This window comes from Sardina pilchardus, chromosome 6 (assembly GCF_963854185.1).
Source record: "Sardina pilchardus chromosome 6, fSarPil1.1, whole genome shotgun sequence".
Taxonomy (NCBI): domain Eukaryota; kingdom Metazoa; phylum Chordata; class Actinopteri; order Clupeiformes; family Clupeidae; genus Sardina; species Sardina pilchardus.
Genome location: NC_084999.1, coordinates 16102687 through 16174775, shown reverse-complemented (window position 1 = coordinate 16174775; position 72089 = coordinate 16102687). Strand labels below are relative to the sequence as shown.

At 39.4% G+C, this 72089-nt stretch overlaps 4 protein-coding genes across 4 annotated transcripts in view; 2 read left to right on the top strand and 2 right to left on the bottom strand.

Moving 5' to 3' along the window:
* Positions 1-587, top strand: part of LOC134082737 (IgGFc-binding protein-like) — a 10945-nt gene extending 10358 nt beyond the window's left edge. Inside the window, exon 13 of the mRNA XM_062538676.1 lies at positions 1-587. This exon is cut by the window's left edge and continues 1209 nt beyond it. The gene's annotated coding sequence lies outside the window, so the exon portion shown is untranslated.
* Positions 588-3569: 2982 nt separating this feature from the next.
* Positions 3570-20341, bottom strand: LOC134082738 (IgGFc-binding protein-like). Its single transcript, XM_062538677.1, has 14 exons — positions 20331-20341; positions 20099-20149; positions 17948-19087; positions 17360-17697; positions 16342-16912; positions 15081-15679; positions 11628-12198; positions 8323-8924; positions 7525-8077; positions 6915-7111; positions 6536-6677; positions 6058-6377; positions 5364-5937; positions 3570-3877 (listed from the first exon to the last, which is right to left on the bottom strand). Coding segments are annotated over exons 2-14 (5658 nt in total). The 5' UTR covers positions 20148-20149; positions 20331-20341; the 3' UTR covers positions 3570-3875.
* A 6519-nt stretch (positions 20342-26860) lies between these two features.
* LOC134082735 (IgGFc-binding protein-like) lies at positions 26861-66262 on the bottom strand. Its single transcript, XM_062538675.1, has 14 exons — positions 66251-66262; positions 66033-66080; positions 63546-64718; positions 62993-63330; positions 61982-62552; positions 61178-61776; positions 34085-34655; positions 32438-33039; positions 31641-32193; positions 31044-31240; positions 30658-30799; positions 30180-30499; positions 29244-29817; positions 26861-27162 (listed from the first exon to the last, which is right to left on the bottom strand). Coding segments are annotated over exons 2-14 (5688 nt in total). The 5' UTR covers positions 66079-66080; positions 66251-66262; the 3' UTR covers positions 26861-27160.
* A 3799-nt stretch (positions 66263-70061) lies between these two features.
* rbm42 (RNA binding motif protein 42) overlaps positions 70062-72089 on the top strand; it is a 12805-nt gene continuing 10777 nt past the window's right edge. The window contains exons 1-3 of the mRNA XM_062538674.1: positions 70062-70213; positions 70439-70511; positions 70984-71119. Coding sequence (XP_062394658.1) covers positions 70456-70511; positions 70984-71119 — 192 coding nt within the window. The 5' untranslated portion in view covers positions 70062-70213; positions 70439-70455. The remainder of the gene's footprint in view (positions 70214-70438; positions 70512-70983; positions 71120-72089) is intronic.

The following is a 72089-nucleotide window of genomic DNA, read 5'->3' as shown; positions in this document are numbered from 1 at the left end:
CCCTTGCAGTGTTTAACAATTAAGTTTCACAAAATATGTCAGATATGATCTCAACAAACACACAATTTATAATTGAAAACAGTAATCAATTACATTTCCAATGTAATATTCCCTGAACTGAATGTATGTGAGATTCAACACATTCGTCCTGTTATGTGACTGTGAATTTGTTTTGAATTGCCATGAATTGAATTCCACTTCCTGTCATTCCAATTCCAATTCAAATTCAACTTCCTGTGGGGTGGGGCCAATTCAATTCAAATTCCAACTCATGAATTGAATGGAGGCAAATTCTAAAATTCGGAATTGTGCACAAGCCTGATCCAGACTATATAAGAGTTTACAAATATATCATTCTAAGTAAAAAAGCCATATAATTAAGGCTATGCATATACATATATATACATATACCTTTTGGATTAACCTCTTGAATTTCCCCTTGGGGATCAATAAAGTTTCCATCTATCTATCTATCTCTATATCTATTTGTAACGCTGTGTAAATCACATGCATTGTGATGTGTAATCACATGTACTGCTTATCTACTGTACTATATGTGCAATAAACATAGCTCTTCATGCATAACACTTCTGTTTTAATCTTTCAGTCTTCTAATTTTAATATTTGGTTCAAAGCTGTATGCAAGAACACCTTAAGACGTTCTATGCATGTTTGTAAATGAATAGAACACAAAATATGGTCGCTAGCTGAACAGCCACCATGATTATTGTCTACGAGCAGCATCTGCAGTGTGGTGAATTGTCACAGATATTCATCAGCAGAGGGGAAGGAATAAATGTGCAATCTACAGTACTCTGCATCAGCCTTTTCCTTAACACCAAAACAAAAATTATGAATTCATTTATTTTAAAGTCATTAATATAAACAAATATAAATAGCTCACTGCAGCTAAAATGGATTAGGCTTGGGTTTTAATTATTTGAATATACTTTTATCTGAGATAGCATGGAATACAAGGAAAACAATTGAACAAGACTATAACGGGAATATCAAAGCAATATCTAAATTCTGTGGATATTCATATTATTTTAAATGATAATAAAAAAAAAAACAGATTAGGGATTTGACATCCTCAAATTTTGTGAGCAGGGCTGTCCCATAATCAAATCAACTCGACATGTTGCCAGACTCAAATTTTGAAAATAATTAGAGTTTGAGTATGTAGTTGTGACCATAAAGTTCAATATTGGTCTCATCACTCCAAATTACTTCGTTCCAGAAGCTGTAAATTTATCTAGATCAGTGTTTACCTGGTATGACTTTGAGACCCTCAATTTTCCATGGTCATTAAGTCACACCCATATTTTGGCGTTTGAGCCAAAGTCCTCAACTTCGTGTCACCTTTCAAAGTGCTTGACAGGTTTATCTTTGACAGTAGCCAGAGAGCTGATGATCCACTGACACGTATGAGGCAGGCACTGATAACTGAGTGAGTTTCTGATGTAGGAGTTGATGCACTGCACATCACAAAATAAATGTCATAATTGGTTCCTTGGAATCATTTTACCCCTCATTTTTGTGGTGTTGCGCCACCTAAATATCATTGGTATGTAGTGGAAAAATAAGAGATGGGTAAACTATAAATCTGTGATCAAGGTGAGGTGGATTGCGTCATCCACTATCAGATTTTTTAAAAAGGCATTACAACATGTTTGAATATGGTGGAGTAATTGTCCAATGTTTATTACAATACCAATGAATGGTTCCTAGAGTGTTGATGAGTGTAAAGAGTGATATTGATTAATGTTGTTGAATGTTAAAAGTTGCAATTGGTGAACAAACACTAATAAGAGGTGTATAAACTCTGTTTCCGAAATTTCAGAGGTGGATAAACTGCATTTACTTTAGTTTAGCCTCCACTACATCTCTGATCACCAGTGTAAATCGTCACATTCAACAGGAAGTTACCAGAAGCTACCATACAAGTTATACCAATGTATAAAACTGGCAAAAACAAATACAACAGAGACGTGCATTTGACGCATGCACCATATGAGCATTGTTGGATTCCAAAATGTGATGGGTCCTGAACCACAGGTGCTTCCACTATAGCCTATAAAGAAAAATAAATCTAACCAAGTGTTATTAATCTTATATTAAGATCAAAAAAACTATTTGGTATTGTTTTTAGTAGAGACTTACCTGCAGTAGCACTCTCTTGAAAGATCATTTTGACTTAATTTGAAAAGTCTAAGGAATCTTATCAAGACAAATTTGCTCAACGCACAGGCAGCCAAATGGGATGAGACATTTTAAAATAAGTCAAACTCTCAGTCAAATGATGAGAAAGCGCTAGGTACATTTCTTTGTACTGAAAACAAATAATACCAACTAGAATGTTTGATGTTCATGTAAGATCATTAACACTTGGTAGATTTTACTAGATGACCAGTTTTTGCAGTGTGGGCCTGCCATTGCCGCTTGTGGCCACAGTATATTTTTTGTATATTGTTTTGCCTTTGTTTACTTTCTGTGTCCTGCAATATGCCAAACAGCATCTAGACCGGTGTGGGTCAGCCTAGGAGTGGCTTGTGGAACTGTTCTCAGTGGGTCACAGAGCTGTGTGGTTAAAATAAAAAAAAAAGAATCATCCATTTAAAATCAGAATCTAATGCCAGACCTTTATGTGACAGGTCATGTTAGACATAATTTTATCGGTAAATATGGCAAGATGACCCTGCATATTTGAAACATGCATTCACTTACAGTATATTGAGGACAAAAGAGGACAGAAACCCAGGTGTGTGGTGTGCAGTGAATTGTTGGCACATAAGAGCATGAAACCATCAAAACTAAAATGCCACATGGAAGCGAAGCACCCTACTGTCAAAGACAAACCTGTCAAGTACTTTGAAAGGTGACACAGGAGTTGAGGATTTAGCAAGCCTGACACTAGCATGTCCCAAACACAGACAGTTTCTGTGTGTTACCACATATCCCACCAGACTAGTTAACATTGATCCAGAAAACCTTGCACCTTCTGGAACAAGGTCATTTGGAGTGATGAGACCAAGATTTAACTTTATGGTCACAACTACGCACACTTACCCTGACGTAATCAGACTTGAATTATTTTCAAAAATTGAGTGGCAACATGCCATTTGGATTTGATTATGTGACTTATTTCAACCCTGCTATAGCCCTGCTGACAAAATTTGAGGATGGTAAATTCCTTTATCTGCTCTTTTTTTTTCATTTAAAATAATGTGAATATCCACAGTATTGAGATATGCTCTGATAATCCATAGTTATAATCTTGTTAAATTGTTCAATTCTTGTACTCAAAGAATTGAAACCTAAGCCTGATGCTTTTTCTGTGAAGGAAAGGGCTGATGCAGAGTAGATTTATAGATTCCTTCCCCTCTGCTTATGAATATCTGTGAGATTTCACCACTGAACACAACAGATATAGACAATAATCATGGTGGCTATTCAGTTAGCGACAATATTTTATGTTCTATTCATTTACAAACATATAGAACGTCTTAAGATGTTCTTGCATACAGCTCTGAGTAAAATATTAAAAGTAGAAGACCAAAAGATTAAAACAGAAGTGCATGACTGTTTATTGCATATAGATAGATAAGCAGTAGGCTACATGTGATTACAAATCGCAATGCATGTGATTTACACAGCATCACAAATAGATATATGATATACTGTAGATGCATAGCCTTAGTTATATGGCTTTTTACTCAAAATTTACTTATATATTCTGGATGAAAAAGGAGGACATTAAAATGGCTGAATGATATTTGGCCGATGCTGCATTTAGGTTTCTGAGTAGAGATGGGTCCGCTGGATTTTTGTTAGTAGCCTATCTTCTTCAGCAACTCATCCCCTTCTCGTCAGACTTCTGTGGAAGCAAAACAACAATTGAACAATATTAAGTAATTTTGTCTATGTAGATGTTTAACATAGCCCCTTAAAGTAGATCATAAGAATCATTCATTATTTATACTCATAACAGCAACCACATCCACTGAGCCTTTCCTTAAGGGAATAGATCAGAATTTTGGACATAGGACCTCATTTCTAACTCGAGTGTTCTGTGGAGTGCCATAGGTCATTGTTTTTAGTGGCAGGCTTAAAGAGGAACTATGCAGGTCTGGCGATTTCTTCGCTGTTTTCTTGTTTTATGCTTGCAGGTTTCTCTGCAGAGCTTCCCTTACAGCTTTAGCATGTATATTTTACAACACTGCTCAATCGGTCAGTGAGTGTCTTTTCATGATCATGATCGCGAGGCTGCGAAACCTTCTGTTTTTCAGTGCCACTGATCCAGTGGCATAAACTTGCAAGCGTGTTTTTTTCCGCTAACAGGCGCTAGGGTGAAGCGAGACAGCCATCATTCAACCTGAAACAAGTCAAATAACCAGTCCAATGACTCCGAAGCTGATCAGTTAAGGCAAATTAAGCTAAAAACCATGCATAATTCACTTTTAATAAACCATTGACTTGCGCTAGCCTAGCACCGGCAAACTCTGCAACTAAGTTGGAAATGAGGTGCTACGTCCAACATTTCAAACTATTCCTTTAAGGGTGCTATGTGGACTTTTTGTTTTTTGTTCAAATGTGCAAAATGACCTACATGTAAACCGTCTGTTGGCTCTCTTTCTTGTAATACCACATGGTACCATGTGGCCGTTGTATTACAATGCAAGTCAATGTAAGAATGTCACTTGAACAACTAATACACACTAAATTGACTGTGGGAGACTATAGTATAATCATTTATATCACCATTGATATACTTATTAATACCAACCATCATGACTTACAGTAATACTAACACACTCTATTTCTCTTCCCTTTCCCCTATACCTCACCTGTGAGGTAAACCATACCAGCCATCAACCATCTCTGTGCCTGTCCCTCATCACACCTGAAGTTACATCCCTCTGACTGCCCTACCATCGCCATTGCCTTCGCCATCCCTATGACTGCCCTACCATCGCCTGCTGTGGTTCCCTGCCCGAATCTTTGGCCCACGCATCCCAGCGACCCATCACTTTCCGAAATAACTAATGGATTACTAATGGACAATTTATTCCGTACACTGGACTATTTGAACTTTCATTGTCATTGTAACTTTCAAACTACAAATGACTGTACTGTAACTGACCCAAGGCAGATGGGTTGGGCCCTTGAGTCGTGGATCTGTCTGAGGTTTCTTCCTATATGTATCTCCAATTCTAGGGAGTTTTTCCTTGCCCCTGTTACTCATGGGCTCTCTTTGAATGTCTAACACTCTGTAAAGCGCCATGAGACATGTGTAATGTATTGGCGCTCTATAAGCGAAATTAAATTGAAATTGAAATTGAAATTGAAATAATACCACTTACAACAGTTGAGTGTCTGCAGCCACTGTTTAGAAACGTCAGCACCTTTCAGCTGGCAGATTTTGACATAATTGGTCATGACCTTGCACAGCATCTCCTTGTCTCCTTCATGGATGCACATGTTGTAAAGGCAGTCTGCCAACAGCTTCCCTGGCAGAACCTTGGCATGACATGCAGCAAAAGCACCATTCTTCACTCCGATCTCGCCACAGTATTCCTTTTGTCCATAAAGCGACTTGGCGTCCGCCGTACAGACAGGGCACTGGCCTGGGCAGGAATGCAGGCAGGTGCTGTTGGCTTCAGGAAGGCTCCAGGCTTCTGCCCACTTCTTAAGGCTGGTGATGGTGGAGCCATTAGGTATGGAGAAATCATCAGCCTGGTCTCCGTTGTAGGTTCCACACATGCCCTCCAGGTTCTTATAATAGCTGCTAGGCACAGTGACGTAGAGATCCTCCCCCCAGTCAAAGGTGATCTCCACTCCGAAGTCGGTCTTAAGGACACCCCTGTAGGATTCCTGAGTAATTCTGATCTTCCCAGACTTGAGAGTAACGGGGAGATTAGAAGGGGATCCATCAACCTGAAAAACACGTGATGACCAGCGTCAATTCAGATTCCGTCATTCATATTTTCTCTTTTGCATACTGAACAATTTTAATATTGGCCACAGTTTTAGTCAATGCATAAAGATGTTACAGACCAGCACTTTGTCGGGGTCACCATAGACAACAACGATCTGGACACCTTCCATGTTGACTGTTACAGTTTTTAAGTAGGACCCGTGCTTACTCTCCAACTCGGTTTTGGTGACAATGCTGAAAGGAGTCAGTGTGCTATCTTGACCTGTCGTCTGAACCAGTGTGTATGTGCATGAGCCCTGGTAAGAGAAAAGTTTGCCATCGAAGCTTTGGTAGTGCGGGTCCCCGATGATCTGGCAGGTGGATCTGGACTTTGCCACACACTGGACATTGGTGCCGTTCTTGACACACATTTCTTTTTCACGGCAAGCCTCACATGGATCTGTCCCAGAGATGTTATTTTCAGTTAGCATCAACATTTAATTACAATTAATTTCATTTGATTTGTTGTAATATAATTTCTTTCTGAAATGTTAAATACACAGATATATATACAGTATAATATATGTTTGTTGTATATACTTTCACCAGGGAACTCACCTTCTTGATAGCAGTCTCTTAGTCCTTCCCTGATGTCACAGACTTGTTTCACTATGCAACCTTTTGTTTTCTCACATGAAAACACACCATCTACACACTTGCATTTCTGTAGGCAGTCTTCACTCACCACGGTCTCCCCTGACTGCAAGAAAACACACATCCACATACTGAGACACGTACACAACACTACACTACTATGACATGATTTGTAAAATCCAGCTTTGTCATGAGAAGTAGTAACTAAGGCCTGCTCAGCTACTGTGCTCTATGATCTGTGATCAGAAGCTGTCTTATTTCATTAGTCTTTTAACAATCTTGAAATTGGTAAACAAAATATGTCAAAAGAAAGAAAAGCACACACACACACACACACACACACCTTGTAAGTGCGTCCATCAACCACACAGCCACATTTTCCCAGTGGCTTACATTCTCCACCATCAAAGGCAAAACCATCCTCACACTCGCATCCCTCCTGGCAATGTGAGCACTTCTGAGGCATAGTGAGACTGGCACAGGTAGTGGAGCAGGTATCGGCACAGAGCTCATACTGACTGTTCTTTGGGCACGTCATCGCTATGAGAATTTCAAAAGAAAGCATAACCATTTAGCCGATGTTTTTATCCAAAATGACTAACAGAAAAAGGGAAACAATCAACAGTACAGTACGACAGGGACTTGTAAGTACAGCAATAAGTACTACTCGCATAGAACCAAGTGACAGTTCTAGAAGTGTTAAGTGCTATATTTACATGCCCAGTTGTTGGTAGTGCTTGGAGAGGAAGCACTGGGCCACGACAGAACATGGAAATACCCAGGACTACCCAGAACTCAACTCGATTTCAAAAGTATAAGAGAGAAAGGGACGTTAACTGGGACATCTAGTTCAAATGGTCTCTCTAGATCTGAAGCATTTCGGTCAGATAGAGCATATATATACAGTGGCCAACATATATAGCCTACAGTACATTTTTATCAGAAACACTCACGACAAAATGTCTCGTTTCGCCAGCCGTCAACTGAACCCCCAGATTCCTGGCAGACAGCAACGTAGTTCTGCAAGTGTTGGCAAAGGACATCTTTACTGCCGCCTTGCTCCGAAAGGTCTTTCACACATTTGTCAAAGTACTCCTGTGGTGGCACAGTTGAGTGGCACTTTGAAAATGGACTCTTTTTGTCCTTCAAGATGTCACACAAGTCTCCGCCCCCTGGTGGTGGAGTAGGGCACTGGGACCCACAGCCTGTCTGACAAGTCACATCCGTCTGATTCACGACCCAGCCCTCAGCAAACGCTTCTGCCGAGGAGGCCTGGGCACCTCCAGGTAAGGCGAAGTCATCGGCCGGGTTGCCGTTGTAGTTGCCACAGAGGCCCAGCAGCACGCCTTTGTAAGAGGATGGCATTTCCACTCTAACCATGGAGGTGGTGTCATAGGTCACCTCCAAGCCAAAGTTAGTCTGCAGAATGATGACAAATCCGTTCTGATAGACTCGCACCTTCCCGTCGTCCAATTGGAGAGGGAGATTCACTCGGATGTCATCCAGCTGTCAATGGAGAGGGAGAGAAATGGCAAAACAATGAAAGGAGGGGAAGGCAATATAACAAAACTTTGTTTGTTGTCATTTAGGACTCTGATATCAATATGGATGTGAAATGCCCACAGGGCTTTGACGATAATACACCATGGAAAAAAAAACGATAACTATAAGTAAGTTGTTTCAGGAAAGAGGAAAGGAAGGAAAAGTAGAACAGAGGACCGTTAGAAATATGCAGAAGATATTACAATTACCGTTACTTCCCAGATTCTTCCAGGAAGCATGACGATGTTGTAGTCACTGACTTCTATTTGGACACTACGGGTAACAGTTGGATCATTGGCCACAGATTCCTGATGGACTACCACACTGAAAGGAACCCTCTTACCATCCTTGTCTTTGGTGACCTCTGCCATTTTGTACACACAGTTGCCAGTAACGCTGAAGTCCTTGTTGTCAAAGGAGTGATAGTGTCCCGTTCCACATACTGAGCAGATGGCTTTGGTGGTGGGGAAGCAGTCCTTGATCCCGTCCTGGATGCGGCACTCTTCGTCAGGCCCACAGGAGAAATCAGGTTGGCACTGAACCTTTCCATCGTTTCCACACACACAACGGCCCTTGCACTGGTCATTGAGGAAGAACACCTGGCCTTGCTGGTAGTAGCGGCCTTTGTGCGCACAGCCACACTGTTCCTCTGGCACACACTGTCCGTCACTCAGCACAAAGCCGTCATCGCACTCACAACCCTCACTGCAGGGGGTGTTTTCGCAGTCTTCGGGCTCCTCAGTTCCACGACACATTACAGAACAGCTGGACGGGCAAACTTTGTAGTGGCTGTATCCTTTGCAATCCAGCGCTGCCGAAAACAAATCATACACATCTCTGTGTGAAACGAGAGTGCTGACAATGGAGAAGATGACAGCTTGGATTGTTTAACATCATGTCAAAGTGAGTTATTATAAGTAGAAGGTGAAGATCATGCAAATGTTAACATCTAAAAATTATGAAATTATGAACATGTTATTCATCTCTACAAAACACATCTGGTATGATTACCAATCCGTTAAAGTTTACAAAACAGGTTAAAGTATGTACTTATGTGCCCCAGATCAAAGGTTACAGCATTTGGAAGTTAAAGTGTAAGTTTGGCGGAAATTGAAAATAAAGCTATTTTCTGAATGAAAATACATCAACTAAGCTGTGGAGGAAGTAATTTTCGCTCATCACGCAGTACAGAGCTATCACGGGCAGGTGCGACAGCCCAAAATCGCAAACAGTGGGTTAGCATGGGGAATAGAGCCACACGCTTTCAAAATCGCATTTTTAAACCACTAACATTGCTCAAAACAGCGCCAAACCTCATCAGTAGCTTGCTCTAGGTGTCTACACATGAAACGAAGCACCAATCAGTCTGTAAACTTTGGAATAGTCAGTATACACGTAGAATCAATTCGAGACCGCAACCCCGTAAGCACAGAAATATCTCGCGAGATCTCACACGGAAGCACGGGAGCTATTCCTACAGGTAGTCAAAATCGCATTTTTAAACCACTAACATTGCTCAAAACAGCGCCAAACCTCGTCAGAAGCTTGCTCTAGGTGTCTACACATAAAACGAAGCACCAACAACTTGGCTCATGAACCCGACGTTTATAAAAGAAGACTGTTATGAACACTTCCCCCTTCCAGCTCCTCATGAAGGAAAGTCCACGACCTCTCGTGTGAGATCTCGCGAGACATTTCTGTGCTTCAGACGGGGTTGCAGTCTCAAATTGATTCTACGTGTATACTGACTATTCCAAAGTTTACAGACTGATTGGTGCTTCGTTTTATGTGTAGACACCTAGAACAAGCTACTGATGAGGTTTGGCGCTGTTTAGAGCAATGTTAGTGGTTTAAAAATGCGATTTTGAAAGCGTGTGGCTCTATTCCCCATGCTAACCCACTGTTTGCCATTTTGGGCTGTCACTCTTGCCCGTGATAGCTCTGTACTGCGTGATGAGCGAAAATTACTTCCTCCACGGCTTAGTTGATGTATTTTCATTCAGAAAACAGCTTTATTTTCAATTTCCGCCAAACTTACACTTTAATGACAAGTGGAGTGCCACGCATGAGTGAGTTAAGCTCTTGAAAAGTATATTTATCTGGAAGTAATTTTCAAAGATATGACCGACTTTTTTCTTATTCTGTTGTTGTTTTATGTTATACATACTTGATATGGAAATTAAGAAAAAATACTGTACTGTATATCTAAAGGGTTTTTAGGAAGCTTTAAAAATAGACTCCATTACCAACTCTCTTATCATGAAAATAAAAAGCAGTTGTTTTGCCCTCCCTCAATGGCATTAAGTCATTAAAGCAATAGTTCAGAATGTTGGACATAGGACCTCATTTCCAACTTAGTCGGAGTGATATAGGTCGGTGAAGACCATTTTCAATTAATTTCTGCCCTTCCTTGAGTTGCAGTGTTCATCTCGTGCTAACCTGGTGCCGAGATAACGCAACAAGTCAACGGTAACATCCAGCCTGCCACTGAAAACACTCCACAGAACACCCGAAACAAATAAATTATAACGTCAGAATACCGACGCACATGCCTGTGTTGATAGAACAATGTTAGAAATAAAACTAACCTTGCATCGCATTGCAATAGCCTACTTTGTTCCCTGTATGTCAGTGGCGGATTGATATTGAGAAACTAGTCCCTCAAAATGTAATAAATCATTGAGTTGCAAGGTTAGTTTTATTTCTAAAATTATTCTATCAACACGGACATGTATATCGATAGTCTGACGTTTTAATTGACTTGTCTCGGGTGTGCTGTGGAGTGCGTAAGACTGTTGTTGATGTCAGACTGATGTTACCGTAGAAATGCGTTAGCTCAGAACCAGTGATAGCAAAGGGGGACGCTGCAACTGAAGGAAGGGGTTAAACGCGATAAAAACGGTCTCCACCGACCTATATCACCTCGGTAAAGTTGGAAATGAAGTCCTATGTCCAAAATTCCGAACTATTCCTTTAGGCATTCATTTCCAAAGGAAAGCCCTTTGGTAGGACTATTATTTAATTTGGAAAAAGTTCATGGAACTATAGGAAATATTCTCAGGTTAAAATGTGTAACAGCAAAGTCACAGAATACTCCGCTGAGTTCTCAACAGCACCAAATTTGATGTGTATGTGTATCTCTGGTCAAATCAAATGAAACAAATATAGAAAGAAATATGAGTTAGGCTATTGTAATGATATAGCCTATTTTGATAACCTTATGTTTGATGGTGTTGACTTTTAAGGTAAAAAATAAATCATATAGATTTAATGTCACCAGACCATTTTGTGTTACCATTTGCATAATCACATATAAACTGACATTTGTTCTTACATTTTGGTTCCAAATATAGTGAGATTGTAACCGCTGTTACTACATAATCTTCCCCAGTATATAATCAGTCATGTTAGAAGCATATCATAAAGAGGAACTTGTTGTGCTCTGCAGCACCCATGGATCAAAAATATTACATTTTGCATGGCCTTAATTGCTCTCCTGAAAAATCGTACTCACGACAAAGTGACTCTGTTCTCCAAACGTCGATCCTGGCTTTTGCGTCCTGGCACACGGAGGTGTACGTGCTGAGGGCATTGCAAAGTGCAGAGGAGTGGCCCTTATACATGCACATGTCGTAAACACAGTCTTCATAGTACTGCTCTGGATTCACTTTGCTGTGACAGTCCTTGAAGGGACCAGTCTTGTCTGTGAGGATGCTGCAGTGTTTTCGGAATGGCTCATTCTGCTCTGAATTGATGTCACACTCATAGCATGTCTTTCCTTCACATGTGTCTTTGCACCGAGAATCATTCTTCACTTTCCAGCTTTTACCAAACTCTGTTGGATTTTTGGCAGGGGTTTCGTTGGGTGTGAGCATGTCATCGTTTCCATGGCCGTTGAAGTTTCCACACAGACCACCTAGCACTCCATGGTAGGTGCTTGGGACAGTAACTGACACATAGCTTCTCCAATCAAACTGCATTTCCAGGCCAAACTCAGTTTTGACCACTCCAGCCCGGCCTCTTCGGAAAATTGACAGTCGTCCATTGTCCAGTGTCAGTGGCAGGTTTATGAACACGTTGTTTAGCTTAACAGGAAGATATTAGGAAGGAATTAGGAGTAAGTAGTCATAAGAGGCTCTTTCATAGAGAATTTACAACAAACCTTTTGTATCATACATAACAACGGTGGCGCGCGCATTGCTGTCACACTAAAAAAAAATATCAAGTAATTATGTGAAAGTTTCGTGTTATAACAAGATCTTGTTCACATTTAAACAAACTAAATATCATGTTATTACACAAAATGATCACGTTATTTCATGATAATTATACTTTCACGTTATAACGTGAAAATATCATGTTATTTCAAGATATGATATTTCACTTAACTTTTTTACAAGATAGTTATCACGTTATTACTTGAAATTGTCACATTATTTTAAGATAACGAAAGTAAATGAAACCAAGCCAGGAGAGCCCATGGTTGGCATAGGCTAAATGAGAACTGCTCGTGTCTATGACCTTGCACCCTGGCTGTTGCAGTGCTGCTTGATGAGTGTTTGCTTTTGTTCATGTGTGTACAGTGCGTGTGTGTGGTCGCCAGCTTACTGAGGAGCAGAAGCAGCGAAGAGATGTATCTGTGTCTGGGCAGAGAGCCGCTGAGAAGGAGGCCGATAGAGAGGTGTGCAGAGTAGCCTGTTCACACAGCCTGATAGTTCTGCTTCATCTTCTCATCCACAAAATAAATAAAACTTAACGCAAGAGGGAGAAAGGGCCTTGGTAAATTTGCGAGTGTTTACGCAATGGTGAATGTAGGGAGCTTTGGCTCGGTAGCCTGCATGCCAGGTCATCGTAGTAATTTCCAAGGCTGTGGGGAGAGGCCGCCAGAGGTGGACACAATATTTTGTTACAAATTACAAATACTGGCTTATAAAATGTAACAAAATAAAATACAAAATACTGATGTAAAAAAAAAAGTAGTAATTAGAATTAGTAGAAAATACAAAAATACCCCCAAAATGATCATGGTATACCATTTTAAAATAAACTACAAGAAACACTATTTCTGATTGGCTGGCAGAGGGCTATACATTCTTTACTTTGGGGCTCCTATGAAGTACAGTAGATCTAGTAAAAAAAAATATTTAATCAGCATCCCATATTAATATAAATGATACAAATTATAGAGATGATTGAACTGACAACAAGCAGGCATTGCAACAGTGGAATCAACTGTGACAAAGCAAACTACCCACCATAATTTTCCGTTTTCAAAGAAAGTAGTACGACAAATTGAACAGGTTAGCCTTTTTAAATTGAACAGCATTTCCCTTTTTGTGCTACAAATGCATGCCTTTTGCCTTCATACAAGACTGGCAACATGGGGGACAAACAAATTAACATCCTGTAAGGTGTCTCAATATAGGCCTACATTAATTAACTGGGTGGTGAAAACACCACTGTTTCGCATCGGAGAGGTTTTTGCCTCAGTCTCCTCCATTATTTCTGCAGATCAGGACACCTTGGTTAATGTTATCCCTTACATAAATCCTCATGTTAAAGGTTCACTTTTGGCTCCCGGACTATGATAAGCATAGCATATTGTCATGGTTTTACAGTAGGTAGGGTAAGTAGCCTATATTTAGGCCTAATTATTTGAAAAAGGCTACTCTAAATACAATCCCTCAAAGTATTTTGTTACAAATTATATTTGATTTTTTTCAATCCAGCAAAATACATACGCCTATTATAGGCCTACGTATTTCAAATAGGCCTAACCTAATTGAAATAGGCTACTGCCCATGTCTGGAGGCCGCGGGGAACGAAAAGTGAGCTGCAGTCACAAGTGCAGGCTGCTGGAGAGCATGGCAAAGGAAATGTTTAAACAGCAATATGACAGTTTGACATCACATCACCACAGTAGGCTAATCATCAGCGCGACCCAAATCACCACACCAAAAATCTTCCCGACTCTCCCGATTGCCAATCCGCTACAGGTGCAGAATAGGCTATAATGCTCAAGTGTTCGCATCTAGGCATACTTAACAATATCATACCATGTTCAATATAATAACTGGAGAATCACCATAAACCGAGTTTAAACTAGAATTTGATTGACTCATGTACCTAAAGGAGCCATCCTATTCTTGCCTCTCTTCGTTCAGTTTCATTATCTTGAAATAACGTGATAATTTCATGTAGACTTAAAGGGGACATATTATGCAAAACTCACTTTTTGCGGGCTTTTGTGTTCATATTTAGGCCTCTACTGTTCTTATAAACACTCCAAGCGTGAAAAAAGCCCATCCATCCGTTTTCTGTAGATCAGTAGAAAGACTTTGGTGTCAAGAATAGTATGCTGCTGTAAGCCATTTGGATTGCTCCCTTATTCTGATGTAATACTAAGGGAATTTGCATAGACCAACCCTAGCACCAGGATCTAACATATGTGGTTGGATGCCGGCTCTGTTTGTAGTCATTTTCACCTGTGAAACGAGCAGCGTAATCAATACACGCAGCCGGAGGCGTGGCCAGCCCAGAAACGGCTCAATTTGGAAGAGACCAATTCTAACCTCGTTTAAAAAGAGGTATAATATGTCCCCTTTAATAACGTGATAAATATCTTATAAAAAGGTGCATATCATATAGGCCTATTGAAATAGGCTAACATGATCTCATGCCTAACGTGAAAATATCATTATCATGAAACAACTTTGTCATTTCTTGCAATAACATGATACTTATCTTGTTTAAACGTGAAAAATATAATTTTATAACAACAAACTTTCACCTATAGCCTACACTGAGCCCTTTTTGTTTGTTTTTGTGTGAAAGCAATGCACCACCGTAGGCCTACATAACTGTGTAGGCCTACAACAGAAAGCAAACAGAAACTAAATTGTGGTTTAAGTTTGAGCTTAGTGTCAGAATTATAGATAAGTTACAGCTCCACAAATGAATAACTTACCATAACTCTACCGGGATTGTCGCTGCTCAAAATAATGGTGTGTTCATACACAGTAATCAAGGCTGTCTTGGTGTATGCGACTGCCTTGTTTCGGCCTCTGTTCTCATTCTGGACCTGCACCTCAAATGGTTCCAGAGAAGGATCTGTAGTGCTGAGCACTTTGGACAAGAGGTATGTGCATGTTCCTTGGAAGTCAAATTTCTTTCCATCAAACGAGCGGTAGTGTGGGTCACCGGAGCCACGGCAGGTACCATAAGACAGCGGGTAACAGTTTCTCACACCGTTCCTTAAAGAACACACTTCAGAACTCTTGCACTTGGTAGCAATGCACTTCAGGGTTCCAGACGTGCATGTGCATTTTTTAGTGCATGTGTTATCAGTCCAAAATGTGTGCCCTGGAGGGTAATAGCGCCCTCCACTGGTACAGCCACATGAGCTCACTGGCACACACGTTTCACCGCTGAGCACAAAGCCCTTGTTGCACTGGCAGCCCTCTACGCAGGGCTCCTTACATGTGGACGGGGCGTTCCTCTCAGCACAGGAGGCTGCGCACGCTGACCCACATGCTTCATAGTGGCTATTTGCAGGACAGTCCATGGCTGGGAATGGTGAAAGAAAAGAATGTATAACAACACATCAACTGCTTTGTCAATGGGATATACAAATTCAATATGTGTTTTGATTGTATTTATAGGCTTCAGTATGTCATCAATTAGATAATAAGTTGAATACTCTTCAGCTTAAAAACTAAGAACATGGAATTATATTACCGTATATACCCGAATATAAGACGACCCTGTGTATAAGACGACCCCCCATTTTCCAGACTTATTTTTTTTCTGTTGAAAAATCTGGTTTTCAACAGAAAATGATTTGATTTGATTTGATTCTAGTGATAATTCATTGGAAGAAAACATTTGAACACCATTCATTAAATATTTGGATTAATTTATCCATGAGTGGGCATTTTTTTAGTCATTATTTCGGTGCTCGCCACCTCCGAACGTTACATTCCGTGACTCCAAATTCTTTGGCAGCTTTCAACACCATCAAGTGAATTCATAACACTGTCACTAATAATAAGCCTATTGCATTAGCACCCTCTACTGTTTCCCCCGCTTTCTCCCTTTCTCCCGTGATTTTGTCTAGACTATATGGCGAATATAAGACGACCCCCCCGTTTTTCAGCCTATTTTTAGGACAAAAACCTAGTCTTATATTCAGGTATATACGGTATTTGCTCATGGTCTCATACACTTACGACAGTTTGCAAGAGTTCTCCAGCCATCAATCTTGATGCCCGCAGCCATGCATGCATCCACATAATTTTCTATGTTGTCACAGAGGAAGCTTTTGATGCCTTTATTGATGCAGATGTCATACACACAGTTGTCAAAGTACATGCCAGGGTCAACTTCGGGTATGCATTTGGCAAATACACTGTTGGTGTCGGTGATGAGGCCACAGTACTTTACTCCACTAAATTTCTTTTTCTCTGCTGGCAAGCAACTGGGGCATTTCCCACGACAGTTGTCATGGCAGAACAGATCTCTATCCGACACTTTCCAGCTCTTTGCGAACTCGAGGGCTGAGGAGAGTCGACTTCCAGTGCGGCTGGTCCATTCATCCTTGCGGTCACCGTTGTAATTCCCACACAATCCGCCCAGTGTACGGAAGTAGCTGCTTGTTGCAGTGATGCGCAGCATCATATTCCAGTCGTATGTGACTTTCAGCCCAAACTTTGTTGTCAAAACGGCATTCCTGCCTCTCTGGACCACCTGGAGCTTTCCCCCCGCTAGACTCACAGGCAGGTAAACAATTTCACCGTCCACCTGGTGAAGAAGTGGGGTATTGGAACATCAACAAATGTAAAACCTTTTAGAGTATTCAATTTGATTCACCCTATGAGTCAGCAACATTTTAAATGCAGGCATCAGAAAAAAAATATGCAATGTAACAACATTTCCTAGCTCTATCTAAATTAGCGCTACAAAAATATCCATTAAAAATGGAATGCAGTCCTTAAATACTCTTCAGAAAGCCACCACTTATCAGCAAGCAACCAGTGGCTGAGAAAAGTGTAGGAAACTAAAATATTGGTTTGGACAAACGTTTTCATGCGATTATGCTACTTGATTATTTCCCTGAGGTACTCTTGGGAAAGCCATTAGATTGATTCAATTCATAGGAGTCTTAAATGTTAAGGGACACAGTAGATGCATTGTTCAGTCAGCCAGCCACCTGTATTTGACAACAAAAACACAACCTTCATTCCTTACCTCGACTCTGGCCCTTTTTTCACTGATGGTCACGGTGTGATTGTACACAGTGACCGTGACCTTCCTGACATACGCCACCCGTTTGTTGCCTCTGTGGTTGTTCTTGGCCAGGACTGTGAAGGGAACAAGGCCTGCCTCTTTTTTCAAAACCTCGGCCATGGTGTAGGTGCAGGTGCCTTGGAAGTCGTAGCGTTTCCCATCAAAGGTTCTGTAATGGGGATCACCAAGAGCCGAGCAGGTATCCTCTGATGTGTGAACACATTTACCTTCCCTGCACTCCTCCTTCTCCCGACATGTGATGCCATCACAAGGGTCAGGTGCTGGAGTTGGTTCAATAACTACAAATACAATTATTACATTAGGAGGATTTCAGCCAGAGTGACTGGAATATGTGGTCAAACATTTGTCAACAAATGGACATTTTTCAATCACATATTTTGTTTTGGCTGGTTGTATTCAATCAGTGTTGATTTAGTTCATACTCCAGATTCATTAACAATTTCAATCAATGTGTAATCACATTGTACTATATGAATATTATTATGCTATTATTTAACTACTTAACTGGATTGTTATATAAAAACTTACCTGAAGTGCACACCCCAGTTGTACCATAACCGTGTGTCTTTTTACCACCAAAGACATAAACGGCCATGAGGGCCTGTCCACTAAAGCTCACAGGGTTTTTTTTCTTCCCAAGATCCTTCGTGGCCCACACATACCTACTATCTGAGGGGAAAGGCTTCCAGTTGGTCACACCGCTGATCGTGTTTGAGCCCTCAGCCTCCGAGACGATGACAGCTGTATTGACATACGTTTCTTGTGGGTACACTGACCATGTATTTGACATCTCAGAGGTGGGAAGGATGTTAGTCAGAAACTCATCGTGTGGATGGTTGCTTCCAAAGTACATCACCATAACCTTTTTGTTGCTTCTTACAATAACAGGGTTACCTGGGCTCATTGAGATTTTCAGATTTTGCCCAGAATGAAGTCTCTGTTCTTTTCCAGAAATGACAACAGTTGTCTTGTCATCAGCTGCAACAACATAGGCATAGTCTTGGGCTTTGTTGCCCATAGCTGGAACCAAGTAGTGATCAGAAAGCCTTTCCACCGGGAGTAGCTGCTCATATACATGTGTACAGCTCCCATGATACAGTCTAGCACACATGTTTCCCACCAAAACAGCCAGAGGCAGTGTAGAAGTGATCCTTGTGCCAGTGTATGACTTAGTGCTCATGAACTGGTAGACTGTATTAGGTTCTAGTGTTAGGGGAACTTTTGTGTTGCCATCAGTCAGGATTTCCACCACATTCTCTTTGTCACCATTTACAAGAGCAACAAGAGCCTGAAATCTTTCGTGGAAAAGATCTGGTGTGAACACGACATACTTCCTGCCCAGGTTGGATGTTGGGAGGATGACACTACTGTCCCCAGAGGATCGTTTTCTACTTGATGACACCACAGTGATGTTGCTGTCAGACGTAACACGGACAATTTTGTCAGACAACCCTGAACCTGACAGTTCGGCTTTGGCTGGTAAATTGATAAAAGTTGTGCTCCCTTTGGGCACTGTCTTGGTCTTTGTGAAATAAGGAGACCATACATTCACTGTGGCTGTTTTTTCATGAGCAGTAATAGCAAGCTCCAGTGTTGCAGAACGTCGTGTACCATAGTTTGTCAAGAAAGTGGTAAAAAATTCTTGACCAACAGGACACCCACTCACTCCTTAAATCAGAAAATGGTGAAAACATCACATGAAACATGTTAGCCTCAAAATAAAGAGTACTTTATTGAATGCTTTTAAATAACAATAATAATGATTACTTTGGAAGTTTGTTTAAAAACATTTTGAAAAGTGTTATTTTTATGTAGGCCTATGGGACTATGATGAACTGTTGCTTCATAAATAATAAGGCCTTACAGGCACTGTTTACATACAGATATGTTAATCCAACATTTATTATTATGTCAAGATTCCTTTGTTACTGAAACATTGGTTTTAATGCTTTGCTTATGATCACATTATTCTTTGAGGTGTCTTGAGAAGACAAAAAAAGTCCAGGGTGCTCAGAAGTTCAAATATGAAGGTGCTCTTTGGGTTCGAGAATTCATATAAGAGAAAAAAGGAGGAATCCAAGGCACTCTTCTTCCAAAGTTAAAAAGCCTTTATTTTAGACTGGCTATCATAATGAAGGTTAAAAACAGGGAGAAGCTCACGTGTAGCGGCATAAGCAGCCTTCTTCAGGGTGTGCTTCACAGACAAACAATTTCCCTTTTTGTAGGCTAATTGAGTGACCAGGTGAATTACCACATGAAAATTCTTTGAGGTGTATTTTGTGGAAACTACATCTCTGGAAAAAATTAACAGACCACTGTACATTTTCCTGGTCATCCAGCAGTTGGTGAATGATATTTGAATGAGTTAATGGTCATATTCAAATTTCCAGTTGTCTCTTAATCTTGAATAATACTGTAAACTCATTCAAATGTCTCCAAACAACCTTATAGACCATTAACCATATTAAATATTAACCATGTTAGAATGGCATCAAAAAATATGCTGCGGTCTTTTAATTTTTAAATTAATTTAATTCAAGTTTTCACAGACACACGTCCAAGCTGTTCAGTAAGCATATGGCATTGATAGTATATGTGACTATTTCAGAACATCAGAAGCCAGTAAATTAATTCAATTCAAACTGCCATCAGTTAATGTTATGGTTGGTTAGTTCTTACCAGAGTAGATCACTGCAGTCAGGCAGAATAATATCATGTTGGCGTCCATGGCTGAAAGCAACACAAAATAGGCTCAATATATCTCTCAATTCTTCCTCCTTGAAACCCTTTATTTTTTTTATCATTTTAAATTTGTTTAATCTGTGACCTCTACATTCACTTGAATAGATAAGGGTCTCAATGAAAAGACATTCAAGCATATTCATAAAACTCTAAGAAATTATGCCCATACCTTCGACTCGAACCCAATGGATTTCACTAAGACTATGACTAAGTCTGCTTTTATGTAGACTTGGTCAGCTATTAAATTATGTAAACATACTGAAACAAATGTCAACATGTTAAAACAGGATCTCATGACATCTTAATTATTCGGGAGAACTCATTACTGCACAAAACTCCACCCCTGGATGATATTGTTTGCAGTGATGCTTATCTTACAGAGCACACACAGCATGGGCGTTGTCTAGACTCTAGAGTTGGAAAATGTCTCGCTTACTGTCTTGTCATTGTGACATTACAACACCAACATTACATATGTGGTGTTCTATAGCCAATTAAACAGCCTAAAGGATAGAGTGGCAATAGTGGGTTAAAGAGCACTTAAAAGATCTGAATTGGCCATCCTAGGAATTCCACTCAAATAAATATAAAGCACCATGTGGAACATGTCTTATATATTATATCATGGACAGAATGTATTTCATGTGTCAAAAAAGTAAACCTTTTATGCCTTTTGTCACCAGTGTTGGGAAGGTTACTTTAGAAATGTAATGTGTTACGTTACCCTGTTTGTAATAGTAGTGTAACTATTTGAATTATTTTATCTGAGTAACGTAGCTAATTACATTTGATTACTTTTTGATTACTTTTCCGATTTTTTAATATAGTCCCCAAATCCATGCGAAGATTTCAGCCTTGGTCTCCAGGCTGCCGAGCAGTTTGGTACAAGCGCACAAGGCAGCATGGGCATTCCCGGGCTATATTAATACATGAATTAGCATCACATTTTTATGAGGATAATATAATGATAACCACCACAAGGTCAGACTTCAAGCCAAATGTTACTGTAAAATCAATCTGAGTTCAATACCCTTTTCCGTGACATACTATAAGAAATGTTTTCTAAATTTCCAGCTATGAAATGCATTTCTATGAGACATTGCTACAGACACACACATTTACATTGCTGCATGCACAGGCAGACATGTACGCTGATGGCACCGGACGTGATAGAGCATATCAGAAGGTCCCGTATCAAACTATGGCTGTGGAGAGAAACAGTTCTTTTTCCATGCAGTATTCTTTGCAAGGTTTTGCTGACAATATTGAGATGTAATTCAAATTGTAATTTTGAAAAATTTCAAAAGTACCTGTAATTGAATTACATGTTTTTCTTCTGTAACTGTAATGTATTACTGTTATATTTATTTTGTAATTAAATTACGTAACTCAACTAGAAATGCAATTCCAAGGAATTACCAGTGCATGAAAATGCAAAAATAGATAGATAATGTAGATATGGTCACTAAGGTGTAGCTTGGGTAAACATGGTGGTTGCATAGCTTACAGAGAGTTGATAGTGTGAAGGTAGACAGTTTAAAGCTGAAACATTCCAGTTCTAACGTAACTAATGATTTCTATTCATGTTAAAATGTTGGTTAGCTAACTTAGCTAATGATTTCTAGCAGTTACGTTAAAAATGCTAATTATGCTAGCAATGCTAACTTTACTAACAATGCTAACTAGGTTGATTCGCTAACTTAACCGATGATTTCTAGCAGTAATGCTAAAAATGCTAACTATGCTAACAATGCTAAATTTGCTAACAATGCTAACCAGGTTGATTAGCTAACTTAGTTGATGATTAATTAGTTGTTGATCTAACTATGCTAACAATGCTAACTATGCTAACCATGCTAACTTGCTAGTGAGGACTTTTATTTTGAAACATTTGTTGCAAGGGTATCCATTGTGGCCACTAAGAAGTTACTGCAGTATAAGCATGTTGGTTGCTATGGAAACGGTCATAAACGCTTAAGTTTAATGGTTGCTATGTTGGTTGCTAGGTACATGGAGGTTTCATGTAGTTGACTGGAGGCATAGTTGATGATAACTGACAGTTGGAATGGTTGAACAGTTAAATAGTTGAGTAGTTTCAATGGTTAAATGATTTAATAGTGTATTATTGCGGTGAGGACTTTTATTTTGAAACAGTTGTGGACAGAGGAAACAGTTAACAGGATATGTAGTCTTCAGAGAGATTGTATGCTTATAGCCAGAGAAACTGACAGTTGATACAGGTGTAATCAATTTAACTGGCTAGTCTTAAGAGAGCCAGAGTGTATATGCTTGAAGCCTGAGACAGAGTAAATAATTTAAAAGTTGAATGAAGTCTAATTAATGTTGATAGACAGAGAGTTTAATGGATGTTGATAGACAGTTTAATGGGTGGATGAGTGAATGGTCTGAAGAAGATGAATGGATAGAAAGTTGGATGGAATGTGCCTTATATTCTTGTAGAATGGAGAGACACAGCTCTCTACTGAGAGTAGTGGATAGAGATACAGGTGTAATCAATTTAACTGGCTAGTCTTAGAGAGCCAGAGTGTGTCCTTAAAGCCTGAGACAGAGTAGATTGTTTAAAAGTTGAATGTAGATCGTATAATTGATGTTGACAGGCAGACTGTTTAGAATGGGTGGATGAGTGAATGGTTTGAAGAAGATGAATGGATAGAAAGTTGGATGGAATTAGGAAGACTTATGTTGATACAGTTGACAGGGGAACAGAAAATGTAGTCTCAAGAGAGCCAGTGTGCCTGAGAGAGAGAGAGAGCTGCTGCACCTGGACTGGCCACCTGGCGTAACATTCTAATTGCTGCGGTGATGTCATAATGAGCAATGTTAAGTCTATGGGGAAATAGCTCAATGTTAAATCTATGGGGAAATCGTTTTTTAATTCATAGTTTAAAAAGTATAAAAGTTACAAAGTTGAAAAATACAAAGCACACATGGCATAAGCGAGACCTACACAACAAAGTTTGAATGAAGTTTCTACGTTAAACGGTTCAAGCTGAATTGCGTGCGTTAGAAGAAGAATAAAAAGCCTAGGAAGAACAGTACAGTGCATTTTCATGCACTGTAATTACATACTAGAGATGTAATTCCAAGGAAATTACGAGTGCATGAAAATGCAAAAATGGTGAGGACTTTTATTTTGAAACAGTTGTGGGTAGAGGAAACAGTTGAACAGGATATGTACTCTTTAAGAGAGCCAGAAAGCCTGAGACAGAGAGTTGCTGCCAGGTGGCTTTGAACACCTGGCTTAAGATTCTAATTGCTTAACGACTTCATTGTGATGTCATAATCCAATGTTAAGTCTATGGGAGAAAAAATGTTTTTAAAAATTCATATAAAATAAACGATAAAGTTTTCAAAGATGAAATTTACATAGCTGAAGTCACCTAAGTAAGACCTACGCAGCGCAGTTTGAATGAAGTCTCTACGTCGAACGGTTGAAGCTGAATTGAACGCACAAAAAGCGTGGAAGAAGAATAATATCGATAACTAGAAATGCAATTCCAAGGAATTACCAGTGCATGAAAATGCAAAAAAATATATAGATATATAATGTAGATATGGCTACTAAGGTATAGCTAGGGTAAACATGGTGGTTGCATAGTTTAAAGAGAGTTGATAGTGTTTAGGTAGACATTTTAAAGCTTAAACATTCCTGTTCTAACTTAACTAATGATTTCTAACAGGTATTCTAAAATGTTAACTATGCTAACAATGATAACCAGGTTGATTGGTTTACTTGGCTAATGATTTCTAGCAGTAATGCTAAAAAATTTAACTATGCTAACAATGCTAACTATGCTAACAATGCTAACCACGTTGATTAGCTAACTTAGCTAATCATTTTTAGCAGTTATGCTAAAAATGCTAACAATGTTAACTATGCTAACAATGCTAACCAGGTTGATTAGCTAACTTAGCTAATCATTTTTAGCAGTTATGTTAAAAATGCTAACTATGCTAACAATGTTAACTATGCTAACCATGCTAACTAGCTAACTTGGTACTGAGGACTTTTATTTTGAAACATTTGTTGATGGGGTATCCATGGCTGCCACTATCAGGAATAAAGAAGTTACTGTAGTAAAATCATGTTGGTTGCTATGGAAACGGTCATAAACGCTTAATTTTGATGGTTGCTATGTTGGTTGCTAGGTGCATGGAGGTCTCATGTAGTTGACTGGAGGCATAGTTGATGATAACTGACAGTTGGAATGGTTGAACAGTTAAATAGTTGAGTAGTTTCAATGGTTAAATGATTTAATAGTGTATTATTGCAGTGAGGACTTTTATTTTGAAACAGTTGTGGAAAGAGGAAACAGTTAACAGGATATGTAGTCTTCACAGAGAGATTGTATGCTTAAAGCCTGAGAGAGAGAGGGCTGCTGCAGGTGGGGCTGGCCACCTGGCATAAGATTCTAATTGCTTAATGATCCGATTGTGATGTCATAGAGGCCAATGTTAAGTCTATGGGGAAATTTGTAATAGTTTTTAATTTATAGTTTAAAAAGTATAAAAGTTACAAAGTTGAAAAATACTTAGCAGCCTTCCCCTATTTAAGACCTACGTTGCGACGTTTGAATGAAGTTTCTAAGTTAAACGGTTCAAGCTGAATAGAAAAAATGAATTTGATCAGCGGAATAATAAGAAGAAGAAGAAGCCTTGGAAGAACAGTACAGTGCATTTTCATGCACTGTAATAAGAATAAACAGTATAACAGTAGAGTGCATTTTCATGCACTCTAATAATTCATTACTCCCCAACACTGTTTGTCACAAATCAGTTTGCATTGTGTCCACGAAACACTGAAGAGAGCACGTGCTTTCATGGACCAAACTGACTGGTGACCTTTTCCTTTTGTGAACATGAGGCTGAATACACTTCTCACTTTCATGGAGAAAATAAACTCTCTTTTGAACATAAGTAATTCTGTCCACATAAGCCATAAGTTGAAGCAGACCGATGTAACACTTCAGTTATGTGTCCCCTCACTGTTATACAGACACACAATGGGGCACTGTCAGTGCACTGTTTGTTGTTTGCACAAGTTTTGAATAAGATAAGTTGAGAGTTGACCTCACCCTTTCGGTGGAATATTATGGAATGAAGTAAATATTAGCATTATTTTGCATATATCACCTTTGTTGTCATTCCTGAAGCAAATTAGCTAAATAAATATTGTGTGGATGACATCCATCCATCCATAAATATTTCACTTTTTATGAGTAAGGATACAAAAATGTTATACATAGATGCTTTGTAAAATATCTAGTGAAATGACATTAATTGCTCAACTTTCCTGTGCAGAGTTATCACTAACTATTTATAAGAGAAGTGCATTGTGTGTACAGTGTTGCAAGTCCATGTAATGTATTTAGAATGTTTTATGCGCAGTGCCTGCAAAAAGTTTTCAGCCCCCTTGGATAATTGGAGTGAACGGCACCACATGTCTGGAGGTGGTCATCAGCGGGGCCCTCTCAGACCAACAATACTGCATCACTGCCAAAGAAAGCACAGAGGTACCTCTACTTCCTTTGCAAACTCAAGTGAGGCTACAACAGGAAAGCCCCCTGTAAAGAAAGACTGAGGCAAGTTGCACAGGATAGGCCAAGTTGCATACCCAGTAGGCTACAGTTTAACAGTTTGTCCAGACTGCACATTAGGCCCTCATCCAAGCAGAATTGCAACGTGATCACTTCTAGCTACGATGACTTATTGAGGTGATGTGCTGGGATGTCCTAAGCTGATGAGGTGGGATTGGTTTTCTCCAGTCTGGGTGTCAGGATTTTGCAGATTACTGATGCTTTTTCCAGTCTGAAAAATACAAAGTGCAGACACAACACACATTTAGTACATTTAGCTTTTATCCATAGTGCCTTGCAGACAATACCTTTACAATACAAAGTCCCCAGAGCAACTCGGGGTCATATGACTTGCACAAGGGCACAGCGGTAGAAGCCAGATATTGAACCTACAACTTTTCAGGCTACTGCATGCTATCAGGTCCAGGTAAAATGCCACATGGAAGGCGAAGCACCCTACTGTCAAAGACAAACCTGTGAAGTAATTTGAAAGGTGACACAGGAGTTGAGGATTTCGCAAGCCTGACATTAGCATGTCCCAAACACAGACAGTTTCTGTGTGTTACCACATATCCCACCAGACTAGTTAACATTGATCCAGACAACCTTGCACCTTCTGGAACAAGGTCATTTCATTTGGAGTGATGAGACCAAGATTTAACTTTATGGTCACAACTACGCACACTTACCCTGACGTAATCAGACTTGAATTATTTTCAAAAATTGAGTGGCAACATGCCATTTGGATTTGATTATGTGACTTATTTCAACCATGTGCTATAGCCCTGCTGACATAATTTGAGGATGGTAAATTCCTTAATCTGTTCTTTTTTCCATTTAAAATAATGTGAATATCCACAGTATTGAGATATGCTCTGATAATCCATAGTTATAATCTTGTTAAATTGTTCAATTCTTGTACGCAAAGAATTAAAGCCCAAGCCTGATGCTTTTTCTGTGAAGGAAAGGGCTGATGCAGAGTACAGTTCAGTTAGCGACAATACAGTATTTTGTGTTCTATTCATTTACAAACATATAGAACGTCTTAAGATGTTCTTGCATACAGCTTTGAACAAAATATTAAAAGTAGAAGACCAAAAGATTAAAACAGAAGGGCATGACTGTTTATTGCATATAGATAGATAAGCAGTACATGTGATTACAAATCGCAATGCATGTGATTTACACAGCATTACAAATAGATATATGATATAGATGCATAGCCTTAGTTATAGGCCTATGGCTTTTTACTCAGAATTTACTTATATATTCTGGATGAAAAAGGAGGACATTAAAATGGCTGAATGATATTTGGCCGATGCTGCATTTAGGTTTCTGTGTAGAGATGGCTCCACTGGATTTCTGTTATCTTCTTCAGTAACTCATCCCCTTCTCGTCAGACTTCTGTGGAAGCAAAACAACAATTGAACAATATTAAGTAATTTTGTCTATGTAGATGTTTAACATAGCCTCTTAAAGTAGATTATAACAATCATTCATTATTTATACTCATAAAAGCAACCACATCCACTGAGCCTTTCCTTAAGGGAATAGTTCAGAGTTTTGGACATAGGACCTCATCTCTAACTCGAGTGTTCTGTGGAGTGCCATAGGTCACTGTTTTTAGTGGCAGGCTTAAAGAGGAACTATGCAGGTCTGGCGATTTCTTCGCTGTTTTCTTGTTTTATGCTTGCAGGTTTCTCTGCAGTTTTAGCATGTATATTTTACAACACTGCTCAATCGGTCAGTGAGTGTTTTTTCCGCTAACAGGCGCTAGGGGGAAGCGAGACAGCCATCATTCAACCTGAAATTAGTCAAATAACCAGTCCAATGACTTCGAAGCTGATCAGTTCAGGCAAATTAAAGGAGAATTCCGGTGTGAAATTGACCTTAACTGTACCGAAATATGTTGCAAAGTACTCACACGTGTTGAAGACGCACCTTCGCACACCCCCCAGCATTCCGAACTCCACCATTTTCAGCCAGGCTTGAATCTATTAGATTGGGCATCACGTAGCCTATGCAGCTAAATCGCTATTTTTAAACCATTAAAACGGTTCCAAGTAACTCCACACTGCATTGGTAGACTTCTGAGGGTCCTGACATTTAAAACGAGATACTGAGAACTTTGGAAATGCACAGGAAGTTTATTTAAAAAGACTGTTTACAAGCAGTACCTTCATAGAATCTCTCCGCTGGGCGCCATCTTGTAATCAAGTCGCGATAAGCCGACTGACGAGCACGAACGAACAGGAAGGACAGGGGGGACAGGGGACACCGCAACATGTTTCGGTACAGTTAAGGTCAATTTCACACCGGAATTCTCCTTTAAGCTAAAAACCATGCATAGGCATAGTTCACTTTTAATAAACCATTGACTTGCGCTAGCCTAGCACCGGCGAACTCTGCAACTACTGTAAGTTGGAAATGAGGTGCTATGTCCAAAATTTCAAACTGTTCCTTTAAAGGTGCTATGTGGACTTTTTGTTTTTTGTTCCAATGTGCAAAATGACCTAAGGCATATTCACACCTGCCTTGTTTAGTTTGATTAAAACGAACTCAAGTTCGTTTCTTGCTTGGTTCGGACCTTTTTGACTGGTGTGAATACAATCACTCGAACTCTGGTGCGGACCAAACAAGCGGACCGAGACCCAGCTGAGGAGGTGGTCTCAGAGCGGTTCCTATCGAACCCTGGTGCGGTTCGTTTATGGTGTGAAAGCAGCCCGACCTCGATCCGACCCAGTTGCAGAAATCTACCTTTTTTGGATTTGACAAGCTTCCGTAGTTTTTGCGTATTATGGGAAATGTAGGATAGCTCCGTGACGCACAACAGCTGTAAGCAGCAGTGAGCTAACACTTTTTTGGCAACGATAATTTGATTTTGCATCTCCTACCTGTTCCATCTTCCGTAGGCCTACTGTTAGCATGTTGGACACACATGACAGCTCTTCTCAGCTGTTTTGCTGCACGTCTTCGTCGTTGCAAAATTACGTTATTGTTAAACTCATGTTGCATCAAACGGTCTTGACGCTCAAGCACTTATGCAAAGCTGAAACTGTATAAACTATATTGCTAGGATAATAACGAGTAGGCTACAGTACGCAAAGTCTCCATAGTATTTACGTGGGCCAACTTTGATTTTGGCTTCCTATTCTTCACCCCACCTACACGTTTACCAGCCAATGGTTCAACGACCTTAGCATATGTGCTTTTGTTTATAAATTCTGGTCCGGTTGCAATTAATCACAGTGTGAAAGCAAACCGCACTAAAAAAAAAAAAGAAGAAAAAAAATTGGTCCGGACCAAAGCAAGTGAAATAACGGACCTTCCTGGTGTGAATACACCCTTAAACTGTCTGTTGGCTCTCTTTCTTGTAATACCACATGGTACCATGTGGCCGTTGTGCTACAATGCAAGTCAATGGAAGAATGTCACTTGAACAACTAATACACACTAAATTGACTGTGGGAGATAATACCACTTACAACAGTTGAGTGTCTGCAGCCACTGTTTAGAAACGTCAGCACCTTTCAGCTGGCAGATTTTGACATAATTGGTCATGACCTTGCACAGCATCTCCTTGTCTCCTTCATGGATGCACATGTTGTAAAGGCAGTCTGCCAACAGCTTCCCTGGCAGAACCTTGGCATGACATGCAGCAAAAGCACCATTCTTCACTCCGATCTCGCCACAGTATTCCTTTTGTCCATAAAGCGACTTGGCGTCCGCCGTACAGACAGGGCACTGGCCTGGGCAGGAATGCAGGCAGGTGCTGTTGGCTTCAGGAAGGCTCCAGGCTTCTGCCCACTTCTTCAGGCTGGTGATGGTGGAGCCATTAGGTATGGAGAAATCATCAGCCTGGTCTCCGTTGTAGGTTCCACACATGCCCTCCAGGTTCTTATAATAGCTGCTAGGCACAGTGACGTAGAGATCCTCCCCCCAGTCAAAGGTGATCTCCACTCCGAAGTCGGTCTTAAGGACACCCTTGTAGGACTCCTGAGTAATTTTGATCCTCCCAGACTTGAGAGTAACGGGGAGGTTAGAGGGGGATCCATCAACCTGAAAAACACGTGATGAACAGCGTCAATCCTTTTTTTTTTTTTAAAGTATATTTTTTGGCCTTTTTGCCTTTTAATGTTATAGTACAGTGAAGAATAGACAGGAAACAAGTGGGAGAGAGAGATGGGGTGGGATCGGGACATGACCGCAGGCCGGATTCGAACCTGGGTCCCCGTGGGCACTCGGACCCGTACATGGTACGAGCGCTGTAGCCTGCTGCGCCACAGCACCCCCCAACAGCGTCAATCCTACATTCAGATTCTGTCATTCATATTTTCTCTTTTCCATACTGAACATTTCCACAGTTTTAGTCAATGCATAAAAAATGAATTTACATAAGATTTAAGTTAGATGTTACAGACCAGCACTTTGTCGGGGTCACCATAGACAACAACGATCTGGACACCTTCCATGTTGACTGTTACAGTTTTTAAGTAGGACCCGTGCTTACTCTCCAACTCGGTTTTGGTGACAATGCTGAAAGGAGTCAGTGTGCTATCCCGACCTGTCGTCTGAACCAGTGTGTATGTGCATGAGCCCTGGTAAGAGAAAAGTTTGCCATCGAAGCTTTGGTAGTGCGGGTCCCCGATGATCCGGCAGGTGGATCTGGACTTTGCCACACACTGGACATTGGTGCCGTTCTTGACACACATTTCTTTTTCACGGCAAGCCTCACATGGATCTGTCCCAGAGATGTTATTTTCAGTTAGCATCAACATTTAATTACAATTAATTTCATTTGATTTGTTATAATATAATTTCTTTCTGAAATGTTAAATACACAGATATATATACAGTATAATATATGTTTGTTGTTTATACTTTCACCAGGGAACTCACCTTTTTGATAGCAGTCTCTTAGTCCTTCCCTGATGTCACAGACTTGTTTCACTATGCAACCTTTTGTTTTCTCACATGAAAACACACCATCTACACACGTGCATTTCTGTAGGCAGTCTTCACTCACCACAGTCTCCCCTGACTGCAAGAAAACACACATCCACATACTGAGACATGTACACAACACTACACTACTATGACATGATTTGTAAAATCCAGCTTTGTCGTGAGAAGTAGTAACTAAGGCCTGCTCAGCTAGTGTAGTGCTCTATGATCTGTGATCAGAAGCTGTCTTATTTCATTAGTCTTTTGACAATCTTGACATTGGTAAACAAAATATGTCAAAAGACAGAAAAGCACACACACACACACACACACACACACACCTTGTATGTGCGTCCATCAACCACACAGCCACATTTTCCCAGTGGCTTACATTCTCCACCATCAAAGGCAAAACCATCCTCACACTCGCATCCCTCCTGGCAATGTGAGCACTTCTGAGGCGTAGTGAGACTGGCACAGGTAGTGGAGCAGGTATCGGCACAGAGCTCATACTGACTGTTCTTTGGGCACGTCATCGCTATGAGAATTTCAAAGAAAGCATAATCATTTAGCTGATGTTTTTATCCAAAATGACTAACAGAAAAAGGGAAGCAATCAACAGTGAAGTACGACAGATAATTTTAAGTACAGCAATAAGTACTACTCGCATAGAACCAAGTGACAGTTCTAGAAGTGTTAAGTGCTATATTTACATGCCCAGTTGTTGGTAGTGCTAGGAGAGGAAGCACTGGGCCACGACAGAACATGGAATTACCCAAGACTACCCAGAACTCAACTCGATTTCAAAAGTATAAGAGAGAAAGGGACGTTAACTGGGACATCTGGTTCAAATGGTCTCTCTAGATCTGAAGCATTTCGGTCAGATAGAGCATACAGTGGCCAACATATATACAGTACATTTTATCAGAAACACTCACGACAAAATGTCTCGTTTCGCCAGCTGTCAACTGAACCCCCAGATTGCTGGCAGACAGCAACATAGTTCTGCAAGTGTTGGCAAAGGACATCTTTACTGCCGCCTTGCTCCGAAAGGTCTTTCACACATTTGTCAAAGTACTCCTGTGGTGGCACAGTTGAGTGGCACTTTGAAAATGGACTCTTTTTGTCCTTCAAGATGTCACACAAGTCTCCGCCCCCTGGTGGTGGAGTAGGGCACTGGGACCCACAGCCTGTCTGACAGGTCACATCCGTCTGATTCACGACCCAGCCCTCAGCAAACGCTTCTGCCGAGGAGGCCTGGGCACCTCCAGGTAAGGCGAAGTCATCGGCCGGGTTGCCGTTGTAGTTGCCACAGAGGCCCAGCAGCACACCTTTGTAAGAGGATGGCATTTCCACTCTAACCATGGAGGTGGTGTCATAGGTCACCTCCAAGCCAAAGTTAGTCTGCAGAATGATGACAAATCCGTTCTGATAGACTCGCACCTTCCCGTCGTCCAATTGGAGAGGGAGATTCACGCGGATGTCATCCAGCTGTCAGTGGAGAGGGAGAGAAATGGCAAAACAATGAAAGGAGGGGAAGGCAATATAACAAAACTTTGTTTATCATTTAGGACTCTGAATTCAATACGGATGTGAAATGCCAACAGGGCTTTGACGATATTACACCATGGAAAAAAATAAAACATAACTATAAGTAAGTTGTTTCAGGAAAGAGGAAAGGAAGGAAAAGTAGAACAGAAGACCGTTAGAAATATGCAGAAGATATTACAATTACCGTTACTTCCCAGATTCTTTCAGGAAGCATGACGATGTTGTAGTCACTGACTTCTATTTGGACACTACGGGTAACAGTTGGATCATTGGCCGCAGATTCCTGATGGACTACCACACTGAAAGGAACCCTCTCACCATCCTTGTCTTTTGTGACCTCTGCCATTTTGTACACACAGTTGCCAGGAACGCTGAAGTCCTTGTTGTCAAAGGAGTGATAGTGTCCCATTCCACATACTGAGCAGGTGGCTTTGGTGGTGGGGAAGCAGTCCTTGATCCCGTCCTGGATGCGGCACACTTCGTCAGGCCCACAGGAGAAATCAGGTTGGCACTGAACCTTTCCATCGTTTCCACACACACAACGGCCCTTGCACTGGTCATTGAGGAAGAACACCTGGCCTTGCTGGTAGTAGCGGCCTTTGTACGCACAACCACACTGTTCCTCTGGCACACACTGTCCGTCACTCAGCACAAAGCCGTCATCGCACTCGCAGCCCTCACTGCAGGGGGTATTTTCGCAGCCTTCGGGCTCCTCAGTTCCACGACACATTACAGAACAGCTGGACGGGCAAACTTCGTAGTGGCTGTATCCTTTGCAATCCAGCGCTGCCGAAAACAAAACATACACATCTCTGTGTGAAACGAGAGTGCTGACAATGGAGAAGATGACAGCTTGGATTGTTTTACATCATGTTAAAGTGAGTTATTATAAGTAGAAGGTGAAGATCATGCAAATGTTAACATCTAAAAATAACACGTTATTCATCTCTACAAAACACATCTGGTATGATTACCAATCGGTTAAAGTTTGCAAAACAGGTTAAAGTATGTACTAGTGTGTGCCCCAGATCAAAGGTTACAGCATTTGGAAGATAATGACAAGTGGAGTGCCAAGCATGAGGGAGTTAAGCTCTTGAAAAGTATATTTATCTGGAAGTAATTGTCAAAGATATGACTGACTTTTTTCTTATTCTGTTGTTGTTTTATGTTATACATACTTGATATGGAAATGAAGAAAAAATACTGTATATCTAAAGGGTTTTTAGGAAGCTTTAAAAATAGACTCTATTACAACTCTCATATCATGAAAATAAAAAGCAGTTGTTTTCCCCTCCCTCAATGGCATTATTACTATTAAGCATTAATTTCCAAAAGAAAGCCCTTTGGTAGGACTATTATTGAATTTGAAAAAGTTCATGGAACTATAGGAAATATTCTCAGGTTAAAATGTGTAACAGCAAAGTCACAGAATACTCCGCTGAGTTCTGAACAGCACCAAATTTGATGTGTATGTGTATCTCTGGTCAAATCAAATGAAACAAATATAGAAAGAAATATATGAGTTATTGTAATGATATAGCCTATTTTGATAACCTTATGTTTGATGGTGTTGACTTTTTTTTGTCACCAGACCATTTTGTGTTACCATTTAAGTATGCATAATCACATATAAACTGACATTTGTTCTTACATTTTGGTTCCAAATATAGTGAGATTGTAACCGCTGTTACCACATAATCTTCCCCAGTATATAATCAGTCATGTTAGAAGCATATCATAAAGAGGAACGTGTTGTGCTCTGCAGCACCCATGGATCAAAAATATTACATTTTGCATGGGCTTAATTGCTCTCCTGAAAAATCGTACTCACGACAAAGTGACTCTGTTCTCCAAATGTCGATCCTGGCTTTTGCGTCCTGGCACACGGAGGTGTACGTGCTGAGGGCATTGCAAAGTGCAGAGGGGTGGCCCTTATACATGCACATATCGTAAACACAGTCTTCATAGTACTGCTCTGGATTCACTTTGCTGTGACAGTCCTTGAAGGGACCAGTCTTGTCTGTGAGGATGCTGCAGTGTTTTCGGAATGGCTCATTCTGCTTTGAGTTGATGTCACACTCATAACATGTCTTTCCTTCACATGTGTCTTTGCATCGAGAATCATTTTTCACTCTCCAGCTTTTACCAAACTCTGTTGGATTTTTGGCAGAGGTTTTGTTGGGTGTGAGCATGTCATCGTTTCCATGGCCGTTGAAGTTTCCACACAGACCACCTAGCACTCCATGGTAGGTGCTTGGGACAGTAACTGACACATAGCTTCTCCAATCAAACTGCATTTCCAGGCCAAACTCAGTTTTGACCACTCCAGCCCGGCCTCTTCGGAAAATTGACAGTCGTCCATTGTCCAGTGTCAGTGGCAGGTTTATGAACACGTTGTTCAGCTTTACAGGAAGATATTAGGAAGGAATTAGGAGTAAGTAGTTATAAGAGGCTCTTTCATAGAGAATTTACAACAAACCTTTTGTATCATACATAACAACGGTGGCGCATTGCTGTCACACTAAAAAAATATCAAGTAATTATGTGAAAGTTTCGTGTTATAACAAGATCTTGTTCACATTTAAACAAGATAAATATCATGTTATTACATAAAATGATCACGTTATTTCATGATAATTATACTTTCACGTTATAACGTGAAAATATCATGTTATTTCAAGATATGATAGTTCACTTAACTTTTTTACAAGATAGTTATCACGTTATTACATGAAATTGTCACATTATTTTAAGATAACGAAAGTAAATGAAACCAAGCCAGGAGAGCCCATGGTTGGCATAGGCTAAATGAGAACTGCTCGTGTCTATGACCTTGCACCCTGGCTGTTGCAGTGCTGCTTGATGAGTGTTTGTTTTTGTTCATGTGTGTACAGTGTGTGTGTGTGTGGTCGCCAGCTCACTGAGGAGCAGAAGCAGCGAAGAGATGTATCTGTGTCTTGGCAAGGAGCCGCTGAGAAGGAGGCCGATAGAGAGGTGTGCAGAGTAGCCTGTTCACACAGCCTGATAGTTCTGCTTCATCTTCTCATCCACAAAATAAATAAAACTTAACGCAAGAGGGAGAAAGGGCCTTGGTAAATTTGTGAATGTTTACGCAATGGTGAATGTAGGGAGCTTTGGCTCGGTAGCCTGCATGCCAGGTCATCGTAGTAATTTCCAGGGCTGTGGGGAGAGGCCGCCAGAGGTGGATACAAATAAATACATATTTTGTTACAAATTACAAATAGTGGCTTATAAAATGTAACAAAATAAAATACAAAATACTGATGTGAAAAATGTATCTAATTAAAATACAAGTAATTAGTAATTAGAAAATACAAAAATACCCCCACAATGATCATGGTATACCATTTTAAAATAAACTACAAGAAACACTAGTTTCTGATTGGCTGGCAGAGGGCTGTACATTCTTTACTTTGAGGCTCCTATGAAGTACAGTAGATGTAGTAAAAAATATTTAATCAGCATCCCATATCAATATAAATGATACAAACTAGAAATGCAATTCCAAGGAATTACCAGTGCATGAAAATGCAAAAATAGATAGATAATGTAGATATGGTTATTAAGGTGTAGCTAGGGTAAACATGGTGGTTGCATAGTTTACAGAGAGTTGATAGTGTGAAGGTAGACAGTTTAAAGCTGAAACATTCCAGTTCTAACTTAACTAATGATTTCTATTCATGTTAAAATGTTAACTATGGTAACAATGATAACCAGGTTGATTGGTTAACTTAGCTACTGATTTCATGCAGTAATGGTAAAATGTTAACTATGCTAACTATGCTCACAGTGTTAACCAGGTTGGTTAACTAACTTATCTAATGATTTCTAGCAGTTATGTTAAAAATGCTAACTATGCTAGCAATGCTAACTATGGTAACAATGCTAACTTAAACTAACAATGCTAACCAGGTTGATGAGCTAACTTAACTGAGGATTTCTAGCAATAATGCTAAAAATGCTAACTATGCTAACAATGCTAAAATTGCTAACAATGCTAACCAGGTTGATTAGCTAACTTAGTTAGATATTTTTTTGCAGTTATGCTAAAAATGCTAACAATGCTAACAATGCTAACTATGCTAACCATGCTAACTTGCTAGTGAGGACTTTTATTTTGAAACATTTGTTGCTAGGGTATCCATGGTGGCCACTATCAGGAAACAAGAAGTTACTGCAGTATAATCATGTTGGTTGCTATGGAAACGGTCATAAACGCTTAATTTTAATGGTTGCTATGTTGGTTGCTAGGTACATGGAGGTTACGTGTAGTTGACTGGAGGCATAGTTGATAACTGACAGTTGGAATGGTTGAACCGTTAAATAGTTGAGTAGTTACAATGGTTAAATGATTTAATAGTGTATTATAGCAGTGAGGACCTTTATTTTGAAACAGTTGTGGACAGAGGAAGTAGTGAAACAGGATCTGTAGTCTTAATGAGATTGTATGCTTAAAGCCTGAGACAGAAGGTGCCTCTCATATAGCGTTTACGCGTCCTCTCTCGCTCCTCACTGATCTACATAAAGAATGACGGAGCGGCAACAATGGGATAGTCTAGCCCTTCTTCTATCTTTCTTTATGTAGATCATTGAGGAGCGAGGAGCGAGGGAGGACATATAAACGCTGCTTGAGAGGGACCCACAGTAAATACTTTAAAAGTTGTATGTAGATAGTCTAATTAATGTTGATACACAGAATGTTTAATGGATGTTGATAGGCAGATTGTTTAATAGATATTGATTGACAGTTTAATGGTGGATGAGTGAATGGTCTGAAGAAGATGAATGGATGGAAGGTTGGATGGAATGTGCCTTATATTCTTGTTAAGAGAAACACTGATACAGCTCTCTGAGAGTAGTTGATACAGGTGTAATCAATTTAACTGGCTAGTCTTAAGAGAGCCAGAGTGTATATGCTTAAAGCCTGAGACAGAGTAAATCATTTAAAAGTTGAATGTAGATAGTCTAATTAATGTTGATAGACAGAGAGTTTAATGGATGTTGATAGGCAGATTGTTTAATTGATGTTGATAGACAGTTTAATGGGTGGATGAGTGAATGGTCTGAAGAAGATGAATGGATAGAAAGTTGGATGGAATGTGCCTTATATTCTTGTAGAGTGGAGAGACACAGCTCTCCACTGAGAGTAGTGGATACAGATACAGGTGTAATCAATTTAACTGGCTAGTCTTAAGAGAGCCAGGCCTGAGACAGAGTAGATTGTTTAAAATTTGAATGTAGATCGTCTAATTGATGTTGATAGGCAGACTGTTTAGAATGGGTGGATGAGTGAATGGTTTGAAGAAGATGAATGGATAGAAAGTTGGATGGAATTAGGAAGACTTATGTTGATACCGTTGAAACAGGGGAACAGAAAATGTAGTCTCAAGAGAGCCAGTGTAGCCTGAGAGAGAGAGAGAGAGCTGCTGCACCTGGACTGGCCACCTGGCGTAACATTCTAATTGCTGCCGTGATGTCATAATGAGCAATGTTAAGTCTATGGGGAAATGTTTAATAGTTTTTAATTTACAGTTTAAAAAGTATAAAAGTTACAAAGTTGAAAAATATATTGCACAGGTCTCCTTAGTAAGACCTACGTGGCAAAGTTTGAATCAAATTTCTACGTTAAACGGTTCAAGCTGAATTGCGAGCGTTAGAAGAAGAAGTGGAACTAGAAATGCAATTCCAAGGAATTACCAGTGCATGAAAATGCAAAAATAGATAGATAATGTAGATATGGTTACTGAGGTGTAGCTAGGGTAAACATGGTGGTTGCATAGTTTACAGAGAGTTGATAGTGTGAAGGTAGACAGTTTAAAGATGAAACATTCCAGTTCTAACTTAACTAATGATTTCTATTCATGTTAAAATGTTGATTAGCTAACTTAGCTAATGATTTCTATCAGTTAAGCTAAAAATGCTAATTATGCTAGCAATGCTAACTTTACTAACAATGCTAACCAGGTTGATTAGCTAACTTAACCGATGATTTCTAGCAGTAATGTTAAAAATGCTAACTATGCTAACAATGCTAAATTTGCTGACAATGCTAACCAGGTTGATTAGCTAACTTAGTTGATGATTTTTTGCAGTTATGCTAACTATGTTAACAATGTTAACTATGCTAACCATGCTAACTAGCTAACTTGCTAGTGAGGACTTTTATTTTGAAACATTTGTTGCTAGGGTATCTATGGTGGCCACTATCAGGAAACAAGAAGTTACTGCAGTATAATCATGTTGGTTGCTATGGAAACGGTTATAAACCCTTAATTTTAATGGTTGCTATGTTGGTTGCTAGGTACATGGAGGTTTCATGTAGTTGACTGGAGGCATAGTGGATGATAACTGACAGTTGGAATGGTTGAACAGTTCAATAGTTGAGTAGTTTCAATGGTTAAATTATTTAATAGTGTATTATTGCAGTGAGGACCTTTATTTTGAAACAGTTGTGGACAGAGGAAGTAGTGAAACAGGATCTGTAGTCTTAATGAGATTGTATGCTTAAAGCCTGAGACAGAAGGTGCCTCTCATAGCGTTTACGCGTCCTCTCTCGCTCCTCACTGATCTACATAAAGAATGATGGAGCGGCAACAATGGGATAGTCTAGCCCTTCTTCTATCTTTCTTTATGTAGATCATTGAGGATCGAGGAGCGAGGGAGGACATATAAACGCTGCTTGAGAGGGACCCACAGTAAATACTTTAAAAGTTGTATGTAGATAGTCTAATTAATGTTGATAGACAGAATGTTTAATGGATATTGATAGGCAGATTGTTTAATAGATATTGATTGACAGTTTAATGGATGGATGAGTGAATGGTCTGAAGAAGATGAGTGGATAGAAGGTTGGATGGAATGTGCCTTATATTCTTGTTAAGAGAGACACTGATACAGCTCTCTGAGAGTAGTTGACACAGGTGTAATCAATTTAACTGGCTAGTCTTAAGAGAGCCAGAGTACTCTTAAAGCCTGAGACAGAGTAAATAATTTAAAAGTTGAATGTAGATAGTCTAATTAATGTTGATAGACAGAGAGTTTAATGGATGTTGATAGACAGATTGTTTAATAGATGTTGATAGACAGTTTAATGGGTGGATGAGTGAATGGTCTGAAGAAGATGAATGGATAGAATGTTGGATGGAATGTGCCTTATATTCTTGTAGAATGGAGAGACACAGAGAATGTATCTGAGAGTAGTGGATACAGATACAGGTGTAATCAATTTAACTGGCTAGTCTTAAGAGAGCCAGCCTGAGACAGAGTAGATTGTTTAAAAGTTCAATGTAGAGCGTCTAATTGATGTTGTTGATAGGCAGACTGTTTAGAATGGGTGGATGAGTGAATGGTTTGAAGAAGATGAATGGATATAAAGTTGGATGGAATTAGGAGGACTTATTTTGATACTGTTGTGCGCAGAGGATACAGGGGAACAGAATATGTAGTCTTCAGAGAGGAGCCCTCAACTGACAGTTGGTGCCCAGGTGGCTGACCAGCTGGGGTAACATTCTAATTGCTGCCGTGATGTCATAATGAGCAATGTTAAGTCTATGGGGAAATTGTTAATAGTTTTTATTTAATAGTTCAAAAAGTATAAAAGTTACAAAGATGAAAAATACAAAGCACACATGGCATAAGCAAGACCTACGCAACAACGTTTGAATGAAGTTTCTACGTTAAACGGTTGAAGCTGAATTGCGAGCGTTAGAAGAAGAAGAATAAGAAGCCTAGGAAGAACAGTACAGTGCATTTTCATGCACTGTAATAATAACTAGAAATGCAATTCCAAGGAATTACCAGTGCATGAAATGCAAAAATAGATAGATAATGTAGATATGGTTACTAAGGTGTAGCTAGGGTAAATATGGTGGTTGCATAGTTTACAGAGAGTTGATAGTGTGAAGGTAGACAGTTTAAAGCTGAAACATTTTGATTTGCTGATTTCTATTCATGTTAAAATGTTAACTATGGTAACAATGATAACCAGGTTGATTGGTTAACTTAGCTACTGATTTCATGCAGTAATGGTAAAAATGTTAACTATGCTAACTATGCTCACAGTGTTAACCAGGTTGATTAGCTAACTTAGCTAATGATTTCTAGCAGTTATGCTAAAAATGCTAACTATGCTAGCAATGCTAACTATGGTAACAATGCTAACTTAAACTAACAATGCTAACCAGGTTGATTAGCTAACTTAACTGATGATTTCTAGCAATAATGTTAAAAATGCTAAATATGCTAACAATGTTAAAATTGCTAACAATGCTAACCAGGTTGATTAGCTAACTTAGTTAGATGTTTTTTTCAGCAGTTATGCTAAAAATGCTAACTATGCTAACAATGTTAACTATGCTAACCATGCTAACTAGCTAACTTGCTAGTGAGGACTTTTATTTTGAAACATTTGTTGCTAGGGTATCCATGGTGGCCACTATCAGGAAGCAAGAAGTTACTGCAGCATAATCATGTTGGTTGCTATGGAAACGGTCATAAATGCTTAATTTTAATGGTTGGTATGTTGGTTGCTAGGTACATGGAGGTTTCGTGTAGTTGACTGGAGGCATAGTTGATAACTGACAGTTGGAATGGTTGAACAGTTAAATAGTTGAGTAGTTACAATGGTTAAATGATTTAATAGTGTATTATTGCAGTGAGGACCTTTATTTTGAAACAGTTGTGGACAGAGGAAGTAGTGAAACAGGATCTGTAGTCTAAATGAGATTGTATGCTTAAAGGAATATTTCGGTATTTTACACTTTAAGCCCGTTTTCTGTATTGCCTAGCATGAAAACGAGTGTTTGACACCGAAATCTCGACGATTGAGCCTGTGTCTGCATTTCGGCACCTTTAGAATGTTCTCTGTATGGCCTTAACATTGCTCCCTATGTGCATAAACTATTCTGTCCTTAAAACACCCCTAAACGTTCGTTTTTTTAAATGAGCAGCTCACCGAGTGGTTACTGGTCTTCAACGATCTTCTATAGCAAGTTTGACAGCGAAATGTAGCTTCAGTCATAATTTATCAGGGATTTTCGAAATCCCGGAAGTAATTTTTCAGATAACTCACAACCGTGTTTGCCTAATATAACACAACAGAATTTGAATTTCACTGCGAAACTTGCTATAGAAGATCATTGAAGACCAGTAACCACTCGGTGAGCTGCACATTTTAAAAAACGAACGTTTAGGGGTGTTTTAAGGACAGAATAGTTTATGCACATAGGGAGCAATGTTAACGCCATACAGAGAACATTCTAAAGGTGCCGAAATGCACAAACAGGCTCAATCGTCGATATTTCGGTGTCAAACACTCGTGTTCATGCTAGGCAATACAGAAAACGGGCTTAAAGTGTAAAATACCGAAATATTCCTTTAAAGCCTGAGACAGAAGGTGCCTCTCATATAGCGTTTACGCGTCCTCTCTCGCTCCTCGATCCTCACTGATCTACATAAAGAATGATGGAGCGGCAACAATGGGATAGTCTAGCCCTTCTATCTTTCTTTATGTAGATCATTGAGGAGCGAGGGAGGACATATAAACGCTGCTTGAGAGGCACCCACAGTAAATACTTTGAAAGTTGTATGTAGATAGTCTAATTAATGTTGATAGACAGAATGTTTAATGGATGTTGATAGGCAGATTGTTTAATAGATATTGATTGACAGTTTAATGGGTGGATGAGTGAATGGTCTGAAGAAGATGAATGGATAGAAGGTTGGATGGAATGTGCCTTATATTCTTGTTAAGAGAGACACTGATACAGCTCTCTGAGAGTAGTTGATACAGGTGTAATCAATTTAACTGGCTAGTCTTAAGAGAGCCAGATTGTGCTTAAAGCCTGAGACAGAGTAAATCATTTAAAAGTTGAATGTAGATAGTCTAATTAATGTTGATAGACAGAGAGTTTAATGGATGTTGATAGGCAGATTGTTTAATAGATGTTGATAGACAGTTTAATGGGTGGATGAGTGAATGGTCTGAAGAAGATGAGTGGATAGAAAGTTGGATGGAATGTGCCTTATATTCTTGTAGACTGGAGAGACACAGCTCTCTCCTGAGAGTAGTGGATACAGATACAGGTGTAATCAATTTAACTGGCTAGTCTTAAAGGGATAATCCGGAGTGAAATGCACTTTAGATCAATTTTTCGGACTATTGGGAGTACATACGTTGAGTTGACACCAAAATCATGTCATTCGGATGTATTTTGAGAAAGTTCGCGCTCACCGTTTTTAGCCAAAACTCGTTAGCCTGGAAGTGACCGGGGCGTGTCCTTTCGCCGCTACAAAACGCTATTTTTATACCTCTTCTACTGTTCCAAACAACACTACACTTACGTGGTAGTGAGTAGAGGTTCCCTAAAGCCAAACCGAAGTATCCGCACGTCTTTATGTGGTCGGATAGAGAGTCCAGAATGAATTTAATCGAGTCCGTACCTTTCCGGAAATGTTAGTAAAGTGTTGTGAAAACGTTGCTAGCTGCAACAGCGACATTTCCGGAAAGGTATTGACTCGATTAAATTCATTCTGGACTCTCTATCCAACCACATAAAGACGTGGGGATACTTCGGTTTGGCTTTATGGACCCTCTACTCACTACCACGTAAGTGTAGTGTTGTTTGGAACAGTAGAAGAGGTATAAAAATAGCGTTTTGTAGCGGCGAAATGACATGCCCGAGTCATCTCCAGGCTAACGAGGTTTGGCTAAAAACGGTGAGCTCGAACTTTCTCAAAATACATCCGAATGACATGATTTTGGTGTCAACTCAACGTATGTACTCCCAATAGTCCGAAAAATTTATCTAAAGTGCATTTCACTCCGGATTATCCCTTTAAGAGAGCCAGTGTATGTAGCCTGAGAGAGAGAGAGAGCTGCTGCACCTGGACTGGCCACCTGGCGTAACATTCTAATTGCTGCCGTGATGTCATAATGAGCAATGTTAAGTCTATGGGGAAATGTTTAATAGTTTTTAATTTACAGTTTAAAAAGTATAAAAGTTACAAAGTTGAAAAACATATTGCACAGGTCTCCTTAGTAAGACCTACGTAGCAAAGTTTGAATCAAGTTTCTACGTTAAACGGTTCAAGCTGAATTGCGAGCGTTAGAAGAAAAAGAATAACTAGAAATGCAATTCCAAGGAATTACCAGTGCATGAAAATGCAAAAATAGATAGATAATGTAGATATGGTTACTAAGGTGTAGCTAGGGTAAACATGGTAGTTGCATAGTTTACAAAGAGTTGATAGTGTGAAGGTAGACAGTTTAAAGCTGAAACATTCCAGTTCTAATTTAACTAATGATTTCTATTCATGTTAAAATGTTAACTATGGTAACAATGATAACCAGGTTGATTGGTTAACTTAGCTACTGATTTCATGCAGTTATGGTAAAAATGTTAACTATGCTAACTATGCTCACAGTTCTAACCAGGTTGATTAGCTAACTTAGCTAATGATTTCTAGCAGTGATGCTAAAAACGCTAACTATGCTAGCAATGCTAACTATGGTAACAATGCTAACTTAAACTAACATTGCTAACCAGGTTGATTAGCTAACTTAACTGATGATTTCTAGCAATAATGCTAAAAATGCTAATTATGCTAACAATGTTAAAAATGCTAACAATGCTAACCAGGTTGATTAGCTAACTTAGTTGATGATTTTTTGCAGTTATGTTAAAAATGCTAACTATGCTAAACATGCTAACCAGGTTGATTAGCTAACTTAGCCAATCATTTCTAGCAGTTATGCTAAAAATGCTAACTATGCTAACCATGCTAACTAGCTAACTTGCTAGTGCGGACTTTTATTTTTAAACATTTGTTGCAAGGGTATTCATTGTGGCCACTATAAGGAAACAAGAAGTTACTGCAGTGTAATCATGTTGGTTGCTATGGAAACGGTCATAAACGCTTAATTTTAATGGTTGCTATGTTGGTTGCTAGGTACATGGAGGTTTCATGTAGTTGACTGGAGGCATAGTTGATGATAACTGACAGTTGGAATGGTTGAACAGTTAAATAGTTGAGTAGTTTCAATGGTTAAATGATTTAATGGTGTATTATTGCAGTGAGGACTTTTATTTTGAAACAGTTGTGGACAGAGGAAGTAGTGAAACAGGATCTGTAGTCTTAATGAGATTGCACAAAGATCCTTAAGGCGTAGCAAGATACGTCGTCGTAGTTCATGTCTATGGGCGCAAAACGGGGATCACTTCCTCTGCATAAAGAGGCGCGTCATTGCGTGTCAGACGTATTCATGGGTTTCATCAGGTCCCTTTCCACAGGTGTACAAAATCAAGCACTCGATTATCAATCGTTGATGATGTTCCAAAATAATCTTGCTGCTTTTTCAAGCCCTCTACATTTATTAGTTCTAATAAAGTAACACACACAAAGCATGTACACTTTCAAGGAATTGAATAAAAACATCAATGGAATAATGGAAATATGTCGCTGCTCTCATTAAGTTACCCCAGCGCCATCTGATCGTCGTTAGCACAAATCAGGATTTGGTTCAGCTGGCTGGCTAATGTGTTGTCAAGGTAGAGCGTATGTAGCAACCGGCCAACTTGCAGAATAAACAAGAGGGGCACACCTGATTTAAAGTCGATTTTCTCCAGACGGGAATGCTCAAAAATGCTAAAAATTTACCTGAAGTGGTCAGAAGGGGTTGAGGGTCATGAAACCGTGCCCAAAATTCACATTCCTAATTCTAGAGAATGGAGATTTTAGCATGTAGTTGAAATTCTGATCTATGTCCATAGACTTCAATGGAACAGTTGCTGCCTCTGCTCTGCATAAAGGGGGATTTTGACCCCCCCTCTTGCGATTCGGGTTCCAGGAAGTGGCTTCTCATGAAGTATCTTGCTCCGCCCCTTAATGATCTTTGGATTGCATGCTTAAAGCCTGAGACAGAAGGTGCCTCTCATATAGTGTTTACGCGTCCTCTCTCGCTCCTCGATCCTCACTGATATTTCTTTATGTAGATCATTGAGGATCGAGGAGCGAGGGAGGACATATAAACGCTGCTTGAGAGGCACCCACAGTAAATACTTTAAAAGTTGTATGTAGATAGTCTAATTCATGTTGATAGACAGACTGTTTAATGGATGTTGATAGGCAGATTGTTTAATAGATATTGATCGACAGTTTAATGGGTGGATGAGTGAATGGTCTGAAGAAGATGAATGGATAGAAGGTTGGATGGAATGTGCCTTATATTCTTGTTAAGAGAGACACTGATACAGCTCTCTGAGAGTAGTTGATACAGGTGTAATCAATTTAACTGGATGAGTGAATGGTTTGAAGAAGATGAATGGATAGAAAGTTGGATGGAATTAGGAAGACTTATGTTGATACAGTTGATACAGGGGAACAGAAAATGTAGTCTCAAGAGAGCCAGTGTAGCCTGAGAGAGAGAGAGAGAGAGCTGCTGCACCTGGACTGGCCACCTGGCGTAACATTCTAATTGCTGCCGTGATGTCATAATGAGCAATGTTAAGTCTATGGGGAAATGTTTAATAGTTTTTAATTTACAGTTTAAAAAGTATAAAAGTTACAAAGTTGAAAAATATATTGCACAGGTCTCCTTAGTAAGACCTACGTAGCAAAGTTTGAATCAAGTTTCTACGTCAAACGGTTCAAGCTGAATTGCGAGCGTTAGAAGAAGTTGGAATAATAAGAAGCCTAGGAAGAACAGTACAGTGCATTTTCATGCACTGTAATAACTAGAAATGCAATTCCAAGGAATTACCAGTGCATGAAATGCAAAAATAGATAGATAATGTAGATATGGTTACTAAGGTGTAGCTAGGGTAAATATGGTGGTTGCATAGTTTACAGAGAGTTGATAGTGTGAAGGTAGACAGTTTAAAGCTGAAACATTCCCAGTTCTAACTTAACTAATGATTACTATTCATGTTAAAATGTTAACTATGGTAACAATGATAACCAGGTTGATTGGTTAACTTAGCTACTGATTTCATGCAGTAATGGTAAAAATGTTAACTATGCTCACAGTGCTAACCAGGTTGATTAGCTAACTTAGTTAGCATTTTTAGCATAACTGCTAGAAATCATTAGCTATGGTAACAATGCTAACTTAAACTAACAATGCTAACGAGGTTGATTAGCTAACTTAACTGATGATTTCTAGCAATAATGCTAAAAATGCTAAAATTGCTAACAATGCTAACCAGGTTGATTAGCTAACTTAGTTGATGTTTTTTGCAGTTTTGCTAAAAATGCTAACTATGCTAACCATGCTAACTAGCTAACTTGCTAGTGAGGACTTTTATTTTGAAACATTTGTTGCTAGGGTATCCATGGTGGCCACTATCAGGAAACAAGAAGTGACTGCAGTATAATCATGTTGGTTGCTATGGAAACGGTCATAAATGCTTAATGGTTGATATATTGGTTGCTAGGTACATGGAGTTTTCGTGTAGTTGACTGGAGGCATAGTTGATAACTGACAGTTGGAATGGTTGAACAGTTAAATAGTTGAGTAGTTACAATGGTTAAATGATTTAATAATGTATTATTGCAGTGAGGACCTTTATTTTGAAACAGTTGTGGACAGAGGAAGTAGTGAAACAGGATCTGTAGTCTTAATGAGATTGTATGCTTAAAGCCTGAGACAGAAGGTGCCTCTCATATAGTGTTTACGCGTCCTCTCTCGCTCCTCGATCCTCACTGATCTTTCTTTATGTAGATCATTGAGGATCGAGGAGCGAGGGAGGACATATAAACGCTGCTTGAGAGGCACCCATAGTAAATACTTTAAAAGTTGTATGTAGATAGTCTAATTAATGTTGATAGACAGAATGTTTAATGGATATTGATAGGCAGATTGTTTAATAGATATTGATTGACAGTTTAATGGGTGGATGAGTGAATGGTCTGAAGAAGATGAATGGATAGAAGGTTGGATGGAATGTGCCTTATATTCTTGTTAAGAGAGACACTGATACAGCTCTCTGAGAGTAGTTGATACAGGTGTAATCAATTTAACTGGCTAGTCTTAAGAGAGCCAGAGTGTGCTTAAAGCCTGAGACAGAGTAGATTGTTTAAAAGTTGAATGTAGATCGTCTAATTAATGTTGACAGACAGAGAGTTTAATGGATGTTGATAAACAGTTTAATGGGTGGATGAGTGAATGGTCTGAAGAAGATGAATGGATAGAAAGTTGGATGGAATGTGCCTTATATTCTTGTAGAATGGAGAGACACAGCTCTCTACTGAGAGAGTAGTGGATACAGATACAGGTGTAATCAATTTAACTGGCTAGTCTTAAGAGAGCCAGGCCTGAGACAGAGTAGATTGTTTCAAAGTTGAATGTAGATTGTCTAATTGATGTTGATAGGCAGACTGTTTAGAATGGGTGGATGAGTGAATGGTTTGAAGAAGATGAATGGATAGAAAGTTGGATGGAATTAGGAAGACTTATGTTGATACCGTTGATACAGGGGAACAGAAAATGTAGTCTCAAGAGAGCCAGTTTAAAGCCTGAGAGAGAGAGAGAGCTGCTGCACCTGGACTGGCCACCTGGCGTAACATTCTAATTGCTGCCGTGATGTCATAATGAGCAATGTTAAGTCTATGGGGAAATGTTTAATAGTTTTTAATTTACAGTTTAAAAATTATAAAAGTTACAAAGTTGAAAAATATATTGCACAGGTCTCCTTAGTAAGACCTACGTAGCAAAGTTTGAATCAAGTTTCTACGTTAAACGGTTCAAGCTGAATTGCGAGCGTTAGAAGAAGAAGTGGAATAATAAGAAACCTAGGAAGAACAATATAGTGCATTTTCATGCACTATAATAATAAGAAACCTAGGAAGAACAATATAGTGCATTTTCATGCACTATAATAATATTAAGAAACCTAGGAAGAACAATATAGTGCATTTTCATGCACTATAACTAGAAATGCAATTCCAAGGAATTACCAGTGCATGAAAATGCAAAAAAAGATAGATAATGTAGATATGGTTACTAAGGTGTAGCTAGGGTAAACATGGTGGTTGCGTAGTTTACAGAGAGTTGATAGTGTGCAGGTAGACAGTTTAAAGCTGAAACATTCCAGTTCTAACTTAACTAATGATTAGTTAAAATGTTGATTAGCTAACTTAGCTAATGATTTCTAACAGTTGTGCTAAAAATGCTAATTATGCTAGCAATGCTAACTTTACTAACAATGCTAACCAGGTTGATTAGCTAACTTAACCGATGATTTCTAGCAGTAATGCTAAAAATGCTAACTATGCTAACAATGCTAGATTTGCTAACAATGCTAACCAGGTTGATTAGCTAACTTAGTTGATGATTTTTTGCAGTTATGCTAAAAATGCTAGCTATGCTAACAATGCTAACCATGCTAACTAGATAACTTGCTAGTGAGGACTTTTATTTTGAAACATTTGTTGCTAGGGTATCCATGGTGGCCACTATCAGGAAACAAGAAGTTACTGCAGTATAATCATGTTGGTTGCTATGGAAACGGTCATAAACACTTAATTTTAATGGTTGCTATGTTGGTTGCTAGGTACATGGAAGTTTCATGTAGTTGACTGGAGGCATAGTTGATGATAACTGACAGTTGGAATGGTTGAACAGTTAAATACTTGAGTAGTTTCAATGGTTAAATGATTTAATAGTGTATTATTGCAGTGAGGACTTTTATTTTGAAACAGTTGTGGACAGAGGAAACAGTTAACAGGATATGTAGTCTTCAGAGAGATTGTATGCTTAAAGCCAGAGAAACTGACAGTTGATACAGGTGTAATCAATTTAACTGGCTAGTCTTAAAGGGATAGTTCGGATTTTAAGACACGAAGTTGTATGGGTTCCCTGTCAGCAACGTAGTGCATCAGCACTGACTTACCCCCGACAGCGTCCTGTGAGCCGAGATCCAGCCGGTTTTAGATCGTTTTTGATGCTGAAGAAAGTAGTCCGGCAAGTTTCTGGGGTCACGAAAGTAAAGTGTTTTTCTTCTCAAAACCATATGCGTTCAACAGAGTGATATATTTGCACCACAAAAACGTTGTCCAGGAAAAATTCAAACCTCGTTATCACTTACTTATTTTTCGCGATTCCTATCACTGCGCGCTACTGACAGCTGGACAACGTTTTTGTGGTGCAAATATATCACTCTGTTGAACGCATATGGTTTTGAGAAGAAAAACACTTTACTTTCGTGACCCCAGAAACTTGCTGAAGAAAATAGTCCGGCATCAAAAACGATCAAAAACCGGCTGGATCTCGGCTCACAGGACGCTGTCGGGGGTAAGTCAGTGCTGATGCACTACGTTGCTGACAGGGAACCCATACAACTTCGTGTCTTAAAATCCGAACTATCCCTTTAAGAGAGCCAGAGTGTATCCTTAAAGCCTGAGACAAAGTAAATAATTTAAAAGTTGAATGTAGATAGTCTAATTAATGTTGATAGACAGAGAGTTTAATGGATGTTGATAGACAGTTTAATGGGTGGATGAGTGAATGGTCTGAAGAAGATGAATGGATAGAAAGTTGGATGGAATGTGCCTTATATTCTTGTAGAATGGAGACACAGCTCTCTACTGAGAGTAGTGGATACAGATACAGGTGTAATCAATTTAACTGGCTAGTCTGAAGAGAGCCAGCCTGAGACAGAGTAGATTGTTTAAAAGTTGAATGTAGATTGTCTAATTGATGTTGATAGGCAGACTGTTTAGAATGGGTGGATGAGTGAATGGTTTGAAGAAGATGAATGGATAGAAAGTTGGATGGAATTAGGAAGACTTATGTTGATACAGGGGAACAGAAAATGTAGTCTCAAGAGAGCCAGTGTAAAGCCTGAGAGAGAGCTGCTGCACCTGGACTGGCCACCTGGCGTAACATTCTAATTGCTGCCGTGATGTCATAATGAGCAAATGTTAAGTCTATGGGGAAATTGTTAATAGTTTTTATTTAATAGTTCAAAAAGTATAAAAGTTTCAAAGTTGAAAAATACAAAGCACCCATGTCCTAAGTAAGACCTACGTAATAAAGTTTGAATGAAGTTTCTAGGTTGAACGGTTGAAGCTGCATTAAGAGCGTTAGAAGAAGAAAAATAACTAGAAATGCAATTCCAAGGAATTACCAGTGCATGAAAATGCAAAAATAGATAGATAATGTAGATATGGCTACTAAGGTGTAGCTAGGGTAAACATGGTGGTTGCATAGTTTACAGAGAGTTGATAGTGTGAAGGTAGACAGTTTAAAGATGAAACATTCCAGTTCTAACTTAACTAATGATTTCTATTCATGTTAAAATGTTGATTAGCTAACTTAGCTAATGATTTCTAGCAGTTACGCTAAAAATGCTAATTATGCCAGCAATGCTAACTTTACTAACAATGCTAACCAGGTTGATTAGCTAACTTAACCGATGATTTCTAGCAGTAATGATAAAAATGCTAACAATGCTAAATATGCTAAAAATGCTAACCAGGTTGATTAGCTAACTTAGTTGATGATTTTTTGCAGTTATGCTAAAAATGTTAACTATGCTAACAATGCTAACTATGCTAACCATGCTAACTTGCTAGTGAGGACTTTTATTTTGAAACATTTGTTGCTGGGGTATCCATGGTGGCCACCATCAGGAAACAAGAAGTTAATGCAGTATAATCATGTTGGTTGCTATGGAAACGGTCATAAACACTTCATTTAATGGTTGCTATATTGGTTGCTAGGTACATGGAGGTTTCATGTAGTTGACTGGAGGCATAGTGGATGATAACTGACAGTTGGAATGGTTGAACAGTTCAATAGTTGAGTAGTTTCAATGGTTAAATTATTTAATAGTGTATTATTGCAGTGAGGACTTTTATTTTGAAACAGTTGTGGACAGAGGAAACAGTTAACAGGATATGTAGTCTTCTGAGAGACTGTATGCTTAAAGCCAGAGAAACTGACAGTTGGTGCCCAGGTGGCCGGCCACCTGGCGTAAGATTCTAATTGCTGCCATGATGTCATAATGAGCAATGTTAAGTCTATGGGGGAAATTGTAATAGTTTTTAACTAATAGTTTAAAAAGTATAAAAGTTACAAAGTTGAAAAATACAAAGCCCACATCGCGTAAGTAAGACCTACGCGACAAAATTTGAATGGAGTTTCTACGTTAAGCGGTTGAAGCTGAAAAGCGTGCGTTAGAAGAAGAACTAGAAATGCAATTCCAAGGAATTACCAGTGCATGAAATGCAAAAATAGATAGATAATGTAGATATGGTTACTAAGGTGTAGCTAGGGTAAATATGGTGGTTGCATAGTTTACAGAGAGTTGATAGTGTGAAGGTAGACAGTTTAAAGCCGAAACATTCCAGTTCAAACTTAACTAATGATTTCTATTCATGTTAAAATGTTAACTATGGTAACAATGATAACCAGGTTGATTGGTTAACTTAGCTACTGATTTCATGCAGTAATGGTAAAAATGTTAACTATGCTAACTATGCTCACAGTGTTAACCAGGTTGATTAGCTAACTTAGCTAATGTTTTCTAGCAGTTATGCTAAAAATGCTAACTATGCTAGCAATGCTAAAATTGCTAACCAGGTTGATTAGCTAACTTAGTTAGATGTTTTTTTGCAGTTATGCTAAAAATGCTAACAATGCTAACTATGCTAACCATGCTAACTTGCTAGTGAGGACTTTTATTTTGAAACATGTGTTGCTAGGGTATCCATGGTGGCCACTATCAGGAAACAAGAAGTTACTGCAGTATAATCATGTTGGTTGCTATGGAAACGGTCATAAACGCTTAATTTTAATGGTTGCTATGTTGGTTGCTAGGTACATGGAGGTTTCGTGTAGTTGACTGGAGGCATAGTTGATAACTGACAGTTGGAATGGTTGAACAGTTAAATAGTTGAGTAGTTACAATGGTTAAATGATTTAATAGTGTATTATAGTAGTGAGGACCTTTATTTTGAAACAGTTGTGGACAGAGGAAGTAGTGAAACAGGATCTGTAGTCTTAATGAGATTGTATGCTTAAAGCCTGAGACAGAAGGTGTGTAGCACCGCATTACGCGTCCTCTCTCGCTCCTCACTGATCTACATAAAGAATGATGGAGCGGCAACAATGGGATAGTCTAGCCCTTCTTCTATCTTTCTTTATGTAGATCATTGAGGAGCGAGGAGCGAGGGAGGACATATAAACGCTGCTTGAGAGGGACCCACAGTAAATACTTTAAAAGTTGTATGTAGATAGTCTAATTAATGTTGATAGACAGAATGTTTAATGGATGTTGATAGGCAGATTGTTTAATAGATATTGATTGACAGTTTAATGGTGGATGAGTGAATGGTCTGAAGAAGATGAATGGATAGAAGGTTGGATGGAATGTGCCTTATATTCTTGTTAAGAGAATCACTTGCTGCATTTACATGAGAGCTTTAATTCCAAATAAAACCAAGTTAAATCGGAATAAAAGTTAATTCCGCTTTAAAAGAGACCATGTAAACGCTTATTCCGCTTGAAAATGATTATTCCGAATTAAACTTAATTCCGATTTAAGTGGTTGGTTTATTCCGATGTTAAAGCGGAATTAACTCCCCTCCTTGATCATGTAAACCTTTATTCCGATTAAAAGTTAATTCCGTTTGTTTGGCGCGTGCTCGTACAAGGAGGAAGAAGAAGCGCATGCTCGTTTCATTGTTAATTCGGCTCCGTCTTCTTCCCCCCTTCTCCGACAGTCTTCTCCTCCTCAGCTAGCAAACGTGAAGCTTGACAATATTCTCAAGCTGCTGGCTAAATAGTAGGCCTATTATCAGAGTTACTGTGAAACCCGTTTTCATTATGTTATTGTCCATGCTGTAACGTTAACCCGAGATGACAAAAAAGTTGCTAGCCAGCTAAAGTTTGTTTTCTTCCGGTAGACCTTATTAGGCTACGTTCATGCGCAGCCTGTCCAATCGGAACCCTTCCCGACCCCCAGACGTTCAGCAGAATACAATAAAGCGTAATTAACGTATGTTCCATGTAAACGCCAATTCGGAATTATTATTTCCATGTAAACTCGAAGGAGAATATTTTAATTCCGATCTATTTAATTCTGAATAAACTAATTCGGAATTAAAAACATCATGTAAACGTGGTCACTGATACAGCTCTCTGAGAGTAGTTGATACAGGTGTAATCAATTTAACTGGCTAGTCTTAAGAGAGCCAGAGTGTATATGCTTAAAGCCTGAGACAGAGTAAATCATTTAAAAGTTGAATGTAGATAGTCTAATTAATGTTGATAGACAGAGAGTTTAATGGATGTTGATAGGCAGATTGTTTAATAGATGTTGATAGACAGTTTAATGGGTGGATGAGTGAATGGTCTGAAGAAGATGAATGGATAGAAAGTTGGATGTCTCTCCACTTCTTGTAGAGTGGAGAGACACAGCTCTCTCCTGAGAGTAGTGGATACAGATACAGGTGTAATCAATTTAACTGGCTAGTCTTAAGAGAGCCAGAGTGTAAGCCTAAGACAGAGTAGATTGTTTAAAAGTTGAATGTAGATAGTCTAATTGATGTTGATAGGCAGACTGTTTAGAATGGGTGGATGAGTGAATGGTTTGAAGAAGATGAATGGATAGAAAGTTGGATGGACTTAGGAAGACTTATGTTGATACAGTTGATACAGGGGAACAGAAAATGTAGTCTCAAGAGCCTGAGAGAGAGAGAGAGCTGCTGCACCTGGACTGACCACCTGGCGTAACATTCTAATTGCTGCCGTGATGTCATAATGAGCAATGTTAAGTCTATGGGGAAATTTGTAATAGTTTTTAATTTATAGTTTAAAAAGTATAAAAGTTACAAAGTTGAAAAATACATTGCACAGGTCTCCTTAGTAAGACCTACGTAGCAAAGTTTGAATCAAGTTTCTACGTTAAACGGTTCAAGCTGAATTGCGAGCGTTAGAAGAAAAAGAATAACTAGAGAATGTAATTCCAAGGAAATTACGAGTGCATGAAAATGCAAAAATGTACAGATAAATCATGTAGATATGGTTACTAAGTTGTTGCTAGGGTAGACATGGTGGTTTCATAGTTTTTGAAAGTTGATAGTGCGAAGATAGACAGTTTAAAATTGAATTAGCTAACCTGATTACCAGATTAGCTAACTATGCTAACAATGCTAACAATGCTAACAATGCTAACCATGCTAACTATGCTAACAGGTTGATTAGCTAACTTAGTTGATGATTTCTAGCAGTTATGCTAAAAATGCTAACAATGCTAACTATACCAACAATGCTAACCAGGCTGATTAGCTAACTTAACTGATGATTTCTAGCAGTTATGCTAAAAATGCTAACTATGCTAACCAGGTTGATTAGCTAACTTAGTTAATCATTTCTAGCAGTTATGCTAAAAATGCTAACTATGCTAACAATGCTAACCATGCTAACTAGCTAACTTGCTAGTAAGGACTTTTATTTTGAAACATTTGTTGCTAGGGTATCCATGATGGCCACTATCAGAAATAAAGAAGTTACTATAGTATAATCATGTTGGTTGCTATGGAAACTGTCATAAAAGTTTAATTTTGATGGTTGCTATGTTGGTTGCTAGGTATTTGGAGGTTTCATGTAGTTGACTGGAGGCATAGTTGATGATAACTGACAGTTGGAATGGTTGAACAGTTAAATAGTTGAGCATTTTCAATGGTTAAATGATTCAATAGTGTATTATTGCAGTGAGAACTTTTATTTTGAAACCGTTGTGGACAGAGGAAGTAGTGAAACAGGATCTGTAGTCTTAATGAGATTGTATGCTTAAAGCCTGAGAGAGAGAGCTGCTGCAGGTGGCCCTGGCCACCTGGCATAAGATTCTAATTGCCCTATTATGATGTCATAATCACAATGTTAAGTCTATGGGGAAATTGTAATAGTTTTTATTTAATAGCTCAAAAAGTATAAAAGTTACAAAGTTGAAAAATACAAAGCTGAAGTCACCTAAGTAAGACCTACGCAGTGCAGTTTGAACGAAGTTTCTACGATAAACGGTTGAAGCCGCATTAAACACACAAAAAGCGTTAGAAGAATAATATCACCTATAAGAATAATTCGGATAACAGTAGAGTGCATTTTCATGCACTCTAATAAGAAACCTAGGAAGAACAGTACAGTGCATTTTCATGCACTGTAATAAGAAGCCTAGGAAGAACAGTACAGTGCATTTTCATGCACTGTAAAAAGCCTAGGAAGAACAGTACAGTGCATTTTCATGCACTGTAATTATAGAGATGATTGAACTGACAACAAGCAGGCATTGCAACAGTGGAATCACCTGTGACAAAGCAAACTACCCACCATCATTTTCCGTTTTCAATGAAAGTAGTACGACAAATTGAACAGGTTAGGCTAGCCTTTTTAAATTGAACAGCATTTCCCTTTTTGTGCTACAAATGCATGCATTTTGCCTTCATACAAGACTGGCAACATGGGGGACAAACAAATTGTCATCCTGTAAGGTGTCTCAATAAATACATTAATTAACTGAGTGGTGAAAACTCCACTGTTTCGCATCGGGGAGGTTTTTGCCTCAGTCTCCTCCATTATTTCTGCAGATCAGGACACCTTGGTTAACCCTATGAGCCCGACGGACGCAAAGTGCGTCAAAAAACGCACACATTTTCTTTGTTACATTGCTCCGCTATTATTAGTCACAGCGAGATGAAACGTATATTGCAGGAAAGAGCAGAACCGGGGCTTTCCAACGATACTAGACACTTGTCTGTACGATCAAGTATGAAAATAAAATAAAATGATGAAGTTAAATCAAAGTATATCATATTTACAGTCTATATTGCTCTGCGTTCACCGGCGCATCCAGAACTCTCGCTTAAATTACTCGCGGACCACGCATCGCACAGACATGACACGCATATCAAATGAAAGAGGAGAAGCAGAGCTTTGCATTGATACCAAATACATCGATCATTTCGTATGATAAAATCAGACGAAGTTACAAACAAATAATAATGTCATATATCTTTGGCTACCTTTACTCTCGTTTGATTTCCTCGTGAAATCGCGATCAAAAAGATTTGGCACGCATGTCAGATGAAAGAGGAGAGCTAGAGCTATCCACAGATACCAAATACAACCTTCTAGGCCATAAAACAGACGAAGTGACCGCAAAATAATAACTTCATTTAGCTCCACTTACCTCGTGTTTTTGTGTGGAATAGCCTATGTTCATAATCCAATGTTATCATGTGTTTCTCTATGACAAGTCACGTTCATAACACGGTTTTGAGATCCTAGCACACTCCTGTATGGTATCCAATTCAAGACTCATATTGCATCCAAATTTGTTTGACAAATAAACACTTTTTGCCTTTACTTTGTTCATTGCAATGCAGTAAAACAAATATTATAGAGAATCATCATCTGTGCACGTCATGTGTGCTACTGCAAACAAGTCATGTAAGATCAGCTAGTGTCACAATATGGAGTGCAAAAAGTGCCAAAAAGTCATTTTTTCATCACTAAATAAAAATTGCCATTTATTTCTGGAAGGCACACACCACATATTTCTGTAAATTGCTCAGCCCCAAAGTATACCTCCACCATGGTTCTTATATTGCCGTGTTCAGGACAGTCAGGCCTACATAACCATGTAAGTTTGGTCGAGATGTGAGCTTGCTGTGGTGAGATACACATCAAAATGTAAGAATTTGTATAGTACGCTTTTCAACTTTTTATTATTTAAAAATCTAAATCAAATCAATGCAAGTATTTATACATGATATTGTGGCAGATCTGGATAGCCTAGACTGTGCTGAAAATAACAATATGTAGCATGTGTGAATGGCACTTACAATGACCAGGATAAATGCTTCTAACTAGAGGTAGTGAAAATGCCCTTAAAACAGCTTAGGGCTCATAGGGTTAATGTTATCCCTTACATAAACTCTCATGTCAAAGGTTCACTTTTGGCTCCCGGACTATGATAAGCATAGCATATTGTCATAGTTTTTTAGGTAGGCTAAGAGGCTATATTTAATTATTTGAAATAGGCCACTCTAAATACAATCCCTCAGAGTATTTTGCTACAAATTATATTAGATTTTTTTCAATCCAGCAAAATACATATTACGCCTACTATATTTCAAATAGCTTATATAGGCCTAATTGAAACACCATGTCTGGAGGCCGCGGGTGAAAAGTGAGCTGCAGTCACATATAGTGCAGGCTGTTGGAGAGCACCGCAAAGGAAATGTTTAAAATGCAATATGATGTTTGACATCACATCACCACAATCATCAGCGCGACCCAAATCGCTAGCTGCTACACCGAAAATCTTCCCGACTCTCCCGATTGGCACTCCGCTACAGGTGCAGAATATTCTGGATAATGTTAGTGTTCGCATAGGCTACTTAACAATATCATCTACCATGTTCAATAACTGGAGAATCACCATAAACCGAGTTTAAGGCGAGACACGGCAGGTGAAAACATTGTTTTTGTGACCTCCGGTCAATTTCAATATTTTGGGCTAGTTTGCTACCTTAGCATGTATTCTTAGCCTGACGACGTCATACTCAATTCTTATCAGAATATGAGTCTGAAACTGCTCCATTCAGCTGCGATTATGGGGCGTGATTCAACCGATACAGTGCGGGGGGGGGGGGGGATAGCTCTGCACTCATTGGATAGACCAAACCAAACAGAACAAGTTATTGGCTGTCAGTGTCTGCGAAATCTAAGACAGAAATATGTAGCAGGGTAGGTTATGGAAAACATCCTCCTTCGTTTTTAAAAATAATTCCTTCAAACTGTATGCAATGAACAGCTGGGGAAGTGTGTCGTTCACCCAACGAGCAAACAGACATTTTTAAACAAACGGGAACAACATCACCCAAACATGCTGTTTTAACTGGGTGAAAGTGAAACTGAAGTTTTCCCACATATCCTCGTTGGTCTAAGTGTTCAGAAATAGTTGTGCGAATCCGTGATAAAACCTCCGTTTCAATAGCTAAGATAAACGAAAGGCCAAACTGCATGAACAAATTATGCATTCATATAGCCATAGCGTTTCTGTTGCAATCAAAATCAACCTAAGCCAACACGGTCTCACACCCAACTCGTTGAACGAGGACGCATGCAGCCGTGAACGTCACTGCTGTTCATCTGTCAATCATCACGTAAAGCCCGCCCTGTGAAATGTGATTGGTCCGAACAGATCTGTATCTCGAATAGTAGCAGCTGAACGGAGCAGTGCCAGACCGAAGTTCCCTGCAGAAAAAGAATGGAGGCGGGGCTAAACTTCGGTCTGGCATCCAGGCTAATGTATTCTACCACCCTACTACAACAATAAAGTCCGATTTGCACATTTAGGTGTTTATTTCATGACATTTTGTCAAGTCGCGCCTATATATTTCTCCTAATTTTACCAAAAGTTCCCATTCTAAAGTGTCATGTACTACCGCGACCGTGATCCAAATCATATCATGTGTGATACGTTCGACCGGACCCGCGTCACACAGAGCAGGTTGTTTGCGCCACGCCCCTTTTTGGGGGAAACAAGCCCTCAGAACAAGCCTGAAACAAGCCAAAGTGAACGGTTATTGTTCACGGTCACTGATCTATAACGAATAACTATTATTTATAGATCAGTGTTCGCGGTAGACAGACATACCGAGATGTTGCTGTGTGGTTGGGTGTACCAACCACAAAGCTAAGAACCCCTAACATTAGGCTACACCAAAAATAAATCAGACCAACGAAAACGGAAATCTAGGCTAACACTTGGCTAACACTAGCAGCTAGGCTATCGGCTATGACAGAAATTATCATATGTTGGAATTATCTAACGAACATACTTTACATCCAAGCCTGTCAGTCAACTACACAACATTACAATTAAAATAAGAGGCCAAAAATACAGGAAAACAATTTAGTTATTTAACTGGAGATTCAATGAGATAAGAGTATGTCTGGGTATGACACTGGCCACTGCTACTGCTAGCAGGCTACTCGGGAGACCGAAGGGACATGTTTTTACTTTGATTGAATTAAGCTTTTGAACGTATTTTTCACGGTTACCGTTGGAAAGCCCTTTTTCTCCTGAATGACGCTATGCAATCCAAATATGGACATTTCCTTTGTATTAGCAACCAATCGCGAAAGTTCAAAGGCGAGTCTAGGCTAGAACGTATCCCATTGGCTGTGTTTCAAGGCTGTTTTCTCAAAATGAGTTTCTTCTCCCACTGTGAGAACATAATCTCCACTTCTGAAGCACTAAGGGCGCTTACATACTCAACGCGAGCAACGCAAGCAAGTAACGTTAGCTACGCGAGTGACGGGCTCCCTTTCATAGTGTACACAGCGAACGCAAGCAACGCGGGCAATAGCAAAACGCAATACACCGCTCACGCAACAGGGGGTAGCACTGTATTATCCACATTCACATCATATATAGGCGATAATCATCAACACCCTGAACAATTTAACACCACTGGTATTGTTAAAAACATTGGACAATAATCTCTCTCTCCCATTTCAGCCTCTCGAGGAGGTCACACAGCATATTAACTTCATACACACACGACACGTACACACAACGTTGATTATTTATTGCCTACCGAAAATGTTCACTCGGTAATCCTGTGCTTCACAAACTCACTCAACCATCTTAACTGCCAGTATTTATCGGTAGCTGGGTACAAATGTGGACATTTTCGTACTTTCACATAGTTTTTACTCTTTGCCCGCAACTGTATTCAAAGCTTCTTCTGTAAATATGACATATAGTTGAAATACTGAACAATTATTGGAGTATCGCCCCCACCGACAACGCATGGTATTGCATGTTTTGGTGCGTCGCGTATCAAAAACTGGGATGACACATTTTGCTACGCATCGACGCATAATGGCGGCCGAAGCGTAGCGATGCGTAGCCTTGCGGCCGCGTATGCGTAGCAATGCGTTGAGTATGTAAGCGCCCTTACATGCGCCAAACTTTCCAGTCTTATGCCAAACTATATGTACAAGACTTTTACAGAGGGGTTTGTTGAAATATTATTCCTAACCTGATATATATGACATTTTATGCTTAAAAACATGGCAAAAAACGATTTTTCAAGGCTATTGACACTATATGCTGATTTACAAGACAACAGAAGTAGATATCCATAAATCCCTCTGTAATTTTTCTCCCATCTAATATATTAACACAATGAAAAAATAATTTTGAACCTGGCTTTATCCAAAACTCAGATTATGTGTTTTGAAATATATGCAAATTAGCGCATATTTAATGAGATAATGGCTAATTAGCATATTTAAACATTAAATTACAAAAAACTTGTAATACATTTTTTTCTTATGTTGATGTAAGTAATCAACTGGGGAAGTTTCATAGTGATATCTGCTAGTTAAAAAAATTACCCTATTCACCTGTAGTGTCTCACCTTAAACTATAATTTGACTCATGTAAAGTAGCCATATCCTATTCTAGCCTCTCTTCGTTCAGTTTCATTATCTTGAAATAACGTGATAATTTCATGTAGACCTGATAACGTGATAAATATCTTGTAAAAGGGTGAACATATCATAGGCCTATAGGCCTATTGAAATAGGCTGATCTCATGCCTAACGTGAAAATATCATTATGATGAAATAACTTTGTCATTTCATGCAATAACATGATACTTATCTTGTTTAAACGTGAAAAATATTTTATAACAACAAACTTTCACTAAAGCCTACACTGAGCCCTTTTTTGTTTGTTTTAGTGTGAAAGCAATGCGCCACCGTACATAACTGTGTAGGCCTACAACAGAAAGCAAACAGAAACTAATACATTGTGGTTTACGTTTAAGCTTAGTGTCAGAATTATAGATAAGTTACAGCTCCACAAATGAAAGAACATACCTTCACTCTGCCGGGATTGTCGCTGCTCAAAATAATGGTGTGTTCATACACTTTTATCAAGGCTGTCTTGGTGTATGCGACTGCCTTGTTTCGGCCTCTGTTCTCATTCTGGACCTGCACCTCAAAGTGTTCCAGAGAAGCATCTATAGTGCTGATTACTTTGGACAAGAGGTATGTGCATGTTCCTTGGAAGTCAAATTTCTTTCCATCAAACGAGCGGTAGTGTGGGTCACCGGAGCCACGGCAGGTACCATAAGACAGCGGGTAACAGTTTCTCACACCGTTCTTCAAAGAACACACTTCAGAACTCTTGCACTTGGTAGCAACGCACTGCAGGGTTCCAGACGTGCATGTGCATTTATTAGTGCATGTGTTGTCAGTCCAAAATGTGTGCCCTGGAGGGTAATAGCGCCCTCCACTGGTACAGCCACATGAGCTCACTGACACACACGTTTCACCGCTGAGCACAAAGCCCTTGTTGCACTGGCAGCCCTCTACGCAGGGCTCCTTACATGTGGACGGGGCGTTTCTCTCAGCACAGGAGGCTGCGCACGCTGACCCACATGCTTCATAGTGGCTATTTGCAGGACAGTCCATGGCTGGGAATGGTGAAAGAAAAGAATATAACAACACATCACCTGCTTTGTCAAAGCGATATAGGCCTACAACTACAATGTGTTTTGATTGTATTTATATGCTTCAGTATGTCATCAATTAGATGATAAATTGAATACTCTTCAGCTTAAAAACTAAGAACATGGAATTATATAATTTGCTCATGGTCTCATGGTTAAATACACTTACGACAGTTTGCAAGAGTTCTCCAGCCATCAATCTTGATGCCCGCAGCCATGCATGCATCCACATAATTTTCAATGTTGTCACAGAGGAAGCTTTTGATGCCTTTATTGATGCAGATGTCATACACACAGTTGTCGAAGTACATGCCAGGGTCAACTTCGGGTTTGCATTTGGCAAATACACTGTTGGTGTCAGTGATGAGGCCACAGTACTTTACGCCACTAAATTTATTTTTCTCTGCTGGCAAGCAACTGGGGCATTTCCCACGACAGTTGTCATGGCAGAACAGATCCCTATCCGACACTTTCCAGCTCTTTGCGAACTCGAGGGCTGAGGAGAGTCGACTTCCAGAGCGGCTGGTCCATTCATCCTTGCGGTCACCGTTGTAATTCCCACACAATCCGCCCAGTAAGCGGAAGTAGCTGCTTGGTGCAGTGATGCGCAGCATCATATTCCAGTCGTATGTGACTTTCAGCCCAAACTTTGTTGTCAAAACGGCATTCCTGCCTCTCTGGACCACCTGGAGCTTTCCCCCCGCTAGACTCACAGGCAGGTAAACAATTTCACCGTCCACCTGGTGAAGAAGTGGGGTATTGGAACATCAACAAATGTAAAACCTTTTAGATGATTCATTTTGATTCACCCTATGAGTCAACATTTTAAATGCAGGCACCAGAAATAAATATGCAATGTAACAACATTTCCTAGCTCTGATCTAAATTAACGCTACAAAAATATCCATTAAAAATAGAATGCAGTCCTTAACTACTCTTCGGAAAGCCACCACTTAATCAGCAAGTGGCTGAGAAAAGTGTAGGAAACTAAAATATTGGTTTGGACAAACATTTTCATGCGATTATGCTACTTGATTATTTCCCTGAGCTACTCTTGGGAAAGCCATTAGATTGATTCAATTCATAGTGGAGTCTTAAATGTTAAGGGACACAGTAGATGCATTGTTCAGTCAGCCAGCCACCTGTATTTGACAACAAAAACACAGCCTTCATTCCTTACCTCGACTCTGGCCCTTTTTTCGCTGATGGTCACGGTGTGATTGTACACAGTGACCGTGACCTTCCTGACATACGCCACCCATTTGTTGCCTCTGTGGTTGTTCTTGGCCAGGACTGTGAAGGGAACAAGGCCTGCCTCTTTTTTCAAAACCTCGGCCATGGTGTAGGTGCAGGTGCCTTGGAAGTCGTAGCGTTTCCCATCAAAGGTTCTGTAATGGGGATCACCAAGAGCCGAGCAGGTATCCTCTGATGTGTGAACACATTTACCTCCCCTGCACTCCTCCTTCTCCCGACATGTGATGCCATCACAAGGGTCAGGTGCTGGAGTTGGTTCAATAACTAAACAAATAAGATTTTTCTTATTTTTTAAAAAAATTATATATTTTGAGAGGATTTTTAAAATCATGCAATGAAGTATTTGCCTATATTTCGTTAATTTCAGTGTTAATTTATTTCTTAAGATTCATAAACAATCACATTTATCACATTGTACTATTCAAATATTATCATGTCAAAAAAACGGCATTATTATTGAAGTTTAAATAAAAGCTTACCTGAGGAGCATACCCCAGTTGTACCATAACCATCATATTGTTTACCTCCAAAGACATAAACAACCATGGGGGCCTCTCCAGAAATGCTCACAGGATCTTTGTGTTTTCCAAGATGCTTCGTGGCCCACACATACCGACTATCTGAGGGAAAAGGCTTCCAGTTGGTCACACCGCTGATCGTGTTTGAGCCCTCAGCCTCCGAGACGATGACAGCTGTATTGGCATACGTTTCTTGTGGGTACACTGACCATGTATTTGATATCTCAGAGGTGGGAAGGATGTTAGTCAGGAACTCATCGTGTGGAATATTTCTTCCAAAGTACATCACCATAACTTTCTTGTTGCTTCTTACAATAACAGGTTTACCTTGTTTTATACGGACTTCCAGCTTTTCACCAGCATTAAGTTTGTGGTTCTCTTGTTTCCCAGAAATGGTAACAGTTGTCTTGTCATCAGCTGCAACAACATAGGCATAGTCTTCTTGGGCATGGTTGCCCATAGCTGGAACCAAATAGTGATCAGAAAGCCTTTCCACCGGGAGTAGCTGCTCATATACGTGTTCACAGGTTCCTTCTAGTTTAGCACATTGGTTTCCCACCAAAACAGCCAGAGGCTGTGTAGAAGTGATCCTGGTGCCAGTGAATGATGTAGTGCTCATAAACTGGTAGACTTCATTAGGCTTTAGTCTGAGGGTAACTTTCTTCCCATCTATCCAATAGTCTATATCACTGACCTTCATGTCGGCAGCAGGCAGAATTTCCACCACATTCTCTTTGTCACCATTTACAAGAGCAACAAGAGCAGATAAAATTATAGGATCTGGTGTGAACACTACATACTTCCTGCCCAGGTTGGATGTTGGGAGGATGACACTACTGTCCCCAGAGGATCGTTTTCTACTTGATGTCACCACAGTGATGTCGCTGTCAGATGTAACACGGACAATTTTGTTAGATAACCCTGGACCTGACAGTTCGGCTTTGGCTGGTAAATTGATAAAAGTTGTGCTCCCTTTTGGCACTGTCTCGCTCTTTGTGAAATACGGAGACCATACTTTCACTGTGGTTGTTTTTTCATGGGCAGTAATGGCAAGCTCAAGTTTTCCAGTTTTCCGGTGGTTATAGTTTGTCAAGAAAGTGGTCAAAAATTCTTGACCAACAGGACACCCACTCACTGCAGAAATCAGAGAAGGGTGAAAATAGTAGGTGTTAGCCTCAAAATAAAGATTCCTTTAATGAATACTTTAAAATAACAATATTAATGATTATTTTGAAAGTTTGTTTAAAAATTGCCTTAGATGCACTGTTTAGTTACCTCCATGAGTATTTGAACACATGCTAGAGCTGAAAGAGGAATATCTTTTGTAAAAAAAAAAGAGGAAATATCCAACCTTTAAGGACATAACTTTTCTTTGTGAATGAATGTATCATAAATAATCGTTTTCCTTGAAATACAGGGGTCATAAGTATTGGAACCCTTATGTTAACCCTATGTGAAGAGTTATTTTCCAAAACGCTATATCTACCATTTTAATGAATTTTCATAAATCATTTTTTTTTTTCATGTAATCTCAGTGAAACAGTATTGAATCATATTTATGATTGTGTTGATTTATCTTTACTCAATCAAAACAAAACAATTGCATTTTTATTGATATTACCTGAAATACACAATTAAATAACATGATTTTTTAATGTTTTCAAAAAATAGATTTATAGCGTTTTGGAAAAGAACTCTTCATGTGTTAAATTCCCATAGAGGCAGGCAGATTTTTATTTTAAAGGCCAGATATTTCATGGATCCAGGATACTATGCACCCTGATAAAGTTCCCTTGGCCTTTGGAATTAAAATAACCCCACATCATCACATAGGCCCTTCACCATCCCTAGATTGGCATGGTGTTTTTTCAGTTAGCCTATTAGCTGGTTTCATGCTCATCGAGCTCAATGCAAATCAAACCAGCTACATTAATCGTTCTCAAAGATTTGTATTTAGGGCATTGAATAAGATCAATTTCCAAAAGATGATTTTATATTCCTCTTTAGTCAACTTTAGCATGTGTTCAAATACTTACGGAGGTAACTATATCAATCCAACATTTATTACATGCCATGCCTTTGTTGTGGAAACTACAGCTCTGGACAAAATTGACTACTGTACATTTTGCTGATGTCATCTTGCAGTTGATGAGTGACAATCGAATGAGTTAACAGTCATATTTAGATTTGCAGTGGTCTCTTAATCTTGAATATAACCCTAAATTCATTTGAATGTCACTCAGCATCCATAGGTGCATCAGAAAAAAAGTTTTGTGGTCTCTTCATTTTTAAGTATCTTTATGTCTGTTTCAGACACACACCCAAGCTGTTCAGTAAACTTATGGAATTCACAAGATATATGTGTATATATTTATTATTCATAAGACTATTTTACAGGCCATTAATTCAATTCACTGATATGGTTGGTTATAATGGTCTAGTTCTTACCAGCGACGATCACTGCAGTCAGGCAGAATAGTGTGTTGCCATCCATGGCTGAAAATGACACAAAAATCTCTCAATTCTTCCTCCTTGAAACATTTTCATTTTCATAACTTTAAATTATTTAATCTGTGACCTCTTCACTAGCACAAACATGCAGTTAAGGGTCTCAATGAAAAGACAGCATTCAAGCATATTTAAAATCTAAGAAATGATGCCCATACCTTTGACTCGAGTCCAATGGATTTCACTAAAACTGTGACAACGGTCTGCTTTTATGTATTCCTCAGCTATTAAAATATGTAAACATACTACAATGTAAACATGCTAAAACAGGATCTGATGATATCTTAATCCTTTAATAAGATATTGTTTGCAGTGATGCTTATCTTTTAGATAGTGTTTGAATTACCTCGTTGTTTCCGGGGGGGTTGATGGGGGACAAATATTTGTCAAACAAATTTGGATGCAATAGGCCCAGGCGCGTAGGAATGTAGTAAGCATTGGGGGGGACAAGAATGAGGTCCGTTTTTTTATATTATTATATTAATAAATTATTAATAAATAAAGGGGGCGAATTATAAGGCACATAAGAGATAAAAAAAAAAAAACCTATTGCTGGCCGCAGATACAGAGCCCTGGACTGGAAAAAAGCACACTTTAAGAAAAGTTTTGTACCTTCAGCCATCACTGCACTTAAACAAACTCCGGTGACAATAATCCATCCCCATAGAGGGATTCTAGTTCCCCTCCCTCATCAACACAGTGCAATCAAAAGTGGACAGTGCAGACAACATAACCACAAAAGAATGGAGGGGATGGATTATTGTCACCGGAGTTTGTTTAAGTGCAGTGATGGCTGATGGTACAAAACTTTTCTGTGTGCTTTTTTCCAGTCCAGGGCTCTGTATCTGCGGCCAGATGGGAGTAGGGTGAAAAACCGGATCAGGGGATGGTCTGGGCTGCTTGCCATGGTGCGGGCAAGGCGTGTGATAGCTGTGTCATTTGCATCAGTGAGGCTGGGGGTGGGAAGCTGTATTATTTTAGATGCTAAGTGTGAGACTTTAATGAGTTTGTTCTTGCTGGTGACATTTAGTATGGTGAAAAAACAGGGGGAACAGTAGAGTGGAAGGGGTTGGATGATGCTTTTGTAGAGTAGCAGAAGGAGGTGGGGGGCAACAGACAGTGATCTCAGTTTGCGTATAACATACAGTCTCTGTTGTGCACGTTTCTGTGTGATGGTGACATGTTCATTGAAGTTAAGCTTATTGTCAATGGTGAGACCAAGATATTTGAAGGTGCTGACCTGTTCAACTGGTTGGCCATTGATGGTGATGTGAGTGAGTCCAGGGGGTGATTTTGATGTATGGATGACCAGTTCTTTTGTCTTGTCAATGTTGAGTTGGAGGTAGTTATCAGAGCACCACAGTGCAAAATCTGTGATGGACTGGTGGTGAGCTGTGATGGAATGGTTGTCTGTAAGTAGTCCTACTATGGCTGTATCATCTGCATATTTGTAGTAAGTGGTGTTGGGTAGTGAACTCTGGCAGTCATTTGTGTAGAGTGTGTAGCCTACAATGGACTGAGTACGCAACCTTGGGGGGCTCCAGTGTTGGTAATGATGGTTGATGATGACGTTGCCCCTATTTTCACTGTCTGTGGCCTGTTGCTGAGAAATTGTATATCCAGTGGGTGAGGAGAGGGGTGATATTCAGGTGCTGTAGTTTCTTGATGAGTTGATGGCGTTGGATTGTGTTAAATGCAGAGCTGAAGTCAACAAACAGAACTGAGGCGTAGCTGTTGGGAGTCTGGAGGTGGTGAAGGAGGGAGTGAAGAAGGCATGCCACTGCATCCTCTGTCCCCCTTTTCGGCCGGTATGCAAATTGGTATGGGTCCAGTTGTGTGCTCACTGTTGGTAGGATGAGGTGCAGTATGATTTTCTCCATGCATTTCATCACTATTGGGGTCAGTGCGACTGGACGGAAGTGGTTGGGCTCTGAAGGGCGTGGTTTCTTGGGTACAGGTATGGTTGATGTTTTCCAGAGGGTGGGTATTGTTGCTGTCCTGTATGATTCCCAGAAGATGGAGTGGAAGATGGGGGAGAGCTCCATGGCACAGCACTTCAGCACCTTTGCTGGGATGCCGTTTTAGATCTATATGAAGCGCACACAGCATGGGCGTTGTCTGTATGTCTTGGTTACTGTTTTGCCATTGTGACATTACAACACCAACATTACATGTGGTGCCAATTAAACAGCCTAAATGATAGAGTGGCAATAGTTGGTTAAAGAGCACATGTCCATTTAAAAGAACTGAATTGTCCATCCTAGGAATTCCACTCAAATAAATATAAGGCACACCATGTGGAACATGCCTTATATCATGGACAGAATGTATTTCATGTGTCAAAAAAGTAAACCTTTTATGCCTTTTGTCACAAATTTTGCATTGTGTCCACGAAACACTGAAGAGAGCACGTCCTTTCATGGGCCAGACTGGTGACCTTTTCCTTTTGTGAACATGAGGCTGAATAGCCTACACTTCTCACTTTCATGGAGGAAATAAACTCTCTTTTGAACATAAGTAATTCTGTCCACATAAGGCAGTTGCAGCAGACCCCGTGTCGTCTCCCTGTACAGACACACAATGGCACACTGTCAGTGCACAGTGTGTTGTTTGCGCAAGTTTTGAATAAGATGAGTTGACCTCACCCTTTCGGTGGAATTTTGAGGAAATAGTTTTGTTCTCTAAGTAAATATTAGCATTATTTTGCAGTACCACCTTTGTTTGTCATTCCTGAAGCAAATTAGCTCAATAGATATTGTGTGGATGACATCCCCATCCATAAATATTTCACTTTTTATGAGAACAAGATACGAAAATGTTATACATAGATGCTTTGCAAAATATCTAGTGAAATGACATTTAGCTGCTCAACTTTAGTTATCACTAGTTATCACTAATTATTTATAAGAGAAGTGCATTGTGTGTTGCAAGTCCATGTAATGTATTTAGAATGTTTTATGCACAGTGCCTGTAAAAAGTATTCAGCCCCCTTGGATATTGCAGTGAACAGCACCAACTTTCTGGAGGTGGTCGATAAGCGCCCGTTCTGGAAGTGCCCGATATCACTGATCAGTTAGCCTACATCTCTCTAACACGCTGCAGATCTGTTTCGACCTCACTCTGACCGTCAGGTCTAAAAAGGGATAGTGATGGTCATCCCTCAGTCTCACTGATCCATTACCTTCATAACCTACAGTAATGCAGCAAGGCTACTCCCGGTGTGAAAACTACACTCGCATGCACAGATGACAGTGCAGCCACATTTATTAGGCCAATCTCAGTTGACGGAAATGTTACATTAGATGTGAACAACAGGTGGCCGTATACATTTCGCATAGCCTATGCTATGTCTGAATGTCCGCTACCGTCAAAAATGCGGCAAGCAATTATCGCAAAATGTGCGCAAAACCTGTCTGAAAACGGCTATTCTGTGGGTATACTTCTCGACAGCAGGCCCTAAGGGTTGTAAAGGTAAAAGTACTCTCTTAAAACCAATGTGTTGAAAATAACACTTGCATTGTTTTTTTTGTTTGTTTAACACATCTCTGTGTCCAGAAAGGGACTAGGCTACACACATCTCTCACATTGTGTTACACAGCATTTGTGTATTTTTTATAACACACTTATTCTCACACAAAATCAACACGTGTGTCAACTTGAATTACTAGGCCTACTACAATATACTGTGATTATTACTATAATTACTATCATTGAAAACAAATCACAAACAAACCAGATACATTTACCATATTTTTTGTATTAGGTTTCTAATCATACAATGAAACCTCTTTATCTTAAATATGGATTTCACTAATAACTAATCACTAATAATAGCCTATGTTAAGGATTTGTTTTTGTTCACATGTTGTTCTGTTATTTATAGACAGCCGTGCGCTTTACAGAATGGGTGGCGGTAGTGTTCTCCTGAAGCCATAAACTTCGTCGGGAAATGTAGAGGAAGTCGGAGTCATACACTGACGACATCAAGAGGCGACGAAGGCAATGGACGATGATGATTTGTGTTGGTGGTTCATTCCCTTGTAGTTACCCAGTTATCATATAGCCAAACGAAGTCAACATAAATACCAAGATCTTTATTTTAGTTAACTTCAGCATCGTTGGTAAGTCTTCTATACTTTCAGACAGATACGAAACACTTCAAATGTTTCGTTCCGCTCTTTTAAGTAATCGAAATAGCAGTTGTAGCATTAGCTGGTTTTCCGCTCTGAAGTCATGTGTCTCATTGTATGATGAAGTTATCCTAAATCAGTCTATAAATGGCTTATGGCGCGATCAATCTCTAAATGGCTTATAATGCGGAGATTTTGTTTTTCTTGGTTTTGTAGGAATTACTTTTTGCACAATGGCGCTGAAGTCGGGGGAAGAGCGCCTGAAGGAGATGGAGGCGGAAATGGCGCTGTGAGTATGGTTAAAAACTAAAAACTAACTTTAGTCTCAGCCAGTTAAGTAGTCACTAGTAACCCGGCTATGTGTTTCATTACTTTTCGCTACATCATCTGAGGGTATGCTGTATGATGCATAAAAGGCCAAGCATAAGATATACTGTATGATAATTGACTGTGTTCCAATTCGTATACTTCTGTACAGTACTTAATTTGAGTGCACAAGTGCTTTGCTAGGTAATGTTTATGCATAGACTTCATCTCCTCATTAAATCTAATCTGATCTGAATTGAAGAGTATAATTGATTTCGGATTGAACAATGCACCATTCCTGTGAAAATATTGAAATTGGGAAACAATTACAAATAGACACATGTCGAAGTTCACATGCAGACAAGTATCCCTCTTGGATAACGCCCACTGTGCAATTCCATCTCTGTCTTATCACAACATAATGTGTGTGTTCTGGTGTGACTGTGGTGAGGCAGGTTCGAGCAGGAGGTCCTGGGAGGCCCAGTTGCTGTGACTACTGGAGGTCCCACAGTGGTTGAGGTGCCTGTCGCCCTTGCTGTACCAACTATGCCAATGATCAGGCCCATCATTGGTACCAACACATACCAACGGGTATGCACTCAAAAATGACCCCCTACCCCTAACCCAAAACCATTTGAAGGTGCAGTCAGCAATCGTGATTTCCAGGCCATACTACGTGTTGTTTTTGAGTTCACTGTAAAAAAAATGATCTCTGTTGGCAGCCCAGGCTCCAAATTATGGGAAAAAAGCAAATTGGAGACAAAACATGAACTTTCTCTGAGAATACTGAAGGTAGGAGTGAGCTACTTCAGTGGTGTGTTTTGTTTGGTCCTTGCTAAAATATAATGTTGCACATTGTTTTTGGACAAACGGGGTTGCTTATGAATTTAAATATAAACTTAAGTCACATATGCGACTTCCTACTCAATTACTGACTTCACCTTTAAGGTATGGTTGAAGCAAATAAAGTCCTATGATGATTGTAAGTGAAGTTTTGAGAACTATAAGGTAAGGCTTAGTGATATTACCTAAAATGAATGTCATAATATTTTTATGGTGATTATGGATTCATAATCATTTCTGTCATATCGTCAAGACTCAACATTTTTGCCTAAATGTTTGCCTTTGGATTAATGATTGGACTCATATAATTGCATTGCACAAGAAAGTGACTGAGAAAATGCTGAAAATGATCATGACGTGTGTGTGTGTGTGTGTGTGTGTGTGTGTGTGTGTGTGTGTGTGTGTGTGTGTGTGTGTGTGTGTGTGTGTGTGTGTGTGTGTGTGTGTGTGTGTGTGTGTGTGTGTGTGTGTGTGTGTGTGTGTGTGTGTGTGTGTGTGTGTGTGTGTGTGTGTGTGTGTTCAAAACTGTTATGAGAGGATCAAACATGACCTCAGAAATTGACCTACATCATTTTGATAAATTTGTATTTCCCAGTAAGGGGGAAACTCTGGTCAAAGTGGATAAATGGGAAAACTCCGGTTTCACTTTTGCATGTAATCAACGGAACAGTGTTTTTGCATTGTGATCTATTTTATAAAGACTATGATAGTGACATGT

What these genes read in the sequence shown, in the direction of transcription:
- LOC134082738 (XM_062538677.1), bottom strand. Translation starts at nt 20,147, where the DNA reads ATGGACGCCAACATGATATTATTCTGCCTGACTGCAGTGATCTACTCT. An exon ending in TTGATGGACGCACTTACAAG is followed by an intron (nt 6,678 to 6,914) that starts GTGTGTGTGTGT and finishes GTTTTCTTGCAG; the next exon opens with TCAGGGGAGACCGTGGTGAG. An exon ending in GTGACCCCGACAAAGTGCTG is followed by an intron (nt 5,938 to 6,057) that starts GTCTGTAACATC and finishes CGTGTTTTTCAG; the next exon opens with GTTGATGGATCCCCTTCTAA.
- LOC134082735 (XM_062538675.1), bottom strand. Translation starts at nt 66,078, where the DNA reads ATGGATGGCAACACACTATTCTGCCTGACTGCAGTGATCGTCGCTG. An exon ending in GAGAACAGAGTCACTTTGTC is followed by an intron (nt 33,040 to 34,084) that starts GTGAGTACGATT and finishes TGTTTTCGGCAG; the next exon opens with CGCTGGATTGCAAAGGATAC. An exon ending in GCGAAACGAGACATTTTGTC is followed by an intron (nt 31,241 to 31,640) that starts GTGAGTGTTTCT and finishes AAATTCTCATAG; the next exon opens with CGATGACGTGCCCAAAGAAC.